Source organism: Sorex fumeus, unplaced genomic scaffold (assembly GCF_029834395.1).
Source record: "Sorex fumeus unplaced genomic scaffold, SorFum_2.1 ptg000003l, whole genome shotgun sequence".
NCBI lineage: Eukaryota > Metazoa > Chordata > Mammalia > Eulipotyphla > Soricidae > Sorex > Sorex fumeus.
In genome coordinates this window covers 59,312,234-59,384,322 of record NW_026606060.1, presented here as the reverse complement: position 1 = coordinate 59,384,322, position 72,089 = coordinate 59,312,234, and positions in this window count along the sequence as shown.

The following is a 72,089-nucleotide window of genomic DNA, read 5'->3' as shown; positions in this document are numbered from 1 at the left end:
ATAAACATTAAAACTATAGGCAATATCTATGCACATTTTGCACTTATCTGTTTTTCCTTATCTCTGCATTTAACTAGTTGGTGATTGTGAATGAGATACCACTAGCAGTGGAAACTTTCTGTGGGAGAAGGGTGAGTGTCATATGGTCGCTGCCTTTTTTTTTTTCCTGACACTATCTCTAAGGCACAGTCATCACTTCAAGTTCCTCCTGGTCTCAGAGTCAGAGCAGAAGTGCAAGACAGCAGAGCAGCATAGCACTACTGTGCTCCTGACAGGCTGGTGCTCCAGCTGGGAAATCCCCAGGACACACACAGGTACCTTCCATCAGAGTGAGTGTGTGACTGGAGCTTTTACCATCATATTGTTGGGCGAAGCGGGATAGGTCAAATTGGCTATGGGAAAGTTGGGACTTTTGGGATTGCTGTAGAAAGGGCTGACCTTGATATCCATGCTAATAATGTTACATGAACTTTATTTTACAGGTGAAGATAAGAACAGATAAGACTGAGAAGAGATTATGTGCTTATTTTGTAGAGAAATGCCCAGGGGCTTGAGGAATATTTAATTTTTCAAACCAGCATAAACATCTTATCTTTCTCTTTCCTTTATAAATGCTGTCTTTTTCATGAGTAGTGAATTATCAGAACTTAAGTTTCCTCATTATCAATCCCCCAAAATATGATGCTTTTATAATTATTTTTTCTATAAAAATCAAGTTTAATATTTATAAGTATGTTTTATTATTTGGTTAGAGAAATTTTAAATTGAAAACTAAATCAAAACAAGTTAAGCAAAAGGATATTTGAGTTTAGAGCAAGATTTGACTTACAGACTTGTAATGTGGACTTTCAATTTTATTAGAAAACAAGTAGGAGTATATGTATATATATTTGCTCGAGCGGGCCCAGTAACGTCTCCATTGGAGACTTTGTTGTTACTGTGTCTGGCATATCCAATACTCTCGGTAGCTTGCCGGGCTCTCCGAATAATGTTTAATATTTTTCAGAGAGATTAAATTTAAGTCTTCTCAAATTTTAAAGTACTAAAATAATGTAATATTAACATTTTAATATTTTCGCATTCAAATATATTTAGCTGTCCAAAAATAAATTTTTGTTCTAATTACTCCAAAAGTAACTCTAAAAATGTTTCCTTAAGCAGCATTTTTATCTACTATATGTTATATAATTTATTTTTAATTTATTTTGTGTTGAGTACACACCCTTAAAAAGCACCTTGAGTGCTACTCAGGCTTAACTCCTATCTCGGTGCTCAGGAATTACTCCTGGGGTTTAATACCTGGTGCTGGGAGTCAATTCCAGGTCAGCAAAATGTAGGGTAAGTGTCTTTCCCACTGCACCATCTTTCCAGCTCTGTTATAATTTCAGATGAAAGGGTATTTTGAATATTTTTTGTGAAGTTATTTATAATAGCCCAGTGTAGTGAAGGATAGTATTCTGGGATCAGTATAAATTAATAAAGATACATGTGAACTATACTAACTTCTATACATAAGTCATATAACATAGTCTTCATTAACTAGCTATTCATGCTTATTTTCAGGTAGTCCCTGACAAAGGATTACTAAACAATTTGATTTTTCGGATGGTCATGGTTAACACTTAATTCTATTATTTCACAAGGAATTTTAATTGTTAATGGTATCAGCAATATCTTATAAAGTGTTATGTAAAGTTTGTGTTCTTTTCATTTTCATTTAATCCTCAGAAATGAGTGAGGAGAGAGCGACATACGATGAACTGAAATTGCCCAAGTGAAAGAATTCAAAAGACGAAAAGTTCCCAGCTCTCCACAAAAGAGGTCATGATTTTTTATGCATTCCTAATTTTTGAGATCATCTAATTTCAAGTAAAAATATGCAATCATTATTTTGTTTACATCTAAGTGATATTATACATCTGTCTAATTATTAGAAATAAATATCTTTAACTTACTGTTAAATGAGATTTAGAATCGCAGAAAAAAGATATGAATATTTAGACCCCAAAATCTTGCTTCTTGAATTATGGATCTCGCCTCCATGTGGGTCTATGAAATTAGGGATCACAAAGATCTGGGCAACAGTAAAAATTTTCTGAACGTGCAATAGCCAAAAGATATTTAAAAACCACATCTGTCATGAATCTGGTGTTTCTGTTCTTGCTTGCTCACTTAGAATTTTTTGGTACATAAGTTTGCAGGTCGGGAAAGTTTATAAAGTTCTGCTCTAATGTAAATTTCCATTTTTCTTTAAATACTGAGCACTCAGCTATGTCAATTCTTACTCTGCTTTTTGCCATTTGATTTTGTACAGGGTTTCCATGGCATATCACTGCGGTAAGTCTAGGAATTTTATGCTTCTTGCTTCTGCTATCATCCTCTATCCTAGGATATATGCGTAAGTATATCACGTTACTTTTTAGAACACTGAGTTAGGATAAAAGTCAAAGTGTGAGAGCTACTGAATCTGCTCAATCTTTGTAAAATGTAAAATCAGAAAGAAATATTTATAATGATGTTGGAATTGATAATTTTGACTAAGAGGATTATTTTGTTATCAGTTACTTTGGTTATAATTGCATTACACTTGAAATGGCACAAAATGTATAATGTACCAGTGTGATTTGCACATATTTATTTTGCATCATGAAGTTTTCATTTTATAAGAGTACTTGATGAATCTCCATTTGGATTTATTTTTAATATTGCAGTAGCCTAAATCACAAAGGAAAATAAGCTCAATCTATTTTGCAATATTATATGTCTTCCATTTAAAAAAATGCTTCCAGTGACTAAAATTATCTTTTATGAAGAGTATTTGCTTTTGATATCTTTTCCTTGATGTTGATTGTTTTCTTTTTTGTTTTTGGAGCACCAAGTGGTGCTCAGACTTTCTTCTTGTTCTGTGCTCAGGGTTCACTCCTAAATGGGGCTCTGGTGACCCTACGTAGTGCCAGAGGTCTAACCTAGGTTAGTCAGTGCAAGGCAAGCACCCTAACTGGTATACTATTGCTCTGACCCCTCATGAACATATTTATTATCTCCCTTCACTTTGTGATGGACTAATGCAACTGGGTTATCTTTGTTTTCTCCACGCTCTCATAAAGAAAACCACTCACTAGTGCTTACTGAAAAAAATAAGGACATTAATTATTTCTATGTGATTTTATTCAGTTATGCTAACTGGAGCAAGACTGAAAATTATACCAAAAGACAAAAAAATGCTAAAGACTGTCCTTGGAGATAGCTAATTTCTAGTATAACTTTACAATTACATAATAAAATGATCAAGTTTAGATTCTTGTTCCTAATTCTAAAAATTGGCTGGCAGTGGGAAAGTTATTCGAGCATAGTAGAAAAATGTTGAATGTTTTTAAGAAGAATTTTTTTGTAATTGAGTATAATTGAGCTAGTTAGAGCAATGAAGAAATAATGAAGGATATGAATAATACATGAAAAAATACATGTTACAAAATTTCCAGGATACGAATTTGACTCAATGTGTGAAGAGAATGGTATGAGTCTACTACTTGGAAACAGATTTTTATATCTCACTGACCATAATTCAATTGAAAGTTACTGAAAACTCACAAGATTATGTTACGGGTTATTTGTGTTTGTGAATGGAGGCTATGTGTTTGGTTGCCACCCAAGCAATGCTGAAGGGACCTGGGGACAACTCCCTATAATTCTTGGCCAACTGCACTGGGTGTTCAATTCAAGGGCCTAAGAACGAGGTGCTGCTCTGACCAGGTATCTCTGTGCCAGGAACCCCTGCTCAGAAAACTCCAGAGCTGCCTTTGGGGATGTTTGGGAGGGAATGTGAAGCTGGGGATCAAATCCAGGTTGAATGCATTCCAGGAATGTGCTCTAACCACTAACCCCTATAAGATTTCCCAGCCAACATTTCTTGGAGTGAAATGAGGATTTAGGAGAGAATTAGACTTGAAAGTGACTGCTATTATTAGTGAAGTATCAGAGAGTGAAATCCAAACTAGAGTGAGAATTTCAAAGTTGTTCAGTGAGAAGCATGAATGGATATGTGTGCATTAAAAGAGCAAGAAGACAAGGGGAAATTATATTGATGGGGACTCTCCTATGTGACACAGGTGATAAGACCACATTGTAGAGAGTCAAGTGCGGTACATACCTTAGGAAATGATTTAATGTTTCAGATAGTTGCTGAATTAATAGAAGAAAGTGTTGAATCAGTAAATTTTCTGTATAGTGTTGAGGGACAAATGGCGGTGGATATCATATATGTTGATTAACTTTCATTGTCTGTGTAGAATTGTGTGATGTTTTTGTCATTTGATTTTCAGTACCTTGGTGAGAAGATGAACTGATGAGTGATAGGATATTCAGATGAGTATTAATCAGTGATGTAAGATTTTGAGCTTAGGCCAGAATTAGTTATTTATCTAATGTATTAGAATGGAAAGGAGAAGAAATTAATATTAACAGCATTGAATAGTAGTATTTTATAAATATGTTTATTTATATTGATAAACACGACATAATAAGCTTTGATGTGCTTTTTTAAAATTGAATCACCATGAGCTACAGTTACAAAAGTTTAATGTTTGAATTTCAGTCACACAATCATTGAACACCCATCCCTCCACCAGTGAGTGCACATGTTCCAACACTAGTCCCCTTCCCCACCACCTGTTACACCCCTCCCCCTGCCATTATGGTAGACAATTTCCCTCTTACTCTCTGTCTACTTATTGGAATTATGGTTTGAAATACAGAAAATGAGAGACCTTTGACGTGCCTTTAGGTCAAGTTTAGAATGTGAATATCAGAATACAGTGTTGAAATGGAGAAACGGCTCATTACTTGAAACTGAAGATACTAAGAGACTGAACTTTCGTGTTGATAAGGTTTTTTTTTCACAAGTGGGCATTGAATTTGAAGAAAAGATGTTGGGTGCTAGCAGGATTGGAGTAAATATTCAAAGTTGTGTAACAAATCCTCAGTAAATTTTTAAAAATATTCACACATTTAAAGGGCCACTCATTCAGACATTCACACTTTCCATTGCATTTTTATTTATTTATTTTTTATTTTATTTGCTTTTTGGGGGGGTCACAACCAACAATACTCAGGGGTTACTCCTGGGTCTGGGCTCAGGAATTACTCCTGGAGATTCTGGGGAGACCATATGTGAGGCCAGGGATTGAACCTGGGTCAGCCGCACGCAAGGCAAACGCCCTATCTGCTGTACTCTTGCTCCGGCTCCTCTATTGGATTTTTAGATGTTTTGAGATTTTTTACAAGACTTACTTTAACTTATTTTTTTTAGGAAAAAGTGTACATGAAAAGTAGCCCTCACACTCTTCCTTGACTGTACATTTACTGAATTCATTATAATGTGCTGGAGAGATAGCCCAGCGGATAGGGCATCAGCCTTGCATGCAGCTACCCGGGTTCAATTCCTCCGTCCCTCTCAGAGAAACCAGCAAGCTACTGAGAGTATCTTGCCTGCAGGGCAGATCCTGGCAAGCTCCCCGTGACATATTCAATAAGCCAAAAATAATACCAACAATGGAGATGTTAATGGTGCCAGCTCGAGCAAATCAATGAACAACCGGAGGGCAGTGCTACAGTGCTGCTAAATAAAGAGCCAAATACTTTTCAAAAATAATTTATATTTGAACGCAAATGATAGAGTAAATGCATAAAAATATGTTGTTATATTCTTTACTAAAATCTTATGTTTTGTATCTCTTGAATTCTTACATACTTAAAAGAATAATAAATAGCAAGTTTATTTAGAAATTTGTTTTACTGGTTCGCTTTCCTTTTGGGGTTGTCCAAATCTCATCTTGGGGTATTTATTTCTCTTCTGTCGTTTTTCACAAACAAAACTATTTTTCATTAAAGATTTATTTATATTTTGAAATTTAAAATATTCTAATCATCTGTTTCATGTCTGTACTTACTAACTTATTTGCTTGCTGGATATGAAACCCAGCATTTCACACATGTAAGTAAAGACACATATTCTTCCACTGAACTACATCCTGTTTCTTTCAGTTAACAATGTTTACTGTGTGATTTAGAGCTTGAGTCAATGAGAATGTAGTGAGCTAATAAAGCCGTTCATTTGTGATCATAATGCTGTCTTATGGATTGAAGTTTTTTACAGGTGTGTCTAATGTTCCCAGCCCAAAAGAAAGTGCTTCTCTCTCACCTACAGTTGGAGATCACTCAACTCTGTCAGCTTTCACAGGTGTGTTTTTCATCACATGTGTGATTTTTTTCCCCAATGGAATAATAGCATTCTGGCCTACCCTAACTTTTAGCCTAAAATTTTTATCTTAAACTGCATACATTTTAATTTGACTAGTATTTTTTCATTAACCACATTTTATTCATTATAGTTCTGTGGAGAAGAAACCATCACAAAATAAGAGTTTCCAATTATCTTGTCATGTTGGTGTGATTATTTGAGCAATTATGCTCATGAATGGATTTTTTCTATTACAGATAATTGGGAACTTTTCCATTCACATATATTCACTTTTCTTCCTACAGAACACCTATCCCATGTCTCTGAAATTTGTTTCTACCCAAGACTATATGCTTTCTTAGTGAGAATTAGTAATATTCTTGAGTCTGTCAAAGTGAATCTCTGTATCAAACGCATTCTTGTTTTCAGAATTTGTCGAAAGAGCTATTTTGACATACTTTTGGGATCTAGAGAATATGATTTGAAGTCATCAAAGAAGTAAATTAAAAGAAAAATTTCAGGTTTCTAAATGTTCATTTGTTTGAGGATCAGTGTGACTTTTGCTTTTTAAGATAAAAATGATCTAAAACGTATCATGGAAAGTGGTCTTGCTGTGTCAGAAACTGTCCCTTCATTTCTGATGCAGCGGCAACATGAAATAAGTAAGAAGTCATGCCAAAATGTTGGAGCTGGTTCCATTCAGATGGATGACAAAGAGGACCAGGTATATTTATTTGTTAATTCTGAATAAGTGAGTATGGGAATTTTGTACTGAATTAGGAATAGCATTGAGCTATTCTTCTAATATCATTTTGCAAATTTGATTGGAGATACTAACACAACTGGTGCAGAATCATCTGACAGAAGTAGACACGATTTTACCACATCTGGAAAAGCAATTGCTTAAACAGAGGAATAGCTTTGTCTATGGAATGACTTTCAGTCTCTTTTTAATATGCCTAATATTTTCACGGGCTGGAGCGATAGCACAGCGGGTAGGGCGTCTGCCTTGCACGCAGCCAACATGGCCGACCCGAGTTCAATTCCTCCGCCCCTCTCGGAGAGCCCAGCAAGCTACCGAGAGTATTCGATATGCCAGACACAGTAACAACAAAGTCTCCAATGGAGACGTTACTGGGCCCGCTCGAGCAAATCGACGATCAACGGGAGGGCCTTTACCTTTACCTTTAATATTTTCACATTTTATTTAGCAGAGTATTCAGTATTTGGCCTTTAGGTGCTAACAGAGGATAGAACACTGCCTTCAATGACACCAGTAGTTTGATGACAAATAGTTGAGTTTTAAAATCATTTTAATTCTGGGTATTTACTTCTAATGATTTATTTAGATACCAATTTCCATTTGTAATATTTAATTCTAGCAGTGTATTTCTTAGTGCCTTATGAACAAATAAAATGCTTTTGTTTATAAAATTTTATTGCTAAAATAGAAACAATGAATAATCATCACAAAAATGGAATGAAAATAATAAAATATTTTTCAAATTTTTTCAAAGTCAAAGAGGTATAAATTTTAGATATGGCTTGAAATGCTTTGATTAATATAAACCAAGATTGTTATATGTAAATCATAAATAATTGAAATTATAAATTTTAATCTTGTAAAATAAGAGTAAAGAATAATTTTATTTTTTGTCAAAAATAATTTCGGTCCGATTTTTATCCTGAGTAATTTTCTAATTTTTCCCTTTAGGATTTTTTTGGGGTGGTGGTGGTTGGGCCACACCTGATGATACTCAGGGGTCACTCCTGGATTTGCACTCAGGAATTACTTCTGGCAATGTTTAGGGGGCCACATGGGATGCCAGAGATTGAACCTGCGATGTCTGTGTGCAAGACAAGTGTCCTACCCTTGCGCTATCATTCTGGCTCCTGTTCCCTTTAGTTTTATTCCTGCTATTGAAGTTTCTGGATCAGCTTTTAACAATACTGCCGATAGGTGTCTTTCATATATTTCCATGAAGAAATCCAGTTCCCTTAAAATTTCTTGATAAAGCACAAGCTAGTAGCATACTCTCAAGATTATTTACTTACTGCTTATTATCTGAACACTGATGTGCTATCAAAACCCTGTGACTGACTTTATTGAATAAGGTCATTTTTCTCAGAGTAATAGTTTATATTTAAACTAATAGTTCAGAATTCACCATATTACAAAGCTAAAATGGTCTGTAGGAGTGATTCAGCTTCAGTGGCAATTGAAAACAGGGATTGCCTCTTAATTATTTAGGTCTATCTAACATTTAGCAACATCAAGTACACAAATAAAATAATTTATTTAATGTTAGTGCTTCTCTAGGAACCTATAACTGATGAAGTATATTTATCATAGAATCATAATATATGTATACTACCCTTATGTTTTTCCAGGCATTAAAAATTCAACACTCTAATATTTCTTCTACTTAATTATGGTTCAGAAATATTAAGTGTCATTGTTTGTGTGTGTCAGGCAGAAGAAAAGAGAGAATATTTTCATCAATTTTGAAAAGAAAACTTATTTATCAACTCCTATTTGAAGCTATAGCTACTACTTATGTGAATAATATGTAATACTCAGAAAAATAATTATATAATTAACAACATTTTATTGTAAATGTATTTTAACCACATTTCATATATTATTTGTTGCTGAAAATGGTCAAATAAGATGTGTGATTCTCATTTTATAGATAAGAAAAATTGTCAATATAGATTATTAACTTCAGTTACATAGTAAATAAATATTACTTTTAGGGCAGGGTTATAGCAATCGTTTATTTTTTCTTTATATAGTATTTCACAAAAGGATTTAACATTTGCTATTATCAAAAAATATAAAATTTTTTTCCAGCATTTAAAATCTTTTTTATGAATAGTCCACGTCACTGTCTCTGTCACTGTTCTCTCATTGTTCGATTTGCTTGAGCAGGCCCAGTAACGTCATCACTGTGAGACTTCTGAATAGTCCACATAGCTTGCTCTAGGAAATCAATGAACAACAGGATGACAGTGATACAGTGATATCTTATTTGAATTGCATGTTCTTAATATATTTGTATTTTTCTTATTCCATCATTTTTAATGACCTTAAAATTAAATAGTTTACACAAATATAAATGCTCATTTTTTTTTTGACTATACAGTTACTGCACCTCTGTTACTATCCAAGCACCCAAACTCTCTAAAGCCTCCCATTCTTTTCCCCTCCAGTAACCCTATTCCTTCCTCTTCCACCCACTGGGTAACCTCAATTCTGCTGTCAGAGTGGAAGGGTTTGTTTTCACTGAGAACGACCCAGTTCCTTCCTTTGTTTCTTAATATTCTGCTTACTAATGGTTGAGTATTTTTGAGGGTCAAAATAATGATTTTCTATTTTTTCCATTAAACATTGGAAAGTTCAGGTCACACCTGGCAGTATTCAGGACTTAATCCTGGCTCTGCACTCAGGAATCACTCCAGGTGGTACTCAGGGGATTATAGGGGGTGACAGAGATCAAACCCCAACCAGCCACTTATAAAGTAAGTGTCCATTCATTGTACTCTCTCTTCAGCCCCTCCATTAGTTTTAAATAAAATTACATCTAAAATTTTTAAAGCTATGTATCGGTCAAAGGTTTACATGTCTATTGAAATAATTCGACTCAGGTATTTTAAATTTGTGTTAATTTCTAATTTAGGATTGATTTCTAAATTCAATATGTTGTTTCATGCAGGGATTTTCAACCTGATGCAAACTGTGGATACTCCAAATCATCATTGATATCTACTGCTTATTGTTCTGAACAATTTCATTTTATTTGCAAAAAGAAGTTTTGTTGCTGAGATAATTAAAAGAATCATTGTAGTAAAAGTGTTGATAATTTTATTCTTTAATATATTTTAGAATAACACTTGGGTAATTGACACAAACTAGTTATCCATTCACTATTTTTAAAGATTTATGTTATCTCCAATCATTCTGAGCAGGAATAAAATATTCAGTTTTGGGGTAGAGAGATAATACAGTGGCACTTGCATGAATCCAACTTGGGTTTTATCCCTAGCAACCCATATGGTCCCTAAACCCTCTAGGAGTGATCCCAGAGTGCAGAGCCAGGAGTAAGCCCAGACTACAATTGGGTGTGGTTGAAAAGGAGTTTAATAAATCATATGTATAACTTACATAACCGTAAAGAAGTTCCTTTTTGTGCTAGAAGAATCCAAAATTTTATGACTTGAAAGAAATTCACTTTGAGAATTTTTAAAAAAGATTTTCCTGATTATTTAATTTAATTAATTAGACGAAAACTTTGAAAGACTTCCTATACTCATCAGGGAAAGTGCCTCTATCATCATCAGGGAATTACAAAAAAAAATGAGAAATCACCTCACGCACAGAGTATTGCAGTAATCTCAAAGAAAAACAACCAGTTTTGGTGAAGATAGTGGGAGTGGGGGGAGGAATGACTCTCATTTTCTACTGGTGGGAATGTTGACTGGTCCATCCTTTTGGGAAGGCGATATATACACTACTCAAAAAAACTAGGAATTGAGCTTCCATATGATCCAGAAATTCAGCTCCTGGGAATATACCCCCAAGAGCCCAAAAGCACAATGTAGAATAGACATTTGTACTCCGATGTTCATTGTAGCACTCTATACTGCACTGTAGCACATAGCACTGTCCTCCCATTGTTCATCGATTTGCTGGAGTGGCCTCAATAACGTCTCCATCATGAGACTTGTTGTTACTGTGTTTGCCATATTGAATACGTCACGGGTAGCTTGCCAGGCTTTGCCGTGTGGGTGAGATACTCCTGGCAGCTTACCGGGCTCTCCAAGAAGACAGAGGAATCGAGCCCAGCTCAGCCCAGCCAGCTGCTTGCCAGGCAAACTCCCTACCACTCTGCTATCGCTCCAGCCCTATAAAATAGCCAAAATATTTAAACTACCCAAATTCCCATGAGCATATATCTGGATAAAGAAAGCATGATGCATATGCCCAATGGAATACTACTCAACCATAAGAAAAAATTAAAAGTCATGAAATTTGCTATGACTTGGATGGATCTAGATAATATGTTGAGTGGAATCAGTCAGAGGGAGAGGGAGAGGAAAAGACTCAGAGTGAGTTCTCTCCTATGTTGGATACAAAAAAACTGTAAAGGAGAATATTAAATGCCCAATGGCAGTAGAAATGAGTAGGAGACTAGACTTCTGTAGGAAGCTTGCCAAGGGGGATAAATCAGGGAAGGGAACACTCGGACAATGAGCAGAAGAAAAGCAGCCACCACAAAGGCACTCTGCTGTGGTAGGAGTGGAAGTGCTACAAAGAAATGAAAGAGTCAGACAGTGTTACCATGAGGTAGAAAAGAAGGAAGACTAATAAATTCCTACTCCCTTTTCGTTTGAGGAAGTGAGAATTTCAGCAAGTGGCTTCCCTCACTGTAGCTTTAGAGGAACATAAACCGTGAACAGCCGTCAGCCCCAACTCCTCCAAACAGCTGCTAATGGGACTCTTGAGGGTTTAGAAATTAGATTCATTTTAATCTCGAAGTACAAAGATCAATGTGGCTGATAATGGAGCAAAATTAAATTGCCTTTGTTCCCATGACACAACTACAATCCAGCCGAGAAATGACACAGGGAGCTTGGGCACCATTAAGTGTATCTAATGTCTGCTTTCATGAGAAAGGTAGGTTTCACGGAGAACTCCTAGAACACTTCCCTTGTTGACTTGATTTATGTTGGAAACCTACTCCTAGATGTAAAAAGAAAAGAAAAAAGAGAGGGAAGAGGAGGGAAGGGCAGGAGAGGAGAGGGGAAAGGAGAGGAGAGGAGAGGAGAGGGGAAAGGAGAGGAGAGGGGAGGCGAGGAGAGGGCAGGGGAGGGGAGGGGAGGGGAGGGGAGGGGAGGGGAGGGGAGGGGAGGGGAGGAAGTTCAAAAAGGCAAGCGATCCTGAAGAGCTTTAAGGTTAAACTAAAGAATCTCAAAAGGACAATTATTTTTTTTATTTTTATTTAATTGAATTATCATGAGGTACAGTTACAGACTTACAAACTTTCATGCTTACATTTTAGTCTTACAATAATCAAGTACCCTTCCCTCCACCAGTGCCCATTCTCCCCTACCAGTGATTTCAGTATCCCTCCCATTACCCCTACCCCATCCGCCCACCCTGCCTCTGGGGCAGGAGCATTCCCTTTTTTCTATCTCTCTCTTTTTGTGTCGAGGTTTGCAATACAGGTAGTGAGTGGCCCTCATGTACAGTCTATAGTCTAATTTCAGTACACATCTCCCATCCCTTCTCTATCTGAGCTGCCTTTTCCCCCAGCTAGTGATGCCGGCTTCCAAGTTGTGGAGCAATCTTCCTGGTTCTTATCTCTACTATCCTTGGGTGTTAATCTCCCATTCTGTTAATTTATATTCCGCAAATGAGTACAGTCTTCCTGTGTGTGTTCCTCTCTTTCTGATTCATTTCACTTAACATGATACTCTCCATGTTGATCCAGTTATATGAAAATTTCATGACTTTATCTTTTCTAACAGCTGCATAGTTTGCATAGTATTCCACTGTGTAGATGTAACCAAAGTTTCTTTAACCAGTCATCTATTCTTGGGCACTCAGGTTGTTTCCAGTTTCTGGCTATTCTGAACAGTACCGCAATGAACATATGGGTGCAGATGTCATTTCTACTGTGCTTTTTTACACCTTCAGTATATAGTCCTAGAAATGGTATTGCAGGATCATATGAAAGCTCAATTTCTAGATTTTGAAGGAATGTCTATATTTTTTTCCAGAAAGACTGGACCAGTAGGCATTCCCACCAAGAGTGAAAGAGTGTCCTTTTTCCCCACATTGGTTTAACCAGCACTGGTTTCTTTTGTTCTTTTGAATGTATGCCAGTCTCTGTGGTGTGAGATGATAATCTCACTGTTGTTTTCATCGGCATCTCCCTGATTATTAGTGATGCGTTGCATTTTTTCATGTGCTTTTTGGCCATTTGGTTTTCTTCTTTGAGAAAGTTTCTGTTCATTTCATCGCCCCATATTCTGATAGAGTTGGGTGTTTTCTTCTTGTAGAATTCAACCAATACCTTATATATCCTTGGTATCAACACCTTATCAGATGGATATTGGGTGAATATCCTTGCCCATTCTGTAAACTGTCTTTGTATTCTGGTAACTGTTTCTTTTGAGGTACAAAGGGTTCTTATTTTAAGATGATCTCATTTGTCTATCTCTGTTTCCACTAGCGTGGTCAGTGGAAGTTGTTTTTGAAGATACCTTTAGCTTCAACACTGTGGAGAGTTTTGCCAACCTTTTCTTCAATGTACCTGATGGATTCTGATCTTATGTTAAGGTCTTAAATCCATTTGGTCTGACTTTTGTGCATGGTTTTTGGTAGAGGTCTCAGCTCATTTTTTTTTTTTTTTGCATGTAGCTGTCCAATTTGGCAGCACCATTTGTTAAAGAAAGAGGCTTTCCTTGCTCTACTTTGTATTTATTGCTCCCTTATCAGAGATTAGATGGTCATATATTTGAGTGTATGTGTAAGGACATCACACCCTGTTCTGTTGATCTGCACTCTGCCTTTATTCCAATACTATGCTGTTTTAACTATTACCGCTTTATAGTAGATCTTGAGGTTGGGCAAGGTGATGTTTCTCATCTTCTTTTCCCCAAGAATTGCTTTAGCTATTCGTGGAGGTTTGTTGTTCCATATGAATTTCAGGAGTGTTTGATCCATTTCTTTGAAGAATTTCATGGGTATCCTTCCTGTTATCTTATTAAATCTGTATAATGTTTTGGGGAGTATTGCCATTTTGACAATGTTAATTTTCCCAATCCATGAGCAGGGGATATGTTTCCATTTCCTTGGGTCCTCTTATTTCGTGAAGTAGCATTTTGTAGTTTTCTTTGTACAGGTCCTTTATACACTTAGTTAAGCTGATTCGAGATACTTGATTTTCTGAGGAATAATTGTGAAAGGGATTTTTTTGGATACATTTTTCCATATTACTTTCTTCTCTCTCATTATTTGCATATAGGAAAGCTATTGACTTTCGGGTATTGCAGAATCCCTACTTGAAGTATTCATGGTTGTCTCTTTATGAACTGCTTACCTATGCTTACCTATTGAGATTATTTTTTGTTTGTTTAAGCATAAAAGTTTTCATTTGGAAGCTTTGTGGGGCCAAAGAGAGAGGTTGAGGAGAGAGACAGAGAGAGAGACAGAGAGAGAGAGAGAGAGAGAAGAGAACACATTGTGGATTTTTGTGTGGAGAGGGAGCCCCAGTACACATCCCAGGGAGCCCCAGTACACATCCCAGGGTTAGATATGAAAGCTACACATATGCTTGGGCACCACATGCATTCAGGAACAAAACATGGGCATAGGCAGCACCTGGGCTCAGGCAGCACACATATGTTGTGTTCAGGTTGGCTTTTGTAGGCTGTTTCCCAATCTGTCAGATAGTGGGATTTTCTTCCTAGATAAGAATCTGTTGCTAGGATGCTTGCAAATGTGTAGAGTTGGGAACCTTAAATGGTCTTCTTAGAAATTCCTTTCCTGGGCTTTGTTCTTGCTATAGTGTCTCATAGGGGGGTCCAGCCTTCTCTGGGTCTGTGCTGGCACCTGGTCAAGGTCTTATCAGGCCTTAGTTCCTGTGATCCCAAAATGGCAGCCTTGGGGCTATTGGTTTTATAGTCCAGGATTCATTACCTTGGGTTCTGACCTATCTGCCTGCCTGCCTCATATTCCCAGTCAGAGATTTTACCACCTTAAACCTCTGTTTAGGGCACGACTCTGGATCGCCGACCACAAGCAAGGACCACGCAGGAATACAATCAGCAAGCAGGTAGTTTATTGAGCTGGCTACCCTGGGTCAAGCCATGAGGCAAGACCCCGAACTTCTTCAAAGGAGATTTTATAAAGGCCTTCACTGGCCGTTATAGCAAAGCCTGCACATTTCATAGCCAATAGATTTGTAACAACATATACTTTCTTAACCAATCCATTTAAAAGTACATCACTCCTTAGCCTATAGATTCAAAGATCAGCATTTAAATACATAGGCATTGTGGCTAATGGGTATCTATCTGGTAACTCAGGCATTTGGTTATTACCAGGCTCCCTTTGATTCTCAACTCATGGCTCCTGCACTCTGGTGGAGGTGGATAAGGGAAAAGTTCCTAACAGAGGTAACAGATAAGGAAGGGCCAACAAATGGTTTCAGAATTTACATCCCAATAAGAAAGGTTCAACAAATGGAGACAGAATTTACATTCCAATTAGGAAGAGTCAACAAATGGAGAGAGAATTTACATCTCAAGGCTTTACCAGGGAGGGGACAGGTATGGAAGAGTTACTAATTAGCAGAGATTAGCTATGAAATTTTTCTCAGGGTCCCTACACCTTTAAGGTGAAATGGGTGAAGGTCCTTCTTATGGAGAGTCTTCAAGCTGACAAAAGGTTTTTTGACTCTGCATTAAAATGCAATTTTCTAGGTCAAAGTTTTCTATCAAACAGTGTTGCTATTAGTGATTGGTGAGGAAAAGATCTTCAGAGTCTGAAGGTTTTTCTCACTGAGTTTGAACTCTAGCCCAGAATGAGCATTTCTATAAAAGAAATTATTCAATTCATTTCTATAAAAAGAAATCAAGCTTCTGTGAGACCTGCACGAATATATGGGGGAGTTTTTTCAGCCAGACACAGGTGGAGAAGTAGGACACCACCAATTTCTGGTCCCAAGATACGTCAAGGAGAATATAGATAAGTGTGTTACCAAATCAGGGCACAGGAAACCACCCCTGCCACCTATTTGTAGCTTTGATTGCATCAAATCAAATAGCAGGCTACAGCATTCTACTGCTGCTATGGAGTGAAAAATCTTCAGTAAGTTTAAGTCTTTGTACGAGATATGGAGATATTATAAAAGGGTGTGTCTGGAACACAGTTTTGCCTTTATAACACCATTCTCAATGTAGGCTTAAATACTGGCTGTGTGTTCAGGGATTACCTTTGTGGGGGTCTGGGAACCAAGTGGCATGCCAAGGATGAAATACCAGTTGAACTTGCGCAAGGAAATTGTGTTACCTGCTGTACTATCTCTCAGCAGGATATTTCAAGTTTCTTGAGAGTTGTGTTAAGAACAGCAAACTTCCGCTGAGAAGAATAACGCTGTTGAAATGACATCATATGGGTATATATAGCAGTTTTATAAATTGGGCTGTGCAGAGTCTAATAGGAGTTACACAGGTGAGAAATGATGGTGGCTCGATAAAGATAGACAAGGTGGTGATTGGTGAGTAAGGCATTACTCAGATTCAAAAGGCATTTTGAAGATTTGTGAGAATCATGGAGATCAGATAAGGGGCCTGGTGTTTAGTCCAGATATTGTAATAAGGTTGCTTCTGACTCTACAGTATGACTTTTAAAGTTTAATTTATGTTTCATAAATGTGTGGACCATTTAGGTCTCTATGGGGCTGAACACTTGGTTATGAAGCTCAAAGGAGAAGTTTACACTAAGGCTACAAATTGGGTTCATCTCAGGGGTTAGCAGGGATGCACAGTCAGTTGGAATTGTCAGGAGGTGTAAGATTTTTCCTTTGTTACAGATTTTATGTGTATATATATGTATTGGTTGATCTGATAATATTAATCAATGGTGAACAGTGTTTGTGTAACATTTAAAGAGCAGAGTATTTTGAGAGCTAAGCGATAATAGAGTTTCATCCTGTCACATAAAATACTAAGTACCCTTTCTTGCCCTCTCACGTAGCCCGTTCTCACATACAGCTTCTATTTGCACTGCTGATGAGAAGGTGAGAACTTCCAGGCAGTGGTTTCCCTCACTTGCAGCCTCAGATATGAATTTTGACAAGCAGTTAGTCCTTAACTCTTCAGCCTAGTGACCACAGGTCTCTGAGACTTACAAATGATGTAATGCACAAAATTTTTGTATGGAACTGGAGGGTGTCATGTTAAATGAAATAAGCAGTGGGAGAAGAAACATACTATATAAGGAACATAGAGACACAAAACATGGGTATAGACAAAATGGGCCAATGACAAACCTTTGGCCTTAGATTACAAAAGTGGTTGTCAAGCACGGTGAGGGCGAGTGTGTGTGTGTGTGTGTGTGTGAGGAACAGAATAAAGGTGACATAAAGTCAGCGGTGGATAATCATAGACCCTTTGATGGTGGTAGCCTTGTACATCAGTACTACTCACATTATTTAACCATTTAACTAAGGAACCCCCAAACACAAAGTCCTGAGGCAACCAGTTGTGGCACAAACCAACCTTCTCCAAAGAGAGCAAACATGCTTGTACAGTTTGCACCTTTCCCCAGAGGTACGTATTCAAACAGTTGGGGGTGTTTTCGTGGAAACACAGGCAGCAGTGGAAAGTTTCTGCATTTTGATTTAGTCAACAACATTTACGGTAATTTAGAACCTGAGTAATTTAGAAACCAAGTGATCATAGTGATCCATTCATAATCATAATTTATTACTATGGGTTGAAGTTTTTCAGAGCCTTTGTAATTGTGGAATTGTGACTGGCCCAGAAAAAAATAGTAATTTTTCCACAGAAGCTGAAAATCATTCACCTTTGCCAACTCCTGCAGGTGGGTACTAAATACTTAAATCAATAGTTTATCAATTTATTTTTTAGGAGAGATTCCCTTTATGTTCCACATTATTATTTTACTTAAAAATGGCATCAAAATGTGGCACGAGCGTAAATTCAGCTATTATTATTTCATTGACTATATTTGCTTTATTATAATTAAGCAAATGACTTTTACAACCTTGTTAAATTGCCATAATGTTGTGATCATTCTAATATTTTATGATAGATACTTTAAGTATTAGTATTTTACTTACAGTACTTAAAAAAATTCTTGTAGTGTTTTAAGTGTAGATACTTTGGAAGTTTTATTCATTTCTTTAGAATTTCAGAAGAATTTCTCCATGTGAGAAACATGCTGGGTGTTGTTCAAGACACTGAACTTGAGAAATCAAGTTTTCTCAGTGCAGATTTCACTTGGGACTGTCAGAAACAGTCTTGTATCAGCTGAATTCTTGTCTTCAGAACTTTTAAGAAGGGACTGAGAGATAGTATAGCAGTAAAGCTCTTGTTATGCCATAACTGACCCAGTTCGTTCTGCAGCATTGCTTGTGGGCCCCCAATCACAGCCCATAATGAGCCCTGAGCACAGAGCCAGAGATAAGCTAGCTCTGAGCACAATTCCCAATATGTATTTTTCAGATACAGAGACTGACTTATTCCCTGGCCATTAAGTTGAAAACAAGCAATAAAATACATTTAAAGATACAAATGACAGGTTCACTAATGATCATAAGTTTGAGGACTTACATGACTTTTATTTTCAAGATAAACTGTGTCCATCTGACTTGAGTCTTCGAGAAGGTTTTGCTGGGTCAAAACCTGTAACTACATTTCAAACGAAGAGAAAACTTGGGATGAGAGTAGGAAGTCCTGCAAAGACCGTGGAGCTGGTCTCATTAGCCTTCATGACAGTGAAGAGCTGGTTTGTTATTTGTTATCAATGAATAAACATTTCTAAGAAGTTTGAATGTATGAATTAGAATAAGTGTTTAGGTTTTCCTCCTGTATTATTTGACAGACTTGGTTCGAAACACTTGTACACATAGATGCAGAATTACCAAGATAGGAGTGAATATAGTATAACAGAAACCCAAGAGAACAATTGCTTAGATAGTAGTAGCTTTTCCCTGGATTCTATAAAACGACTTCAATGCTCTTATTATATGTGATGCTTCTTGTTTCTTCACAATTTAGTATAGACTTCTCAGTGTTTAGCTTCTGTGCTAACATTCTTCCACCATTTGTATTCGAATAGTATTATACTTTCTGAGGAAGATGAATCTGCACATGTACCTGTGAAAATTTGATAAAATACAAAGATAATGAATGTTACTGGACCGATCTACAGATAATCTACAGATTATCAGTGTTCTGCTGATAATACACAATGACAGTGAAAATTTCTCTTTCTAGAATGGAGAATCTAAATCACATTTACTTTCATGTGAGGTTTGTATAAGTCAATATAAAATAAATATATGGTCTATATAGAGTCAATTTTATTCTGTGGAAACCCTTCTAATGATTTAATATAAGCACTGACTTCCATTTATAGTATTTAGTCCTAGAATGTTGTTTATCTTAGAGTTTTATAAAAGATGTCAAAAACTTCAAAATTTTCCTTATAAAATTCATGTTATTAAAATAGCAATATGAGTAATTTTCACTATTAAAAACCAAAATGAGCAAAATGATAGATTATGAATTCAAAAACAAAATATATCATTTTAGTTATCTCTATCAATTTAAATTTCAATAGTGAAAAATTTTATATGCTTTATAATAGTGTGAATGTTTATGCTTTTAAGCATACAAAGACTCTGCACTATCTTCACCACTACCTAAATGTCAGAACCCTCTATCCTTGTCCCTTCTAGTCCCTGCTTACCTCCCGAGTTCCACTCAACTCCCACTGAGTAACACCGGTTCTGTTGTAGGCACTAAGGGGTTGTTTTTATTAGAAACCGTCTGTTTCCTTATTTTGTACAATATATGAGAAACTTTTTTTTTTTTCGCTTTTTGGGTCATACCTGGCAATGCTTAGGGCTGACTCCTGGCTCTGCACTCAGAAATTACTCCTGGCGATGCTCAGGGGACCATATGCGATGCTGGGAATCGAACTTGGGTTGGCTGCGTGCAAGGCAAAAGCCCTACCCACTGTGCTATCGCCCAGCCCTGGAACTTCCTTTTTTTAAGTTTTAGATAATGGCAGTTTTGACATTTGTCTTCTTATACACTTGAATATATTTTGTGACAAAAAGAGTTCTAAACTAAATGTAATCATATTTTGATATCTATTCTAGTCTTTGGAGCTATTTTAAAGTTCACTGTGTTGCTGTTTTGATATCTTTCTCCCAGTCACAAAGATTTATGTGATGCATTCATTAGGGACTTTCCACTTTCATTTATCTCTATTCAGCCAAAAAAATGGTATTTGCTCCATTTATTGGAAAGTTTGGAGGTAAACATAAATAAAACTTCATGAGAATTCTCTGTAATAAAATACAATGTTGATTTTATGAATGACATAAGTAATTTTATTTTTCCAATAGAATTTTATTCAATCAAAAATTAAGTCTGATTATTGGATTGAATTACGTAAAAAAGGTGCTAGTCAACAGATGTGGGTGAATGACCAAGCTTTTTCTCAGCATCTGGACTTGGTGTACGAAGTTTACATTTCTTAGTCCTTTCTTTAACTTTTATTTTTAATAACTTAGATAAAGTTTCTCTTTAAGATCTGCAAAAATTCCTGAAGTCTTAGGTGTCACTTTCAAAGAGGTATAAGTCACATAAATAATTAGGTCTGAAGAACATTATTTCCTCTCTTGCTCTTTAATGGAGGATATTTCAAACACAGTGACAATCATGTTTTACTATGAGAATATTCTTGTGTGTTCTAAGATACTAGCTCTGTTAGTAGATGTGGATAAGTAAATAGGGAAAATACAGGAGAAAGCAAATATTCTCCCTCTAATTGAAACTTGTAGCTATTTCTTGGAGTTCTAATAAGTTAAAAAGATCTATTTCTGAATGTCATTCATCTATTTTAGTCTGCTAGTTTTTTAACTAAAAATTAGTAAATTTTTATATATTGATATTTGTGATAATTTTACATGAGGTATGACCTTTTCAATTACATATTTATCTATCTATATATTTTCTTTGCTTTGCTGATAACATCGTTCTAATAACACCAAACATCAGCCAAGCGGCACAAATGCTGGCGGACTTTGACCGTGAGTGTGGAAAGGTAGGACTACAGCTGAATCTTACGAAGACAATGTTTATGAGAAACAGCCTTGTTCCTGACGCTCCATTCGCTCTCAACGGAACCACCATCTCTGAATGCAACAGTTATATATACCTAGGTCGAGAAATCAACATGATGAATGACCTGGCACCTGAGTTGCGCAGGAGGAAGAGAGCGGCTTGGAATGCCTTCAAGAGCATTGAAAAAATAACTAAAAGGACAAAGAACCTCCAGCTACGAGCACATCTCTTTGATTCCACTATTCTTCCTGCATTAACATATGCCTCAGAGACCTGGACCCTACGAAAACAGGATGAGAACGCTATTCGGGTCTCTCAAAGAGGAATCGAAAGAACTATGCTTGGAATATCACAATTCACTCAAATGAGAGATAGAATCCGGAGTTCTGATCTTCATCAACGCTCAAGAATCAGGGATGCTGTCTCATTTGCCAAGACATCAAAAATCAGATGGGCTGGACACGTAATGAGGTTTACAGACAACCGCTGGACTAGAGCCATTACTGATTGGATTCCACGAGACATCAAAAGATCACGTGGACGGCCACCTATAAGATGGTCAGACTTTTTCGTCAAGACCCTGAATGATCGGTTTGAAGCTCTACATGTTCCTAAAACGAACAGATACCATTGGGCTACGCTAGCACGCAACCGGGATGAATGGAGACGTTACTGGCACCCGCTCGAAAAAATCAATGAATAACGGGGATTAAGTGATTAAGTGATTAAGTGATATATTTTCTTGGTGCAGGATTTTTTGACAAAGACAACCTGAAAGTGGTGAAGAATGTGGATTCATCCAGCCATCATATATGTCTATTACATATTATAATAGACAGATTCATTACATTTGTAAAACAAAGTTCTACCAAGATAATAAAATGAATTACTGAAATAAAAGTTAATAATTTTATTATTTAATACCTGTCATAAAATACTTAGAGAATTGACTTAAATTGGTCATCTATTGGTGATTTATAAAGATTTTTGTTTGTTTTTTGTGAAGGCCACACCCTGAAATGCTCACAAGTACTGAATATTAAAAAAAAAAAGGTGATATCTAGGTCTTTGACCTATATGTTACATAAAATAATGGAACAGGCCAAGTGATAACACAGGGGCACAAGGGGACATCTTGCAAACAGGGACCCCAGTTTGATCCTTGGCTCTCTTTAGCCTCCAAAGCAATTCTAGGGGTAGATCTGAATTACCTAAGAAACTCCAGCATGGCCTGGGTAGTCCCTGAAAATTTAGGGACAAAACAGTAAAACATCTTTGACTTCAGTATTTAGTTATTGATCCCAGTTGGCCAATAATCACTTTGAGTGACTTCCAGTACCCTTGAGTAATGCTTGCTCCCCACAATAAACCATGCTACAGTAGGTAATAATACCAAAAATTAGAAATATATATATATATACATGAAATATGAGTTAGAATTTTTTACCCTAGAGCTGAGATTCTAAAAAGAATTCCTATTTAAAAATTATCTTACAGTGGAGTACTATGTAGCTGTTAGAAAAGACGAAGTCATCAAATTTACATACAAGTGGTACTACATGGAAAGTATCATGTTAAGTGAAATGACTCAGAAAGAAAGGGATAGACATAGAAAGATTGCATTCATCTGTGGAACATAAAGTAACAAAATAGGAGACTAACACCCTAAAATGGCCGAGATTAGTACCAGGAATTTTACTCCGTGGCTTGGAGGCCAGCCCCACACGCTAGGAGAAAAGGCAGCTCAGATAGAGAAGGGAGCATCAAATGAAGGGTGTTGGGAGGATCCTCCCAGGATGGGAGAAGCATGCTGAAAGTAGACTATAGACCAATCATGATTGTCACCCACTGCCTCTTTTGCAAACCACAACACCCAGTAGGAGAGAGAGAACAAAAGGGAATGCCCTGCCACAGAGGAATGGTGGGATGAGGGGCATGGGGGGTGGGAGGGATACTGGGATCCGTGGTGGTGGGAAATGGGCACTAGTAGAGGGATGGGTATTTAATCACTGTATAATTGAAACCCAAGAACAAAAATATGTAAGTCTACAACTGTGCCTCATGATGTCTCACTAATAAAAATTAAAAATAATTATCTTACAGAAAAAGCTTACAGAAAAAAGTTCTAGTAAAACAAAATTTTCATTGAAAACATGCTTATAACAGTTACTTTCTATATATAAAAAATCTATTTATTTATTAGTAGCTGAAAGTAGACTGTAGACCAAACATGATTGTCACCCTTTGCCTCTTTTGCAAACCACAACACCCAATAAGAGAGAGAGAACAAAAGGGAATGCCCTGCCACAGAGGCAGGGTGAGATGGGGAGGATGGGGAGTGTGAGGGATACTGGGATCCGTGGTGGTGGGAAATGGGCACTGGTAGAGGGACGAGTGAGCAATGGATGAGCAATCATATTTAATACTGTTGACATGTTTGTGGTAGAAATACATGCGTCTGAAGAATAAATTGCAAACACTTAACAAGTTACCATAATAATAATTATTACCAATAAAAAATCTTTGCCAGCCATTAACTAGTTTAATTTTCATCTCTTCCTAGTCAAAATTCAAGTTACATCGGCTCGGAAATAGGATCTGCATTCCTTGGTGAAATAGGAAGGGAAGAATCCAGTCCGGAATCTTTACATTCTAATGAAACTAAGAATTTTGGATTCTTTATCTTCCCATATTCACTCAACTTTGATCACTTTAAAAGGTAAAAGTAAAAGTAAAGCTAAAAGGTAAAAGCAAAATTTATTAAAATCATATATGACAAATATGTATAATCAAAAAACATTCAAGTCATCTAGCACCTGTAGATTCTTGAGTTAAAACTATAGGCAGTGTTTATGCACATTTTGCACTTACCTGTTTTCCCCTATCTCTGTATTTAACTAACTGGCGATAGTCAATGAGATACCATGAGCAGTGGAAATTTTCTGTGGGAGAAGGGTGAGTGTCATATGGTCGCTGACTTTTTTTTTTCTGAAACTGTCTCTAAGGCACAGCCATCACCTCAAGTTCCTCCTGGTCTCAGAGTCAAAGCAGAAGTACAAGACAGCAGAGCAGCATAGCCCTACTGTGCTCCCTACAGGCTGGTGCTCCAGCTGGGTAATCCCAGGACATACACAGGTACCTTCCATCAGAGTGAGTGTGTGACTGGAACTTTTACTATCATATTGTTGGGCAAAGCAGGATTGGGTCAAATTTGCTATGGAAAACTATGCAGAAAGTTGGGACTCTTCGGGGATTGCTGTAGAAAGGGCTGACCTTGGTATCCATGCTAATATGTTACATGAACTTTATTTTACAGGTGAAGATAAGAACAGATAAGACTGAGAATGGATTATATGTTTATTTTGTAGAAGAAGCCCTAGGGGTTTGAGGAATATTTAATTTTTCAAAATGACACAAACATCTTTCTTTTTCCTTTATAAGCTCTGTCTTTTCATGAGTGGTGAATTAACCGAACTTAAGTTTCCTAATTATCAATACCCCCAAAGTATGAGTTTTTGTAATTATTTTTCTACAAAACTCAAGTTCAATATTTATAAATGTTTTTTTTTTAATTTGGTTAGAGAAATTTTAAATTGCAAACTAAATCTAAACTAGTTAAGCTAAAGGATGTTTAGGTTTAGAGCAAGGTTTGACTTACAGGCCAGTAGTGTGGACTTTCAAATTTATTGTAAAACAAGCAGGAGTGCTTTTAAGTTTTTTTTTTAAATAGTAAAGTAAAGTAAGTAAAGGCCCTCCCGTTGATCATCGATTTGCTCGAGCGGGCCCAGTAACGTCTCCATTGGAGACTTTGTTGTTACTGTGTCTGGCATATCGAATACTCTCGGTAGCTTGCCGGGCAGTCCGAGAGGGGCGGAGGAATCGAACTCGGGTCGGCCAAGTTGGTCGCTTGTAAGGCGAATGCCCTACCGCTGTGCTATCGCTCCTGTTTAATATTTTTTAAAGAGCTTAAATTTAAAACTTCTCAAATTACAAAATACTTAAATAATGGAATATTGGTATTTTATTATTTCAGCATTCAAATATATTTATCTATTCAAAAATAATTTTCTGTTCGAATTTCTCCAAAATTATTCAAAAGTAATTTTAAAAAGTGTTTTCTTAAGCAGCATTTTTATCTACTATATGTTAATTTATTTTTAATTTATTTTGTTTTGAGGCCACACCCAGTGTTAATCAGGGCTTACTCCTATCTCTGTACTCAGGAATCACCCCCGGGGATTAATATGTGGTGTTGGGAATCAAGCCCCCAGGTCAGCAATTTGTAAGGCAATTGCCTTTCCCACTTTACCATCTCTCCAGCTCTTCAGATGAAAGGGTATTTTGAATATTTTTTGTGGAGTTGTTTATAAAAGCCCAGTGTAGTGAAGGATACTATTCTGGGATCGTATAAATTAATGATACATTTGAACTATACTTATATCTATACACAAGTCATATATCATAATTTTCAATAAGTAGCTGTTTATGCTTATTTTCAGGTAGTCCCTGACAAAAGATTACTAAACAATTTTTTCTTTCTAAATGGGCTGGAGTGATAGCACAGCGGGTAGGGTGTTCGCCTTACAAGCGGCCAACATGGCCGACCCGAGTTCAATTCCTCCGCCCCTCTCGGAGAGCCCGGCAAGCTACCGAGAGTATTGGATATGCCAGACACAGTAACAACAAAGTCTCCAATGGAGACGTTACTGGGCCCGCTCGAGCAAATCGACGATCAACGGGAGGGCCTTTACTTTACTTTTACTTAAATGTCATGGTTGGGCTGGAGCAATAGCACAGCAGTAGGGTAGGGCACTTGCCTTGCATGCAGCCAGCTCGGCCGAGCCAGGTTCGATTCCTCTGCCCCTCTCGGAGAACTCGGCAAGCTACCGAGATTATCTCGCCCGCATGGTAAAGCCTGGCAAACTACCTGTGACGTATTCAATATGCCAAACACAGTAACAAGTCTCACAATGGAGACGTTACTGGGCCCACTTGAGCAAATCGATGAACAATGGGAGGATAGTGTTTGTTTTGTTTTTATTTTGGTCATGGTTAACATTTAATTCTCTCTATTACTTCACAAGAAATTTTTATTGTTAATGGTATCAGCAATATCTTATAAAGCGTTATGTAAAGTTTGTGCTCTTTTCTTTTTCATGAAATCCTCAGAAATGAGTGAGGAGAAAGTGACATATGTGGAACTGACAATGTCCAAACCAAAGAAACCAGACGAAAAGTGCCCAGCTCTCCACAAAAGAGGTCATGATTTTTTATGTATTCGTGATTTTTGAGATCATTCTAATTTAAGTAAAAACATGCAATCATAATTTTGTTTATACAAGTGATGTTATGTGTCTGTCTTATTATTGGAAAGAATAATTTATTTACTGTTAAATGAGATTTAGAATTGCAGAAAAAAATCTACAAATTTTTAGACTCTAGAATCTTGCTTCTTGAATTATGGCTCTCGCCTCCACATTGGTCTATGAAATTGGGGACCATAAAGATCTTGGCAACAGTACAAATTTTCTGAACATGAAATAGCCAAAAATTATTTAAAAACCACATATGTAAAAAATCTGAAGTATTTCTGTTCTTGCTTGCTCACTTAGCATTTTTTTGGTATATAAGGTTGCAGTTGGGGAAAGTTTAAAAAGTTCTGCTCTAATGTAAATTTCTGTTTTTCTATAAAGTCTGAGCACTCAGCCATGTCAATTCTTACTTTGCGTTTTGCCATTTGATTTTGTACAGGATTTCCATGGCATATCACTGCAGTAAGTCTAGGAATTTTATGCCTTTTGCTTCTGCTATCAACCTCTATCCTAGGATATAAGTGTAAGTAGCAGTAATCACATTACTTTTTAGAATACTGAGTTAGGATAAAAGTCAAAGTGTGAAAACTACTGAACCTACTGAATGTTTGTCAAATGTAAAATCATAAAGAAATATTCATAACAATGTTGGAATTGATCATTTTGATTAAGAGGATTATTTTGCTATCAGTTTTCCTTTTGTCATAATTGCATTACACTTGTAATGGCACAAAATGTATAATGTACTAGTGTGATTTGCATATAGATATATTTTGCATAATGAAGTTTCCATTTGACATGAGGACTTGACAAATCTTCATTTGGATTTATTTTTAATACTATAGTAGCTTAAGTCACAAAGGAAAATAGGTTTAATCTATTTGGCAATCATTACATGTCTTCCATTTAAAAAAATGCTTCCTGTAACTAAAATTATCTTTTCTACTGAGCATTTGTTTTTGATATCTTTTCCTTGTTGTTGATTGTTTTCTAAGCCTGGCAAGCTACCCGCAATGTATTCAATATGCCAAACACAGTAACAACAAGTCTCAAAATGGAGACGTTACTGGGCCTGCTCGAGCAAATCGATGAACAACAAGAGGACAGTTTTGAAGAACCTAGTGGTGCTCAGACTTTCTTCTGGCTCTGTGCTTAGGGTTCACTCCTTATGGGGCTCTGGAGACCATCGATAGTGTCAGAGATATAACCTGGATCAGTCACTGCAAGGCAAGCACCTTAGCTGGCATGTTGTTGCTCTGACCCCTCACGAACATATTTCTTATCTTCTCCCCACTTTGTGATGCACTAATGCAAGTGGTTATCTTTGTTTTCTCCATCTCTCATAACGGAAACCACTCACTAGTGCTCACTGAAAAAAATAAGGACATAACTATTTCTATGTGATTTTATCCAGTTATGCTAACGAGCAAGGCTGAAAATTATGTCCAAGGACAAAAATTGTTAAAGAATGTCCTTGGAGGTGGCTAATTTCTAGTATAACTTTACTATAATGCAATAAAATGAGCCATTTTAGGTTCTTGTTCCAAAATCTAAAAGTTGGCTGTCAGTGGGCAAGTTTCTTGAGCAGACTAAAAAAAGTCGAATGTTCTTAAAAAGAGTGTTTTTCTGTAATTGAGTATCATTGAGGTTGGTGGCAATAACTAATTAGAGTAATGAATAATAATGAAGTTTATGAATCATACATGAAAAAATACATTACAAAATTTACTTCAATGGGTGAAGAAAAGGGAATGAGTCTACTACTTAGAAACAGGTTTATACATCTCGTTGACCCCATTTCAATTGAAAGTTACTGAAAACTCAAAAAACTATGTTATGGGTTATTTGAGTTTGTGGATGGAAGCTGTGTGTTTTGGTTGCCCCCTCCCCCATCAAGCAGTGCTGAAGGGGCCTGGGGACAACTCCCTGTTATTCTTGGCCAGCTGCACTGGCTGTACAATTCAAGGGCCCGAGAACAAGGTGCTGCTCTGACCAGGTACTTCTGTGCCAGGAACCTATGCTCAGAAACCACCAGAGTTGCATCTGGGATGTATGGGAGGGAATGTGGAGCTGGGGATAAAATCCAGGTTGAATGCATTTAAGGAGTGTGCACTAACCACTAACCCCTACACCATATCCCAGCCAACATATCTTGGAGTGAAATGAGGACTTAGGAGAGAATTAGACTTGAATGTGACTGCAACTATAGTGAAATCCAAATTAGTGTGAGAATTTCAAAGTTGTTCAGTGAGAAGCATGTATTAAAAGAGAGCAAAAAAAACACGGGGTAATTATATTGATGGTGATTCTTCTATGTGACACAGGTGATAAGACCACATTGTAGAGAGTCAAGTGCAGTACATACCTTAGGAAATAATTTAATATTTCAATAGTTGCTGAATTAATAGTAGAAAGTGTGTGAATCAGTAATTTTTCTGTGTAGTATTGAGGAATAAATGGTGATGAATATCATACATGTTGATCAGCTTTCATTGTCTGTGTACAATTGTGTGATGTTTTGGTCATTTGATTTTCAGTACCTTGGTGAGAAGATAAACTGATGAGTGATACGATATTCAGAGGAGTATTGATTGGTGATCTAAGATTTTGAGGTTAGGCCAGAATTAGTTCTCTAGTGAATATGGATAGAAAAGGAAAGTTGTTTATTAGCAGTATTGAATGGTGGGAGTTAGGAAAACATTTATTTATATTGATAAGCACGCACAATAAGCTTTGATGCATCTTTTTTAAAAACGAAATCACCATGAGCTACAGTTACAAAACTTTCATGTTTGAGTTTCAGTCATACAATGATCCAACACCTATCCCTCCACTAGTGTGCATTTTCCAACACCAACACCAAATGTCCCCTTCCCTCCCCCCACCCCATCATATCCCTCCCCCTGCTTTTATGGCAGACAATTTCCCTCAGACTCTGGCTCTATATGGGCATTATGGTTTGAAATACAGATAATGAGACGCCTTTGATGTGTCTTTAATTCAGGTTTAGAATGTGAATATCAGGATAGAATGTTGAAATGGAGAAATGGCTTATTACTTGAACTGAAGATATTAAGAGACTGAACTTTTGTGTTTTTAGGTTTTTTTTTAACAAGAGGACATTGAATTTTAAGAAAAGATGTTGGGTGCTAACAGGTTTGGAGTAAACATTCACAGTTGTGTAAGAAATCCTCAGTAAATTTTTTAAAATATTCACACATTTAAAGGGCCACCCATTCAGACATTCACACTTTCCATTGCATTTTTAGACATTTTGAGATTTCTATGAGACTTACTTTTAACTTCTTTTTTTTAAAAAAGATCTACATTAAAAGTAGCCCTCATGCTCTTCCTTGAATGTACATTTACTGAGTTCTTTATAACGTATACTGAATAAAGAGCCAAATATTTTTCAAAAATAATTTATATTTGAACGCAAATAATAAAGAGTAAATGCATAGAGATATGTAGTTATATTCTTTATTAATATCTTATGTTTTGATATTAGTGATATGAGATCATAGCTTGATGTCTTGCATACTTAAAAGAATAATAAACAGCAAGTTTATTTAGAAATTCATTTGACTTGTTTGTTTTCCCTTTGAGGTTGTTCAAATCCCATCTTGGGGTATTTATTCCTATTTTCTGTCCATTTTCACAAGTAAAATTATTTTTAATTAAAAATTCTATTCCTATTTTGAAATTTAAAATATTCTAATCATCTGTTTTTATGTCTGTACTTTCTAACTTATTTGGTTGCTGGATATGAAACCCATCATTTCACACATGTATGTAAAGCCACATATTCTTCCACTGAGCTACATCCTGACACAGTTGTTCCATTTAGTTAACAATGTTTACTGTGTGATTTAGAGCTTGAGTCAATAAGAATGCAGTGATATAGTAAAGCCATTCATTTGTGATCATAATGCTATATTATGTGTTAAAGTTTTTCAGAGTTGTGTGTCTAATGTTACCAACTTTCAAGAAAGTACTACTCTCTCACCAACAGTTGGAGATCGCTCAACTCTGTCAACTTCCACTCTTTCAACTTCCACAGGTGTGTTTTTCATCACAGGTGTGATTTTTTTTCCCGATGGAATAACACCACTCTGTCCCACCTTAATTTTTAGCCTAAAATTTTTCTATTAAAATGCTTAAATTTTAATTGGACTAGCATTTTTTCATTTTCTATATTTTATTCATTATAATTCTGTGACCGAGAAACCATCACAAAATAAAAGTTTCTAATTAACTTGTCATTTTGGTGTGATTATTTGAGCATTTATGCTCGTGAATGGATATTTTCTATTATAGATGCTTTGGTATGTCTCCATTCACATATATTTACTTTTTCTCCTACAGAAAACCTGTCCCATGTTTCTGAAGTTAGTTTGTAACCAAGACTTTATACTTTCTTAGTGAAAACTTTGTAATGTTCTTGAGTCTGTCAAAGAGAATCTCTATCAATTGCATTCAATTTTCAGAATTTGTCAAAAGAGCTATTTTGACATATTTTTGGGATCAAGAGAAAGTGATTTGAAGTCATCAAAGAAATAAATTAAAAGAAAAATTTCAGGTTTCTAAATGCTCATTTGTTTGAGGATCAGTGTGACTTTTGTCTTTTAAGATAAACAAAAATGATCTAAAACGTATCATGAAAAGTAGTCTTGCTCTGTCAGAAACTGTCATTTCATTTCTAATACAGAAGCAGGATTGACTAGGAGTAAGGAGTCATGCCAAAACTTTGGAGCTACTCTTAATCAGACTTGTTACTCAACGAAAGAGGTATGTTTGTTAAAATTCATATATAGCTCCAAATCCTTTGATTAATGTGAACCAAGATAGTTATACATAAATCCTAAATAATTAAAATTTTAAATTTTACTCTACTGTCAAAAGGTATTTTTATTTGGTCCAATTTTTGTGCTGGGTAATTTTTAATTTGTTCCCTTTAGGTTTCTGGGGGGGATCGTGATGGTTGGGCCACACTTGGTGATACTCAGGGGTTACTCCTGGCTCTGCTCTCAGGAATTACTCCTGGCAATGCTTAAGGGATCTTATAGAATGCCAGAGATTGAACCTGGCTCGGCTGTGTGCAAGACAAGTGACCTACCCTTGTACTTTTCATTCTGACTTCTGTTCCCTTTAGTTTTATTTCTGCTGTTGAAGTTTCTGAATCAGCTTTTTAACAATATTGCCTGTAGGTGTCTTTTGTATATTTCCATGAAAAAATCCAGCTCCCTTAAAATTTCTTGATAAAGCACAAGCTAATAGCATACTCTCAAGATTATTTACTTACTGCTTTTATCTGAATACTGATGTGCTATCAAAACCCTGTGACTGACTTTATTGAATAAGGTCTTTTTCTCAGAGTAATAGTTTATATTTAAAACAATAGTTCAGAATTCACCATATTGCAAAGCAAAAGTTGTCTTTAAAAAAACAATTAATTTCAATGTTAATTGAGAATAGGGGTTGCCTCCTAAATGTTTATGTCTATTCCTATCATCTAGCAACATCAAGTACATAAATAAAATAAATATTGGATATTTAATTTAGTGCTTCTCCAGAAACCTATAACTAATAAAGTATATTTATTATAGAAACATAATATTTGTATACTTCCCTTATGTTTTTACAGCCATTAAAAATGAACATTATAATATTTTTTCTACTTAATTATTGTTCAGACATATTCAACATCCGTGGCGCCCCAGATGGGCGTGAATGTGACCAGTAAGACCTCCCTCCCCACCTCAAATGACCCAAATCCTGAAGCCAAAATCACAGAACCCAGCTGCCACCATGACAATGAATGCTCTTCACACACTCAGGCCAAGCCTCACCCATGAGTGAACCTCCAAATAAACCCAGGTATGCCAGACTTTGTGACTGAGAATACAGGGCTCAGTGGGATGGGAAATAGAGATCCTCCACCCACATCCCCCTGTTTCCATTGAGTCAGCAGTCACACCCATAAGCTGCCTCTGGCTGACTCCAGATAATCTTATCACTGGCCACCATCCAGATCACACATCCTTCTCTCCTGGAAGGGAACATAACATGATGCTCGCCATAACCATGCCACCAGACTTCTAGCCAGGCTGTTTCACTAGGGGTGTCCCCAGAGGGGGGACGTGTGAGACCCCTCCCACCCCAAAGGACTTAGCACTGGCAGCCGAAAACCTACAGAACCCAGCTGTCGCCATGACCATGGTAGCTCGTGGGGCATGCACCCACATGTTCGGGCTGAGCATCACCCACAAGTGAATCTATTCCTGGACCACACAGCTACAAATGTGGCCACGCGATACTTCAAACCAAACATCCTACCCATACTCTAATATTACCGCACCACATTTGATAGGGTTCAAAGTAGGAGACAACCAATCTTAGAGGGGAATATATATATTTTTACACATATATGTATATATGTAAAGCACACAAGGCTCAACTTTTAACAGTTAGTGATTTTTATAGAAGGGCTTAATGACCCCGTTGGTGAAATACAACAACCTCCATACTCTTTCCTTTAAGGATACGTTTTTGTAACATTTTCAGTGGTTTTTCATAAAAAGCAATACAATATATATTATTTTGGTTCCGCTTTGGGGCAGGGATTGGGGTTTGGGATGGAAACATACAAAAGTGATGAGAAGGTGTAATGGTGGTGGGATTGGTGTTTGAATATTAAATGTAATAAAATATTGTTAATCACCTTATAAAATAAAAAATTTTTAAAAAGAGTAAAAAATGTAAACAGAACAGCATTGTCTACAAAAAAAGAAATATTGAATGACATTATTTGTGTGTGTAGGTGGAAGAAAAGAGAGAATATTTTCACAATTTTATAAAGAAAACTAATTTATCAACTCCTATTTGAACCTATAAATACTATTTAGGTGAATAATATATAATAATTGGAATAATAATTATACAATTAACAATCTTTTATTGCAATATATTTTAACCACATTTCATGTATTATTTCATGTGGCAAATGGTCAAATAAGATGTATGACTCTCACTTTATAGATAAGAAAAATTCTCAATATAGTTCATTTACTGCAGTTTACATAGCAAATAAATATTACTTGGTTTTTTTTATTTGTTTGTTTGCTTTTTGGGTCACACCAGGCAATGCACAGGCATTACTCCTGGCTCTGCACTCAGGAATTACTCCTGGCAATGCTCAGGGGAACATATGGGATGCTGGGAATCGAACCCAGGTCGACTGCATGCAAAGTAAATTCCCTACCAGCTGTGCTACCGCTCCAGCTCTGCAAATAAATATTACTTTTAAAGCAGGATTATAACAGTAGCTTCTTTGTTTTTGCCTCTATATAGTATTTTGCAAAAGCACTTAATATTTGCTATTATCAAAAAATATAGAAAATTGTTTCCAGTATTTAAAATATATATATTTTTTTGCTTTTTTGGGTCACACCCAGCGATGCACAGGGGTTACTTCTGGCTCTGTACTCAGGAGTTACTCCTGGCTGTGCTCAGGGAACCATATGGGATGCTGAGAATCGAACCCGGGTCGGCTGCGTGCAAGGCAAACGCCTTACCCGCTGTGCTATCTCTCCAGCCCCCTTAAAATCTTTTTTATGAATAGTCCATGTAGCATTTTTAAATGAGTTCCTATACAAACTTTCCATCTGTCCTTGTCCAGTTTCCCTATAACAGTAAACTTCGGGTAAAATTGCCATAAGAGTTCAATTCTATAAAATCCAAAGTTGCATCAATATGACTTTTCCACTAGTTTTAAGATTTTTATCTCATCTATTCTATATGTTGGAATATTATTTTCTTTTTGCTGCTGTTTAGTTTTAATTTGGGGCCCACATTCAGTGGTGTACACCCAAGAGGGGCTATTTCTGACTGTGCTTTGGGATCACTCCCGACTAGCCCCAGGGAACCTCCAATTTGACATCTTTCTTTTATTTATTGTTCTTTATCTAATTCAAATTGCATGTGCTTAAAAAATTTCCATTTCTCCTATTCAAGGGCTGGAGCGATAGCACAGCGGTAGGCCTTTTGCCTTGTGCTCAGCCAGCCTGGCTGAGCCTGGTTCGATTCCTCCGCCCCTCTCGGAGAACCCGGCAAGCTACCGAGATTATCTCGCCTGCACGGCAAAGCCTGGCAAGCTACCCGTGACGTATTTGATATGCCAAACACAGTAACAAGAAATCTCAAAATGGAGACGTTACTGGGCCCGCTTGAGCAAAATCGATGAACAACGGGAGGACAGTGTTTGTTTTGTTTGTTTTTTCTCCTATTCCATCATTTTTAATGACCTTAACATTAAATTTTATTTTTATTGAGATGACATAGTTTACATGCTTTTTTGGACTACAAACTTATTGCACCTCTACTACTACCCAAGCTCCCAAACCCTCCCAAACCTCCCGTCCTTGGCTCCTCCACGCTTCTATTCCTTCCTCCTCCACCACTTGGCAACCTCAAGTCTGCTGTCAGAGTGGAAGGGTTTGTTTTCACTGAAAACAGCCCATTTCCTTCCTTTGTTTTTTACATTCTACTTACTAATATTTGAGTTTTTTGGGGTCAAAATAATGATTTTCTATTTTTTTTTATTAATCACTGGAAAGTTTAGGTTACACCTGGCAGTATTCAGGACTTAATCCTGGCTCTGCACTCAGGAATCACTTCTGGAGGTGCTCAGGGAACCATATGAAATTCTGGGGATAGAACGCAGTATGGCCAACACCATACTGCTATACAATTGCTCTGGCCCTTGACTTTGATTTTTAAGGTTTAAATTATGGCAGGATTGAAGCTTGTCTTTCTACATTTTTCAATGCGTTTAGTGACAAACAGCTGTAAATCAAGTGCAGTAAGATTTTCATATCAAATAGAGATATTTTTAAAAGTCCATCGTGTCATTGTTTTGACATCTTCCCCTGACAAAGTCTTGAAGGAATCATTTAATAAGAAATATCCACTTCCATTTCTATTTGCTCAATAGAGAAATTGATCTATTTGTTATTGGAAAGTTTGGAAATAATATGACATTTCATTATTTGAGACCTCTGTAAATAAAATATATTATAAGTGATATAAATATTTCTACTTTTCCCACAGAGCTTTACTTGACCAAAAGTCAAGGACAATTATTGGGTTGGACTACATTTAAAAAAAGCATTTGCAACAGTGATTGTGGCTGGTTGGCTCAAATTTCTCTTGAAATGTGTAGATTTTCATTTCGTGGTCTTAATGTTCCATTTCCTTTAAGTAACTGTCAGCAGCACTGTCCATCCATTGTCCATTGATTTGCTCTAGTGGGCACCAGTAATGTCTCCATTGTGAGACTTGTTAGCATTTTTGGCATATCTAATACATCACGGGTAGCTTGTCAGGCTTGCTGTGCGGGCAGAATACTCTTGGTAGCTTGCCGGGCTCTCCGAGAGGGGTGGAGGAATTGAACCCGAGTCAGCTACGTGAAAGGCAAACACCCTACCCATTATGCTATAGCTCTGGCCCTGATCTAGAAATTATCATTAAGACCAAGAAAGATACTTCAAGTCATCGGTATCATCTGACAATAGTTAGGCAACTAAATGCAAGTTCAGTAACCAGACCCAAACAGCATTATTTCTTCTTGTAAAATGACATTTTACTTTTAGCATTTTCTTTTATGTATTTTATTTTTAAGCTTTTTAGTTTATTTTTTGCTTTTTTGGGTCACACTCGGCAATACACAGGGGTTACTCCTGGCTCTGCTCTGCACTCAGGAATTACTCCTGGTGGTGCTCGGGGGACCATATGGGATACTGGGAATAAAACCAGGGTTGGTCACGTGCAAGGCAAATGCCCTACCCGCTGTGCTATCACTTCAGTCCCTATATTTTAAAATATTAGTTCTGTTAACAGATCTAAGTAATATATAAAAATATAATGATGAGGGAAATACATATATATGTATATATATATATATATTTAACCCTGAGCACAAGACCAGGAGTAAGCCCTGAACACCACCAGGTATGGCTTCCAAATGAGAAATAAAGAAAGCACAAAATTTAAGTTGGATGACACACATTTGGAGGAAAATTACATATCATTAGAATATATTTTTTGTCACTTAGCCATACAATTGAAACTCCATGTCCATTAGTCTAGCATCTTGCTTAATTTCACAATTTTTAAGAACTTTTGGTGTGGGTGACAATTGGTCTGTTGAACGAAGGTTAATACTTGCAATATACACGTGTCTTCTATGCTAGCATTGGGGATGCATGCTCTATGCAAATTTTTCTGAGTCACAGGAAACAAAATATTTTTTTATTGGCTACAATATGTTACAACAAAATTTAACACTGTTTTGTCCTTCCTGCATAGCCTCAGGTAGCTTAGGGTTATTGTTTTTATAGTTTAGGGTTAATACCTATAATAGAAAATAACCATCTTCAGAGGCTTCATGTGTTTTGTAGGTTTTTTTTTAAAACTCAAATGTATATCTAAGCCACTTGCACATATTATTACTTCTGTTTTATTTTCCCATTTCCAATTGATCACTGGACAAGTTTTTATCAGTTTTATTTTTATTGTTTGTTTGATTGATTTTTGGGACACACCTAGAAATGCTCATGGGTTACTCCTGGCTCTGCAGTCAAGAATCACTCCATGTGGCACTCAGGAGACCATATGGGGGAAGGATCAAACCCCAACCAACTGCTTATAAACACCTATTCACTGTCTATCTCTGCAGCCCCTTCATTAGTTTTAAAATAAAATTACATCTAAAAGTTTTAAAGCTATATATCAGTCAAAGATTTGCATGTCTATTGAAATAATTAGACTCAGGTATTTTAAATTCATGTTAATTTCTAACTTAGGATTGACTTTCTAAATTCAATATGTTGTTTCATGCAGGAATTTTCATCTTGATGCAAAATGTGGATACTCCAAATCATCATCGATATCTACTGCTTATTGTTCTGAACGATTTCATTTTATTTGCATGAGTTTTATTGCTGAGATAATTAAAAGAATTATAGTAGTAAAAATGTTGATAATTTTATTCTTTAATATCTTTTAGAGTAATACTTGGGTAATTGACACAAATTGTTAGGGCGTGGATCGAAATCTCCCTTTAATGACAAAGAGACTCAAGAGACTGCAAAGAGCAAGCAGGGTTTATTGTGAGACTGGCTAGCCAGGGTCGAGCCGCCTATGTGGACACACAGTTTCAGCAGGTTGGGCAAGACCCCAAGCTTCTCCAAAGGAGATCTTATATAGGCCTTCACCGACAGTTACAGCAGAGCCCGCACATTTCATAGCCAATATATTTGTAATAACAGATACTTTCCTAACCAATCCAATTAAGGGTGTATCACTTCTTCGCCTATAGTTTAAAGATCAGCATTTGCGTCAGTGCTTAGGAACGTCCTGGTTTTTAGGGCAGTCCTGGGTCTTGCAACATGGGTCTTGTGAGAGATATCCTGTTATCTGGTCTGACCCCCACCCTTTGAGTACCTGTATCAGAATTCCTTGCTCAGGAGCAGAAAAACCAGTTATTTTGCAGTACAGGCTCCTGTAAAGTGGATCTGAAAAAGCTTATCTAGACCTGTTCTTTGAAAAAACAGTTATTTTGCAATGCAGGTTCCTATTAAGCTAAGCTAAATTAATTCTGGTGGTGGTCCATTTTGGGCCTGTCCCTCACAAAATTAGTTATCCATTCACTATTGATAAAGATTTAGGTTCTCTCCAATCACTCTGAGCAGGAATAAGATATTCAGTTTTGGGATCAGAGAGTTAATGTAAGTTCCCTAGGGACCCTGAGGAAGATTCCAGAGTTAAAACTCTACTAATTAGTAACTCTCCCTTTCCTGCCCCCTCCCTGGTAAAGCTTTAGAGTGAAACCATTCCTTATTGGGATGTAAATTCTGAAACCAGTTGTTGACTCTTCCCTGTTGGGATGGCCCTTCCTTATCTATTACCTGTTAGGAACTTTTCCCTTATCCACCTCCACCAGAATGCAGAGCTGAGAATCAAAGGAAGTCAGGTGATAACCAAATGTCCGAGTTACCAGATGCCCACTAGCCACACTGCCTATGTACGTAAATGCTGATCTTTGAATCTATAGGCTAAGGAGTGATGTACTTTCAAATGGATTGGTTAAGAAAGTATATGTTGTTACAAATCTATTGGCTATGAAATGTGCGGGCTTTGCTGTAACGGCCAGTGAAGGCCTATATAAGATCCCCTTTGAAGAAGTTCGGGGTCTTGCCTCACCTATCTGACCTGTGTGTCTGTGTAGGTGGCTTGACCCTGGCTAGCCAGTCTCACAATAAACCTTGCTTGCTGTTTGCAGTCTCTGGAGTCTCTTTGTCATTAAAGGGAGATCACGATCCGCATCCTAACAATAATACAGTGGCACTTGCACGAATCCACCTGGGTTTGATCCCTAGCAACTCACATGGTCCCTAGACCCTCTAGGAGTGATCCCTGACTGCAGACCCGGGAGTAAACCCAGAGCACAACTGGGTGTGGTTGAAAAGTTATATATATATCATTTCCATTCACAAGAAACAGAAGTAATTTAAATCATTTCTAACTAGACCTCTTATGCAGAGGTCACGGTCAAGGTCCTCCTGTTGTTCATTGATTTGCTCGAGCGGGCCCAGTAACGTCTCCATTGGAGACTTTATTATTACTGTGTTTGGCATATCAAATACATCACGGGGAGCTTGCCAGGCTCTGCCGTGCGGGCGAGATACTCTCAGTAGCTTGCCGGGCTCTCCGAGAGGGGTGGAGGAATCGAACTTGGGTCCGCCATGTTGGCTGCGTGCAAGGCAAACGCCCTACCACTGTGCTATCGCTCCAGCCTGTGGTTGAAAAGAAGGTTAATAAATCTTATGTATAACTTATAAAATCCTTAAAAAGTTCATTTTATACTACAAGAACCCTGAAATTTATGACATGAAAGAAATTCACTTTGAGAAATTTTTAAAAAAGACTTTCTTGATTATTTAATTTAACTAATTTGACTAAAAATTTGAAAGTGTCCCTATCCTCATCAGGAAAATTACCCCTATCATCATTGGGGAATTACAAATAAAACACAATGAGAAGTCACTTCACTCACTGAAAATGGCACTCATCTAAAAGAAAAACAACCAATGTTGGTGAAGATGGGGGAAAAAAGTACCCTCAGTTCCTGCTGGTGGGGATGTTGACTCATCAGGCCTTTTTGGAAGAAATATGTACACTCCTCAAAAAAACTAGGAATTGAGCTTCATGTGAATCAGCAATTCTGCTCCTGGGAATATATCCCAAGAGCCCAAAAGCACAATGCAGAATAGACACTTGCACTCCTATTTTCAGTGTAGTACTCTATACAATAGTTAAAATATATAAACTACCCAAATGCCCATGAATAGATGTCTGGATAAAGAAACCATGATACATATACCCAGTGGAATAGTACTCAACGATAAGAAAAGATAAAGCCATGAAATTTGCTATGATGTGGATGGATCTGGAGAGTATCATTTTGAGTGAAATCAATCAGAGAGAGAGGGAGAAGAAAAGACTGAGAATGAGCTCTCTCATATGTGGGATGATATAAGGAAAATTTGCAGGGGAATATCAAATGTCCAATGGCAATAGAAATGGGTAGGAGAATTTGTCTTCTGTAGGAAGCTTGCCATGGGGGATAAGTCAGGGAAGGGAACACTGGGACATTGAGGAGGGGGAAAAGAAACCCTCACAAAAGCACTCTGCTGGGGTAAGGGGGGTGTAGGATAACACTGTTTTGTCCTTCCTGCATAGCCTCAGGTAGCTTAGGGTTATTGGGTTGCTCCCATCACAGTGCTCCCATTCCTCTGTGTTTATTTGTAACTTCTTTCCCTGTGCTCTGTTGACTTGTAAATATTGTTTTTCTCTTCTTCCTAAGTTCTTTGCATAGTTTATTCAGAGCAATGTGCTTTTTGTATGGACACAAGAAGACATGCTTTTATAATGTTACTCTCAGTGATATTTTCCTCCTGGGCATCTGTTCTCTTACCTAAGTCTCAACTGCCTTTACTTCCTAACCCCCCCAAAAGCAGAGTACCGACGAGGGACTGGATGGAATCAGGGAAAGTGGTAAGCTATGTGCTACTCTGGCATCAAGATGCGCCTGGCCAAGGTGCCATAATGTTTAACTGTAAGTTAAGAGCTTGGTCATGGACAAAAGCTGTCATGATCCAAAGAATAATAACTAGATTTGGACCCTGCTAGGGTTAGGAATGATTAATCTGGCCTGAGTACCGTAGTCTGAGTCTGTGGCAAGATGTTCCCAGGAGAGCTGCCCTACAAGCCTCAATGTTATCTCTTACTGTGTCCATACAAAAATAACTAATACTGAGATGTTGATAGAGTTATTGGACTAGGGTAAAAAGAAAAACATCTTAAGGGGTATTTTGCCCTTGGGCAGTCAGGAGGGGCTTTGGAATATCCTATGTGGTGTTTCCCTTTGAACTTGGTGGGCCCTCAGGAAGGGCTTTCTTATTTTGATTTTACTACCAGACTGGGGACAGTGTCAGCCTAGATAGAGATAAGGGAGTTGGAGAGGCAAGAGAGCTGGAGAGAGAGAGAGAGAGAGAGAGAGAGAGAGAGAGAGAGAGAGAGAGAGAGAGAGAGAGAGAGAGAGAGCTCAGGGCAGCATTATGGGCCGCAGAGAGGCTAGCAAGGGGGACACAGAGAGAAGAATGTAGAAGAATACAGGAGCATGTGGAGAGAGAGAGCCCAGGCTGTGAGATGGAGCACAGAGAGATGAGCAGGAGAGACTGAAGGAGACGGGAATGAGGAACAGTAGAGACTAGAATGGACTAGCAGTGGAGGCTCAGAGAGACTGGGGAAAGTTCGTGGGGAGAAAGGAATAATTGGCATGTAATCGATCAAACGACTTGGCCCTCATCTCCTTGCTGTCTGCCCCATGGCCCAGGCTGCCCTGGCTGGGTGAACAGCCCGGATCCCCCCAGAACCTGGGCGACCAGGGGAAGAGCTGTCAGGGCCACCCCCTGGCTACCCACAGAAGATTTTATACAGGTGGGGGTGCCACAAAGAAATGAAAGAGTTGGTTAGTGTTAACATGAGGTAGAAAAGGAAGACTAATATATCCTTACTCCTTTTTCTGCTGAGAGGGTGGGAACTTCAGTGAATGGCTTCCCTCACTGTAGCTTTACAACAACATGAAACATGAACAGCCATCAGCCCCAACTCTTTCAAACAGCTGCTTACAGGACTATGTAAAGGTAAAGGTAAAGGCCCTCCCGTTGATCGTCGATTTGCTCGAGCGGGCCCAGTAACGTCTCCATTGGAGACTTTGTTGTTACTGTGTCTGGCATATCGAATACTCTCGGTAGCTTGCCGGGCTCTCCGAGAGGGGCGGAGGAATCGAACTCGGGTCGGCCATGTTGGCCGCTTGTAAGGCGAACGCCCTACCCGCTGTGCTATCGTACAGGACTATGAGGGTTTAGAAATTAGGCATATTCACTCTCAAAAAATCAAGCAAACATGCCACCTGCCTTCCAGCCTTGAGGATACAGAAAGTAAAGGAATTCAGAGGGAAGGGTGGTCTGCCAAAGCACACTGTGCTAGAGTGCATGTTCAAGGGTTTTATCGTCTCTGACCAATAAAGTGCATACTATTTTACAGAAAAAGTTATAGATAGATTTTTGTTACAGAGCATGTTTTAGAATGGGAGGATTTGGCATAAAGCACAGCAATCAACCTGAGAGATGACACAGGTAGCTTGGGCAACTCTAGTTCACCAAGTGTGTCTAATGTCTGCTTTCATGAGAAAGGCAGGTTTCCCGGAGAACTTCTAGAACATTTCTCTTGTTGACTTGATTTATGTTGGAAACCTACTCCCAGATGTAAAAAGAAATAGAGAAGAGAGGGAAGAGGAAGAAATGGGATGAGGAGAGTGGAGAGGCAGTACAAAAATGCAAACAAACCTAAAGAACTTTAAGGTTAAGCTAAAGATTCTCAAAGGTGCTACTCTTGCAGCTCATAGGAGCTTTGATTTGCAGGTAATGGTCAAATGAAACTCAGTCTATTGAAAAGTGCTCTTTCAAAAACACTTCAAATACTGACAAAAGGGAAATTTCAACAATTGTTACTATAACTGTCAAAGAATTTTAAAGCATCGGAAACATTGGTGGCCCTTTTAAGTACAAAAACCAATGTTGTTGATGTGGAGCAAAACCAAATTGCCTTTGTTCCCATGTGACAACTGCATTTAAGGCTAAATAGACATAGAACTGCTCACTAAATAACAGAAAATAATTTTTAATAAAGAGCTCTGAAAGTTAAAGCTACAAACTACTAGCAGAGATGTTTTTGATTTTGATGCTTGTAAAGAACTGTATTTCAAACCCACTAGATATTTTCAGTCTATGTCTTCATGCCTTACTTTTTATTATTTAAAAGGAAAGTTTATTTCTATTTCAAATTAAGTTGAGATATTGTCAATGTTTAAATCAGACAACCCAGTGTTTTATGGTATTATATTTTCTGCAATTGATCAAGCAATTGTAGCACTACCATATTTAGGTATTCCTAAGGAATTTGTTAAAAATATAAATCAGAATTAATGAAAAAATTTAAAAAATTAAAATCATTTTATTTTTTGGGCTCACAGCTGGTGTCCTCAAGGATCACCCCTGAGAGAGCTCAGGAAATAAAAGTCGAGAGTGACACCCAGGTCGCTCTTGTGCAAGGTGAGTCTCTTCCCCGCTGTGCTCTCCCCCTGAACCCTATACTAGGGCGTTTGCCTTATATGGGACTGACCCGGGTTTGATTCCTCCGATCCTCTTGGAGAGCCCAGCAAGCTGCTGAGATATCCCTCCCACACCACAGAGCCCGGCAAGCTCCCTGTGACATATTTGATATGCCAAACACAGTAACAAGTCTCACAATGGAGACGTTACTGGTGCCCGCTTGAGCAAGTCGATGAATAATGGGAGGACAGTGCTACAGTGCTACTTGTACATTTTACACTGTAGCACTGTAGTGCTGTTCTTCTGTTGGTCATTGATTTGCTCCAGCAGGTACCAGTAATGTCTCCATTATGAGACTTTTTGTTATTGTGTTTGGCATATTGAATACGTTACGGGTAGCTTGCCAGGCTCTGCCATGCAGGAAAGATACTTTCAGTAGCTTGCTGAACTCTCCAAGAGGGGTGGAGGAATCGAACCCAGGTCAGCTGGGTTGGCCAGGTGAGACAGGTGCAAGGCAAACGCCCTATCTGCTGTGCTATCCCTACAGCCCAACTCTTAACAATAGCTACATATATATTTATAAAACATTGTTTTCTACACGCTGAAAGGAAAACTATGCATAGTAATGGAATATGGTTATATTCTTTGAGTTTCATAATTTTGAGACTTTTGTTATTTCCTAATCTGATAATGTTCTGAAACAAACAAGTTTTTACAGCCTTCACACAGCACCGAATTGATACAGTATTCCCAAAACTTAGTTTCAGTTTTCTTTGACTCTTATCAGACACAAGGGGTAAAGTTAAACGAAATGCATTTGGCTGTGGAAACTTTCTGTGTGGGGATGTTGAGAGTCATATCTCATTGATTATCTTGCTTCTGACATAGCGTTTTTTCACAGTCATCACCTCAAGTTCCCCCAAGTCTCAGAGCAGAGGTAGAAGTCAGTAGAGCTGCAGAACCCACAGGCTTCTGACAACCTTGTGCTCCAACTGGTGAAATTCTAAGGGTACATAGAGGTCAGAGTGGCTGAAAAGCTTCTGTGGAGACACTTTGAGCAGAAAGGGATAAATTAAAGGTTACTATGAGAAAGACAATTAGAGCGATTGGATTATTGCAGAAAAGAACTGATCTTGGTACCAATTTTACATATTATCTATTTGTAACTTTTTCTGTAGTGATCTAGGTAGTTTTTGATCTACAGAATGAGAGTAGAGCAAATATTTTATGCGGAATATGATTTTAAGCAAATTCTAGATATTTTGGAAGAGTCAATCCTTTTCTCAATAGAAGTTTGTATTTATCTTTGCTCTTTCACTGGAAGAAACCAACGTAATTGGCAAAAAATTACCCAATGTTTAAATTTCATGTTAAAGATCTGCATAGCAGGAAAAATTTGTATTTTTGAAAATTATATTTTTTTCCATAAAAATAAGCTTAATATGTACAAACATGCTTTTTATTGCATAGACAAATATATAGTCAATTAAAAAGTGACTGAGAAAAAGCACTTCTCAAGGAAAATATATGAATTTAAAGCAAGACTTACTTACCTGTCATCGTGGTCAAGAGGATCTTGGAAAAAATATGCTGTGTGTATTTATATACCTTCTTTGAAAGTGGTTCATGTTTCCTGAATTTATTAAGTAATAAAATGGTGATGTGATAAGGTACTTAAGAAGTTAACAATTTTAATCTATTTAGAACAATAGCTTATACTTTATACAAAGTTAACAAGATATTACTTTGAAAAATTATTAATGTATTCATTATGAGAATCAGTGACAGTGAAAGCCATTTAGTACATATGACTATCTTTATAAACTATTTGATGAGATATCTGTTCAAATTTTTCAGCATACATTTTATTGGATTGTTTTGCTGTATTTCTTTACAAGTCTTAGTTCAATCCTTTGTTAGATGTATAACATGAAAATCTTCTATTTTGTATGCTATCTTTTACTTTTAAATATTTTCTTTTGCTTTTGTATATTTCATTTATTTGCTATAAATGTTATATTTCGGTTTTTCTATTGGATATTATTATGGACTTTTAGAAATATATTTTTACATGAAAATTTTATTTATTTATTTATTTTTAATTTTATTGAATCACCATGAGATAGTTACAAGCTTTCATGTTTGGGTTACAATCACACAATGATCAAACACCCATCCCTCCACCAGTGCACATTCTCCACCACCAATATCCCTGGTATAATCCCCTTTTCCCACCCTCCCCCTGCCTCCATGGCAGAAAATATTCCCCGTACTCTCTCTCTACTTTTGGACATTATGGTTTGCAATACAGACACTGAGAGGTTATCATGTTTGGTTCTTTATCTACTTTCTGCACACATCTCCCATCCTGGCTGGTTCCTCAAGCCATCATTTTCTTAGTGATCCTTTCTCTATTCCAGCTGCCTTCTATTTTGTTTTTAAAACAAATCAGGTAATCACTAGAAGGATATGGATATGTGAGATTGAAATCTGAAGCTAACTGAAGATTTTCAATTTATTTTTCATATTCTTTCATGTGTTACATGATAAGTATTCTGAGTCTAATCCTATCAATTCTATATGCAGTTGAAAGTCTCTTTTTTTTGCAATCTTTAATGAGGTTAAAGGTAAGGTAAAGGCCCTCCCATTGATCGTCGATTTGCTCGAGCGGGCCCAGTAACGTCTCCATTGGAGACTTTGTTGTTACTGTGTCTGGCATATCGAATATTCTCGGTAGCTTGCCGGGCTCTCCGAGAGGGGCGGAGGAATTGAACCTGGGTCGGCCATGTTGGCTGCTTGTAAGGCAAACGCCCTACCCACTGTGCTATTAATGAGGTTATAGATGGAGATTCATTCATTCAGTTATTTCTACTTCCACTTCCCCCAACCCCCAGAAAAATAGAGCAAACACATTTGGCCCATATTATGAATAACACTGGAAAATATAATTTCTCACAGAACTTCATTTAGTTAAAAATAAAATGCAGTTTATTGGGTTGTACTGCATAAGAAACGAATGAACCATCCCTGAATATACTGCATAGGATGAGATCTTCTTGGAAATTCTCCCTGCCTTTTCTAGTAACTGATTTACATTTTATACCCAATTTACATTTTATACCCAAAGAGTAGATAAGAACTTGTTGAATTTAGGGAATATCTTATAATTGACAGAACATTTTTGACATATAACCATGTGTTCATCTCAGAGCCTCAAACAATATGACATAGAACATTATTTCTTCCTGTATTGTTTTATGAATGGACAGAGATTGACTCTGTTGAGATTAAATTATACGGTATTAAGCGGGGATGGGCAAATTAGCCTGCAGAGAGTCTAGATGGAGTTATCCAGCGAGACAAGGTAGAGTAGCTTGATGAAGTCAAGCCAGTTTAGTGTGCTGAAAATAACCAGATGTTAACATATTTCAAATATATATATATACATATATATATATGAAAGAACTAGTCTGGCAATAACAAACATGATTATAAAGATAAACCTGACAAAAGGTTAATTCCAAGATAACTCACAAAACACAAAACAGCAAAAACCCAGGGAGAAAATTACTCAAATATTTCCAAACAAGACATACAAATGACACCCCCCCAACTCCCATTACTGAGAGTCAGTGACAGAGAAATGCAAATCAAAACAACAAAGAGATATCACCTCATAGGAATAATAATAACCTTTTATAGAAAGTTTGAAAACAAGCACTGGCAGAGTGAGGAGAAAAAGGACCCTTCATTCATTGTTTCTGGAAATATAAACTGTCTAACCTTCATGGTGAGGAGTTTGGAGGATTGTCAAAAAGAATGAACGTAGAGCAATCCTATGTTCTAAATACCTAATATCCAGTGATTATACCTAAAATCCAATGATTGTAGATATTCATCCCTAGGCACAGAAACACTAATTTGTAGAGATATATGCATAGCTGGTATTTAAAATAGCCAAGATCTGACTAACAGCAGACAAGAGTGTAAAAATGGATTCAGAATAATACGGATTCAGAATAAAAATTGTTCCACTATAAGGAGGGCAAAACCTTGCTCTTACTCCAGATTGGTCAGAATTAGAGTGTGCCATGCTAAGTAAATGATGTCAAAATATGAATTAAGGAAATAAAATAAGAATGATGAATTTTGATTGATGTCACTCATATAAAGAAACAAAACAAGGAATAGACAATGCTCATGGAAACAAACCTTTAGACTCTGGTCATAGAACTGAGATTACATAGTGGGAGAAGTGGAGGAAAGGGTCCTATGAAAAACTTTTTTTAGATATTGGCAATGGTGGTGGGTATGTTACCATATAAATATACTCTACCATTTTACCTGTAAATCATACAAATACACTCCTACAAACCAATGTCTTCTCAATAAAGAAAATAAAAAATATTATCATGTTTTAATTAAACATCTCAAGTGATAGAATATATTTTCTTTCTATCTGTTACTTTAAAAATTCCAAAAATCTTTGTTTCATTGTACTTCCATTAAAATGAGATAAATGTAATAATAAATGCATGTTACCACAAAATAAATAAGCTTATACATGCGTGTGTGTGTGTGTGTGTGTGTGTGTGTGTTTCAAATTTCTAGAAAACAGAAAAGTCTATTTGGACATATACTGAATAAAGCAATCCAAGAAGTAGTATTTTGAAATTGGAAAAATGATAGGCAAGCAGTGAAAGTGAAAAGTATAAGATGAAATTCTTATGTACTTAGTGTACTTATAGGTTAGCTCTTTAACAAAAATCACACATGATAATATAAATATCAGAAATAAACTATCTCTCTAAATTGCTTTCATTCATACTTTTTACAATTTGGATGTTTTTTTCTCAATTAAACCACTAGGGGCGCAAACCCAGGATTTAATGACCCCCTCCTCATTCCAGGCCCCAGGAGATGCTGGCCTCTAGGGCTTGATCCAGAGTTCTTGACAGTTATCATAGGCTACTTAGTATTGAACTTGGACCCTCTAGTATGCAAGGATACTCATCATCTCTCTGAACTATTTCTTAGCCTCAGACAGAAGTCCATTGACAGGAAAGTGAACCCTATCCTTACTTTTTAAATTGTGAAAATCGAATTTTGGCCTGTTGATGTCTTCATATTAACTCAATTTCTACCCATTTAAAATGAAAATACAAACCCTGAAAATAGTATGTAACAAATATCACTGTCATTGTCACTGTCCTCCAGTTGTTCATTGATTTTCTCGAGCGGGTCCAGTAACATCTTTGTTGTGAGACTTTGTTATTATTGTGTTTGGCATATCAAATACATTATGGGTAGCTTGCCAGGCTTTGCCGTGCAGGTGAGATACTCTCGGTAGCTTGCCAGGATCCCTGAGAGGGGTGGAGGAGTAAAACTTGGGTCGGTCATGTCGGCCACATGCAAGGCAAATGCCCTACCTGCTGTGCTATTGCTCCATCCCATAACAAACATATGACAATGAATTTTAAAGTGACTTTCTGTTGAATCTTGTTTTTAAAAAATTATTTATTTTTATATTTTTATCGAATCACAGTGAGAAACATAGTTACAAAGTTCTTTATGATTGGGTTTCACTTGTTTAATGAGTCAGGAGTTACTCCTGAGCATTGCCAATTGTGGCCCAAAACAAAACATGAAAAAGATCACTGACCCTGAAGCCCAGCCTCACTAGTGGCCTCCTTGGAAGAATTCTGCATCCACTGAGAGGATGGGGACTCCAGTCACTGCAGTTACTCACTGCAGATTCAGATGAATATGAAGTATGACCTGAAGTCACACCTTCACTCTCCCAATCTGGCGGCATTAATGCATAGAGGGCTTAGAAAGCACTTATTCACTCTCTCATGGATACATTCAAGATCTGATTCCTTAGCAAGAAAGTGCGTACTATTTTATAGCAAAAAATATAAATATAATTCTGTTAATGGAATACTTGGAATGGGGGATTCAGTATAAAGCACAGCAACCAAGTTGGCGACCATATTTGGGAGTCTGAAAGACCATTGTAGTTCACTCGCACACCTAATGTCTGCCTTCACCAGAAAAGCAAATTTCATGCATAACATCTCTAACACTGTCCTCATTGTATGCGTTTGATTCCGACCCCTGGAAAGCAGTTAAGTCCTGACAAAAATAAACCAGGATCAGCTGAAAGCAAACACTCCAGGAAAAAATTCTTTAGAATGTCAGATGTGGTACTATCATTGCTAAGGGGATAAGACAACTTTGATTGGGAATGATGGGCAAAGGATTTTAATTGTCTTTATTATATATTACTAAGAAGAATTTTAAATACTAAAGCATCTGAGGAACAGATCAATGTAGTTCATGTAAAAATAAATGTCAATGGACTTTCCTTGTTTGTGACACTTTGAAGTGTCATCTAGGCAGAGTAAATGATTTTGACTTCAATGCTTTAAAATAGCTATATTCAAGTGTGATTTCTCTCTCTCCAAATATATATACTTACACATATATATTTGTTGCTATTTTATATAATATACAGTACATATGTATGTATACACATATATACACATGTGTATGCATATATGCATATATGTTCTGTTAAATATGTGTATAGATATGAATATATACATTTGTTGTTGTTGTAGTTTGGTTTTGGGAACACACCTGGTGGTCCTCAGGGCTTACACCTGAGTCTGTGCTCAAGAATCACTCCTGGCAGGCCTAGGGGGAAATATGGGTTATAGGGGATAGAATTTGTGTTGGCTCCATGCAAGTTAAGTGCCATACCGCTATATTATATCTCCAGCTCTGGTTTTTTTTTTCATGTGATTGAAAGTGAGCACAAAATAGACAGAAATATTCCAGATCTCTTAGTTGCAATGCTATTTAACATGCACTTATCTTATATATTCATACAAAATTATATATAATGATATTAAATGTAATTTGTCAAGCTTAAGGTATTTGTTAAACTATAGGCCAAGTCTGGGTAGTGTTTGACACTTGTGTTTTCCTGTTCATAGGTGTTTAAATAGGAGTGGTAAGTGAGATGCAGTCGGCAGTGGAAACTTTTCTGTGTTCAATGGTGCTCTATGGTTACTGGCTAGCTTTATTCTGACACAGTGCCTCTAGACTGTGTCAACACATCAAGTACCTCCTGGTCTCAGATAAGAGGTGAAAGCCAGCAGAGCAGCTCGTCTGATTTTGTTTCCAACAGGCTTGGTCTCCAGCTGGTGGAATTCCCCCGGATGCACACAGGTACTGTCACCTGGTGTAGGATGTTTGGGAGCTAAGTCTCTGTGGCTATTCTGTTGGGCAAAGAAGTGGAACGCAGAATTTGTTATCGGGAAGTGATGTAGAAAGTTTGGGATTGTTGCATAAAAGATAATACGTTGGGATCTGTTTAAATACATAATGCTAACTTTACTCCTGATAATAGAGATGGATTAGAACGAGAGTGGATCAAATGCTTACGAAGCAGAAAATTATTTTTAATTTCTCAGGGGGAATATTTAATTTGTCTAAACACCGTATACCTATACTGCTCATCACTGCTTTTTGTGCTACCTTTATTTAGAAATGAATTATCCAAATTAAAGTTTGCTCAGTGACATCAAGCAGTTTGCACTTTTAGAACATACATTTTAACTGAAAAGTTCAGTTTAGTATTTGCAAATATTTTCACAGTTTCTCTTCTTGATTTTGAGCAATATATATTTTTAGTTACAAGCTAAATCTAACAAGTTAGATTGGAAATTGTACGACTTTAAAGCAAAGTTTTACTTATAATCTGTCAGTGTGGTAGAGCATATTTTTACTGGAAAAGGTAATGAGTTTACATGTAAATGTAAAATTATTTGACACTCTTGAAGTTTTCTCAAATTACAAAACGCTAAGCAGTATAATCAATAAGATAGTTTGATAATCTAAGGTTCACATATATTTAGAAAAAAACATTAACTGATCTTTTCTTGGAAGAGTGGGTTTTGTTTTAACAACTATTTATCTATTACATTTCTAGGGGAAAGAGAATATCATGTATTTTTTGTAGAAATACATATATAAGTCTAGTGTAGGTGGAAATATATTTAGATGGACATAAATTAATGAATCTATATTTTAACTACAAATCTGTTTACCTATTTATATATTTTCTTTTCTAATTAATTCATATATTTGTTTCAGATATTTTCCGAGAAGTAATTTTAACACATTTATTGAAGACTACTATGCTTATCATTTAGGACCTCTATTCCTTTATGATGAATGTTTACATTTTAAATTTTTATAAAGGATTACATGAAGTTTTCTATGTGTATTTTGTTTGAAACCCGCAGAAATGAGTCAGGAGGGAGTAACATACACGGAACTGAAATTCAACAAATCCAAGAAACTAGCAGACAAAAGACACCCAGCTCACAAAAAAAAAGGTCACAATTTTGTTCCTTTTTTTGTTTTTTGCTTTTTGGTCACACCCAGCGATGTACAGGGGTTAATCCTGGCTCTGCAATCAGAAATTACTCCTGGCTGTGCTCAGGGGATGCTGGGATATGGGATGCTGGGAATCAAACCCATATCAGCCACGTGCAAGGCAAACGCCCTACCGGCTGTACCACCGCTCTAGCCGCTGTTCTTTCTTTATTCTGACGACATTTGGTATCATGTAAAACATGAAATTGTAATAATTATGCTTATAATATATTACATGATTCTTTACATACTAAAGGACATATTAAAATCAGTATTGAGATTTGTAATAGTAAGAAGAAGATATATTCAATTTAGTTTGTAGATTAAATATGCATTTTGTTCTAATTTCTGAGCCCTGCTGTGCCAATGCTTACTTTTATTTTCCTTTTGATTTTGTCCAGGATTTCCGTGGCATATCATCTCAGTAATTCTTGGGATTTTAAGTTTTTTACTTCTACTGGCAACCTCAGCCCTAGTATATATATGTGAGTACAGGAATGAATATTTATTTGTACAGTAATAAGAAATTAAATTACACTAGTGTAAAATATGATGAATATGATGATTATAACTAATTTCAGCTGAAAGTGTAAAGTTTTTATATGTACTGTTTTCTTTTCTTTTTTTTTCTTTTTTTTTCTTTTTTTTTACTTTTTGGGCCACACCAGCGATGTTTAGGATTTACTCCTGGCTCTGAAATGACGAATTACCTCGTGGTGTTTCGGGGACCATATGCCATATGGGATGCCAGTGATTGAACCTGGTTTGTCTGGTTGGCCGTGTGCAAGGCAAATGCCCTACCTGCTGTACTATGCTCCAGCCCTGTAGATATATTCTTAATCTAATTGTGTTGATAGTTTTGTGAGGATGGTTTTATTATATTAGCATCAAATATCATCAAATACCATTGTTCCTATAGTCAAGCAAAACATTGTTTAGATACAGAGATTTGTATCTGTTCCATTAGAAATGTTGTCCATATTACCAGAGAGTTGGGACTATATTTAATAAAATTATACCTCAATAATTCTTAGATCACAAAGAAAACTAGGTTCTGTCTATTTCAAATGTTCTACATTTATTTTATATCTTCACGTAAGTTTTAAAAACTTCCTCACGAAACATTTGTTTTTAATATCCTTTTCACCTGATGATTATTAATCTTTGCTTCACTCATTTGCAAATATGTTCTATTGCTTCCAAACTATATATGATACAAAAAACGCATACAAAAATAAAAAGTCATCAGTTAATGAACTTGCTTTTTAAAATAAAAATTTATAAAATTTCTAAAATATTAATAACATAAAATATTATTAATACTAGGTAATAATTTGAAGTTATTGGTAAATGGAGAGTAATACTTCGAATTTAGAATGACATTCTTGTAGGTGATGATAAGTTATAAAGAAATGTCAGAGGCCAATCATATAGGAGACTTACTCATTCAGGGAAGAGAAGAATAGGAAAAAAAGATGGATTTTTATGTTATAATAATTAGAATTTCTTGTCAAGTAGATGTGGCCATAAATAAATTTGATTAGTATGCATCTGAATTAAGAGTTTTTTTTTTTTTTGCTTTTTGGGTCACACCCGGCTTTGCACAGGGGTTACTCCTGGTTCATGCACTCAGGTATTACTCCTGGCAGTGCTCAGGGGACCATATGGGATGCTGGGAATTGAATCCATGTTGGCTGCGTGCAAGGCAAACACGCTACCCACTGTGCTATCACTCCAGTCCCTGAATTAAGAGGTTTTTGCACCATATTTTGTAAGACAACATTGTATGTCCTTTCTCCCTTCCACAGGGAGTTTAGGTATTTTGGGTTACACCCATCACAGTGCTACAGATTCACTCATATTCTTCTGTTTATTGGACTATAGCTCTAAACATTGTATCTTTAACATTGTATGTTTTTACTCTTTTGTACAGGGAGCTTAGGTTTATTGGGTTACACCCATCACAGTGCTCCTGAGGCAATACCATTTCTCTGTGTTTATCTGTAATCCCTTCTCTGTGCTCTCTTCTCCAACTAGTTAATCACCTTTCCTCCCTAAGCAGTACCTGTAACTAGTAAAGTCAAATTCCTCAGAAATCTCCGGACTTGTATTTGTAAGTGTAATATTGCTTTTCTCTTCTTCTTATTTCCTTTGCATTGTTTCTTCAGAGCATGTTCTTTTTGTATAGACACAGGAAGACAGTTAATGGTATGCTTTTGTAACTTGGGAGTTAATTGATTTTGAATAATATTCACTCCTGGGCATCTGTTTTCTTGACTTAAGCCTCAGTGTGAGGTACCCTGGCATCAAAATGGTCCAGGCAAAAGTGCTATAATACTTAACTATAAGTTAAGAGCATGGTCATTAAGAGCATGGTCAAATTCTGTCATTATCAAAAGAATTAACAACTGGATTAGAACCCTGCTAGTGTTAGGAAAGACTAATCTGGCCTGAGCACTGTTGTCTGAGATCTATAGTGAGATTTCCCCGGGAGAGTCACTATATTTACTTAATGTATCTCTCACTGTGTCCATAGAGAATAACTAATATTATTAAGAATTTGAATTAAGATGATTATTTAAATGGTTATATATGTGCCTCTGGGCTGGAGCAATAGCACAGCGGTAGGGTGTTTGCCTTGCTCGCAGCCAACATGCCCAACTCAAGTTTGATTCCTCCGCCCCTCTCGGAGAGCCCGGCAAGCTACCGAGAATATCTCACCTGCATGGCAGAGCCTGGCAAGCTACCTGTGACGTACTTGATATGCCAAACACAGTAACAACAAGTCTCATGATGGAGACGTTACTGGGCCCGCTCGAGCAAAATCGATGCACAACGGGAGGACCATGACTGTGACCGTGACCGATATGTGCCTCTCAGAGACCCTGGCAAGCTATCAGGATTATCCCTTCCTCATGGCAGAACCTAGCAAGCTACCCCTGGCGTATTTGATATGCCAAAAACAGTAACAATAATGGGTCTCATTCCTCTCACCCTGAAAGAGCCTCCAATATGGCAGCGTTGGGAAAGACGAGTAAGGACAGGCTGCAAAAAATCTCAGGGCGGGGACAAATGGAGATGTTACTGGTGCTCACTGGAGTAATTCAATGAAAAATGGGAGTCCAGTGACAGTTTTAATGGTTATTGAACTAAAGAAAGGAGAAATGCAGCCGAAGATGGTATTTCATCCTTAGGCAGGTCTTCTTGCTGAGTGAGATTTTGTCATAGAAGAGGCTTCTCCTGAGGGAGGAACCATACATCCCTTGATTGTATGACCACACTTACGTGTAATTGTTACGCCAACAACCTCATGATTTGGGAGATAACTTAGGCTGTAAAAGCGGGCAAAGGAGGAATGAAGGAAAATTGGGGGAAGAAGAATCAGAAAGAATGGAGATGAGATTGAAATAAACTGCAATTGATACCAACCAGCCTGGTCCTCTTTTCCTCCTTCATTAGTCAGTTGCCATTGGCTGTCCTGGGTGGGGGAAATAGTGAGAGACCACTGAATGCTGGCTAGAGAGAACTGTGGGCTTTGTATTCATTTCTTGAACACACAATATTTAGAAATGTTAGATTTGCTATTAGTTTTTGTTTGTTTGTTTTAATTTGGGTTATACCCAGCTGAGCTCAGGTTTTACCTCTGACTCTTTGCTCAGGTATAACTTTTGTTGGACTCTGGGAGACCACTTGTGGTGCCCAGGAATGAATCCAGGTTAGCAGTGTGACAGGCAAGCATCTACACCTCTGTATTATCTCTCCAGCCTCTAGATTTGCTTTAAACACAAAGGAAGTAACGTTACTGGGAATTTTACATAAGGAGACAATCTGATGCATTATATATGAGGAGTTAAGAATTTCCATAAAAGTTGATTTTTTTAAACTTTTGCACCTTGTGTTCCAGAATAAAATTATTTATCATGCTTCCTTCATGAAAGTATCTCAACACTGATCCTGGCAATTTTTAAAATAATTTTACAATGAAGATTGTTAGTTATCTGAAACTGTAGCTAGGACATTAATGATTTTACATATCTACTTTTAGATTTATTCTGTCTTTTATCCAAAGCGAAGAAAAATGGGTCTGTGCACAAAGCTGGGTTTGAAGAGAATTTCTCTGTACAGGAGGAAAAGAGCAAGAACAAAATATTTTCCCAGAAACTATCTTTGAAGAATTTTCTTTCCAAGTTCCGGATGGCATTCCTGAAATATTTAACTTAACTATACAATTGAGGCATAACATTGTTTGTTGCAAGTAATACTTATTTAATACTTAGTATGTTTTCTTACTATTTCTATACTAAAAATGTTTAAATATTTTTGTGATAACACTTTTTGCAATAAAACTATACATATATATATTTAACAGGAAACTATGCTTAGACTACACAGTTTTCAATTGTACATAAAACCGTACTGTATGAAACTTTGCTCTCTCAATGAGTTTTTATTTTTAAGTGAAATTTCACTTTTTACAGTGATTATAAATGAAGATTAAATTCACTGGGTAAGACATGGGTCTTGGAAGTCACCCAGAGGTTTCAGGGGCTATTCTCAACTCAGTGCTCGGTGGTGACCCTATTGGTTCTCAGAAGACTGTAGGTGGTGCTAGGTATTCGAACCAGGGCTAGACACATGCAAGAAAAGCAAGTGCCTTATCCCCGATACTGTTTCTTTAGCCAAAATTTTACATTTTCCCTTAAAGATAAGAAAAGAAATAGTAGAGAGAAATGCTTACAATTTTAATGCAATAGAGGATCAAATATCCGAATGAGAGTTTAGATTCATTGAGTGTGAAGTAAACACTTTAAAAAAAACGATGTATTTAGAAAAGACAGATGTTCATGCATCTTTTAAATCTGGTACAACATTTGAATGTCAGCATGGTTTGCTGAATTGGAGAAATAGTTATATTTACAGTAACTGCAGCCTTGATGAAACTGAAGTTCATGCTGTTAGATTTTCTTTTTATAACATTTATTTCATCATTTCAGTCAAATTACTTTTTTTTTTAGACTTACAAATTTTTGTGCTTGGGTTTCAGTTATACAATGATCAAGTAACCATCCCTCCACCAGCACCCATCCTCCACCACCACGGGTCCCAGCATTCTTCCCACTCCCCCATCCCCCCCATCTCACCCTGCCTCTGTGGCAGGGCATTCCTTTTTGTTCTCTCTCTCTCTCCTTTTGGGTCCTGTGGTTTGCAAGAGAGGCATTGAGTGGCAATCATGTTTGGTCTATAGTCTATTTTCAGCATGCTTCTCCCACCCTGGGAGGATCCTCCCAACACCCTTTATTTGGTGCTCTTTTCACTATCTGAGCTTCCTTTTCCCCTAGCACGTGTGGCTAGCCTCCAAGCCATGGAGCAAAATTCCTGTTACTAATCTCGGCCACTCCTGGGTCTTAGTCTCCCATTTTGTTGCATTATGTTCCCCAGATGAATGCAATCTTTCTGTGTCTATCCCGCTCTTTCTGACTCATTTCGATTAGCATGATACTTTCTATGTAGTACCACTTGTATGTAAATTTTATGCCTTCATCTTTTCTAACAGCTACATAGTACTCCATTGTGTAAATGTACCAAAGTTTCTTTAATCAGTCATCTGTTCTCGGGCACTCAGGTTTTTTTCAGATTCTGGCTATTGTAAAGAGTGCTGCGATGAACAAACAAGTGCAGATGTCACTCCGACTATACTTTTTTGTCTCTCTGTCATATATTCCCAGGAGTAGTATTGCTGGGTCAAATGGGAACTCTAATTTTAATTTTTTGAGAATCGTCCATACTGTTTTCCAAAAGGGTTGGAACAGTCAGCATTCCCACCAGCAGTGAAGGAGGGTCCCTTTCTCGCCACATTCACACCAGCACCAGTTGCTTTTGTTCTTTTGAATGTGGGCCAGTCTCTGTGGTGTGAAACGATATCTCATTGTTGTTTTGATCTGCATCTCCCTGATGATTAGTGATGTGGAGCATTTTCTCATGTGCCTTTTTGCCATTCAGATTTCTTCCTTGCGAAAGTTTCTGTTCATTTCCTCGCCCCATTTTTTGATGGGGTTGGGTGTTTTCTTCTTGAGCAGTTCAACCAGTACCTTGTATATCCTTGATATCAACCCCTTGTCCAAATTGGGCAGAAGGAAACAGATCATAAGACTTAGAGCAGAAATCAATGACATAGAAACCAAAGAAACAATCCGAAAGATCAATGAAACCAAAAGCTGGTTCTTTGAGAAAATAAATAAGATAGATAAACCACTAGCAACACTCACAAAGAAACAGAGAGAGAGAACCCTAACAAATTGAATCAGAAATAAGAATGGGGATATCACAACAGAAACCAAAGAAATTCAGAAGATCATCAGAGACTACTTTGAAAGTTTGTTTTTGTTTTGAGGCCGCAATTCGCAAGCTCAGGACTGATGGAGTTCAGGACTGACTCCTGGCTTGGCTCAGAGGACTGACTCCTGGCATGGCTCAGAGAACCTTATGGAAATGCCAGGGATCAAACCAGGGTTGGGATTGTCAGTGTCTAAGGCAGGCACCCTACTCACTGTACTATCACTTTGGCCCAGTTGATTTCACAAAGTTTGAAGCCTTTATTTCAAAAGTAGATGGAAAAGAAATAAATTATTTTTATGGTGTATATGCTAGCTATATACATATATATTTATGTTATATAAATATACATATATATATATGCTTAAGAATAATATATACTATGCCTATTTTAAAATCTATTTGATTGGTGTACCTCTTTCTGGAGTTGCCTACATTCTAGCCTAGGCTGTGGAATTTCCCTTTATGGAAATCTCTCTCCTTCTTTATATTTCCTAATCAAAATGCTTTTACTTTGGGACCTGAGCAATTGTGCATGGAGAGGGCATCAGCATTGCACACGCCGAATCAGGTTCAATCCCTGGCATCCCATATGACTCCTCGAACACTGCCATGACTGGTACCTGAGCACAGAGACAGGAGTAACCTCTGAGCACTGCAGGTGTGTCACTAAAACCTAAATACATAAATTAAATAAAATGCTTTTACTTTAAAAATTCATTATTAATATTTGAAATTCTAAAATATTTTAAGTTCATATTTTCCATGATGTACTTTAATGATCTAACAAAGCCACTCATAATTTTACTTTTGTTTTATGGGTGAAAGTATTTTGGAGGACATGTAAGAATGAAAATTTAACTTGCGCAGAACAAAATGCTACGTTCTCACCAGAAATAAAATATCATCATTCAGCCTCACCTAGTTATACAGGTATGTATTATGTATCTAAAATAATGGCTTACCATTTTTTCCCCTACAGAATTAGGTCTTTTTGTACCACTATAACTTTGGATGCAGAGACCTGGGTAGGAGGTAATGGACCTTGGGTAATGAGGATTAGAGGTAACTGTGTGTGAATGAAAACTGGAAATGTTACCACTTTTGTGAAAATATCACCCTAACTAAACATTCCCTAAATATTACCTTACAATACTCTGCCGCGTCCGTTGCTGCGGGGCTGAGCCAGGGGAGGGCCGTCATTCAGGAGATGGCATTAATGCGTGCGTGTGTTTATTCAGAACATAGGTACAGACTTAAGTATGTTTCCACAGCCCACCCAAAAGAAAGGAAAGGGGATGGGACGTGGGAAAGTGGATGGGACAATGAGCAGAGCCATGCACCATTGGTCAGCCACCTGGTGACCCTTTTGACATAATGCTATTGGTCAGAACGACCTGCTTTGATATAGCTTTGCCATATCTGCAAAGATTGTGCTGTTCCTCATACATCATTTACAAATCATTTACAAGGGTGCATTTTCCCCAAACTGAAACCTCCTGTACTGGGAAGTTGCCCAGCTTGGAGCAGGACAAAGGGGGAATGAAAAATCAAGCATTCCTTTTCTTGGTCACTAGGCAACAATACTCTTAAAAATTTATGTTAAGCTTGTAGATCTTTAATCTGGCTATACTACACCACTAAATTATCTTTTAATAGTTAATTCTGAATTGTTAAGGAAGGACATTATGTTATTTTGTTTCATTGGTGTGATTACTTGGGTATTTTATGCTTCTGAATGGATATATCCAAGTGTTGATCCCTTAGAATTACTACCATTTTCATATATTTTTGTAGATGTATTTCTTCCAGCAGAAAACCTACTCAGTGTCACTGCAGTTAATTTGTACTTTCCTATTTCTTATTATAATTTTAACAATGTTTTGAGTTTTGTGAGATACACTTACTACATCAACTATACTTGACTTTGGAATACTTTGAAAGACCTAGCAAACACACTTTTGGGATAATGGAGGTTTATACCTATTTTACAATCATCCTGTTTGAAGTAATCACTTCAATGAAATACATTCAAAGTACAGTTTATCCGCACTTTTGGGACTGAGGATAATCAGTGTGACTTTTGTTTTCAAGATAAGAAAAATCCATCTGACATATGTCATGGAGAATGTTCTTACTGCGTCAAAAACTGTTACTATATTTCAAATGAAGAGAAAACTTGGGAAGAGAGTAAGAAGTCATGCAGAGTTCATGGACTTAGACTCCTTAAGATTGATGATAAAGAGGAACAGGTATGTTTTTTTGTTGATACTAATACTAGTGCTTTATGAGAAGTCTGCATGTACTGAGTTAGAAGAACTGTTGAAGTTTTCCACCATTATAATTTGGCAGATTTGGTTTGACATACTCCTAGATATGCATTTAGATTCCCCTGCAGAAGAAGGGCCATAAGCTTAACAGAGGCCAATAAAAACTGTAGTTTCAACCAGATATGTTTGCTGACAGGAAGCTTACCAGGGTGGGGGGGGGAGGGTAGATGCTGAGGGGGGCACTGAAACACAGCAGAAGGAAATGGCCACTCTGAAGCAGGAAGTGGTGCTGGCAGGTGGTCAGATGTCCTGCATGACACCCTGTCAGTAACTGCATTGTGAGCCACAGGGCTAAAAGGCAAAAAATAAAGATCCTTCCCTAGAGGCAAGCAGGTTGGTGGGAGGGAAATTGGGAAAATTGGTTGAGGGATGTAGATTAAAGGGATTGTTGTTGGAAGGCTGTATCCCTGAAACTCAATCATGAGTAATTTGTAAATCATGGTGCCTCAATTAACATTTTATATAAAAAAGAATGGCTTTCTCTCTTTTATTTTATTTGATACTTCATATTTTAGTACATTTGTAATCAGACTGTTCAGTGTTTAGCAGCTCGGTGTTAATGCAGGAGAAAAGAAATACTACTGTCTGTGTTATGACAAGTGTAAAAGGGACAACATTGTATTGAACTGAATTCAATGTTTTCACCCTTGATATTTTTGAAGAATTATTGTTTCAAGGAAAATTAAATTTGTTATGTTTATGTGAAAGTCAGATTTTAGAAAACGAGATATACAACTTGAACGATAATTTAAATCGAATTTATGTTTGACACATAATCCAGAGTGACAGGAGAAGTTATTCATATCTTACCAGGAAACTATAGACCACATTTTTCATCCTTTAGGTTTGGGAACGTTGTACAAGGTAAGCTTGAACCTGTGGATTTTCTTCTACTACTTAAATTCAGTCACCAAATTTTTTAAATGAGAATTAACACTAGCAATGCTAATTCTCTTAGTATTCACTTAAGACAATTTAAAGAACTTTTTCATTATATAAGTTTATATAATTCTAAATTACTAAGATAGCAATATAATTGAGGTTTTCTATAAAACGTAATGAACAATGTAATAGATTTTGAAGTCAAAACATGCAAAAATCACATTATTTTAGCTCTTGATTAATTTTAAACTTCAATTTTCTTTCATCATACCTAAATGACTTGATTTTGCTTAGGAGTGTAAAAGTTTATGTTTATTTCAAAATAAATTTTTCTTACAACTTATAATTTTGGTCTCTTTAGTTTTACAAATATTATTGATACAAATGTCATAGAAATATATATTTTCATGGAACTTCTTGTAAACATCAACTCTGTATTTCCATGAGCAAATTCAAATTTGTTAAATTTTCTGAAAATTTTGCCTTTGAAAAGGCACATCCTCCCAGCATAGGAGAAGCATGCTGAAAGTAGACTATAGAACAAACATGATTGCCACTCAATGACTCTTTTGCAAAGCACAACACTCAAAAGGAGAGAGAGAACAAAAGGGAATGCCCTGCCACAGAGGCAGGGTGAGATGGGGGGAATGGGGGGTGGGAGGGATACTGGGACTGGTGGTGGTGGAGAATGGGCACTGGTGGAGGGATGGGTATTCGATCATTGTATAACTGAAACCCAAGCACAAAAATTTGTAAGTCTACAACTGTACCTCATTGTGTTTCACTAATAAAAATTAAATAAAAAAAAAAGAAAAGGCACAAACTTACCTATAAGGGACTTATCCCACTGGTATATTATTAGAAAATAGTTCAGTTGATATGATGTATTAGTAGAAGAGCACTGTTCTTACACTAATAATTGAGAATTTGATTTAGTAGTTTATGATTTTCTCCCTTACAAATCTAAGTAAATTAATATTGATTTAAATTCAAACATATATGTAAAATAGTCGTTAAGCATGATATGATTATTTCTGCTCCGAACACTAGCAATAGCATATGAATGAATTATTGGGAACTTAAATTTAGTATTTCTTCAGAGATGATAAAATCTAATTTTGAGTAATTTTTCTAACACTCATATTTAAACTTATTGCTTCCCAATGGACTCCATAGGTACATTAAAATAGAGCTGTGCAAAACTTTTTGAACTGATGCTTTTAAAGTCTTGGGGGTTGCCAAGAAGTGGATGAAATCATAGACTCGTAAGAAAACTCTTTTCTTTTTTTTTTAATTGAATCACTGTGAGCTACAACTTTCATTTTTGAGTTTGAGCTTACAGCTATAGCTTTCATGTTTGAATCACCTATGACCTAAAAAGCTTTCATGTTTGACTTTCAGTCATACAATTATCAAACGCTTATCCCTCCGCCAGTGTACATTTTCTACCACAATGTTTCCAGTGTTCCCAACGCCCCCATTCCATTCCACCTCTCCGCCTGCCTGTATGACAATCCAGTTCCGTCATATTCTCTCTCTACCTTGGGAATCATGGTTTGCAAAACAGTCTTGACTACTTTTCACAAAGGTTGAAACAGAAAACATTCAGGTATTGAACCTGGGTCACCATGTGTAAGGCAAGCGTTATATCCACTGTACGTGGATACTGATTATACTAGTGTTTTATCAGGTAGTTCCTTGTGCTTAATTTTTTTTATTATAAATTGTTGGTAAAAGTTATCTATGTAAAATTTGTTTATTAGTGGATGGTCATAGGGAGGGAGTATCATGTTAAGTGAAATGAGTCAAAAAGAGAGGGACAGACATAGAATGACTACACTCATTTGTGGAGTATGAAATAACATAACATGAGGCTGACATCCAAGGAAAGTAGACAAAAGGGCCAGGAATTTTGCTCATAATTGGAAGCCTGTCTCCATAGGTGGGGGAGAAGGCAGCTGGAATAGAGAAGGGAATCACTAAATCATGATGGTTGGAGGGGTCATTTGGGATGGGGGCTGTGGGCTGATAGTAGAAAAAGGATCAAACGTGACAGCCTCTCATTGTCTGTATTGCAAATCATAGTCCATAAATAGAAAGAGAATATTGGGGAAGTTGTCTGCCATAGAGGCAATGGCAGGGTTGTGATGGAGGGAGGATACTGGAGACATTGGTGGGGGAAGGTGTACACTGGTTGAGGTATGGGTGTTTGATCATTGTGTGACTGAAACTTAAATATGAAAGTTTGTAACTGTATTTCACAGTGATTAAATTTTAAAAAAAGAAAGAAAACATTATTCACATAAACCTAGTTTTTATATTTATGTAGACTGAACTTTTTATATCTATAATATGTGATCAGCTGGGCATATGTCCATGTTGATTTGTTTTCTATTTATTTATTTGATTTTAACTTAGATTATTTCATTTAGCTCTTGATTTCTTTCAAATTTCCATTCAACTTAGTTGTCATTGACATAGCAATCTTTTTTTCCCTTTATTTTTTTAAAAAAAATTTATTAGTGAAACATCATGAGGTACAGTTGTAGACATACAAATTTTTGTGCTTGGGTTTCAGTTATACAATAATTGTGTACCCATACCTCCACCAGTGCCCATTCTTTACCTCCAATGCTCCCAGTATCCCTCCCAACCCTCCATCCCCTCCATCCCACCCCACCCTAGTGGCAGGTCATTCCCTTTGACATCACAATCTTTGTTACCAATACAATTACACTTCACTATTACAGTCACTATCTCTGTCACTGTCATCCCGTTACTCATCGATTTGCTTGAGTGGGCACCAGTAATGTCTGCATTTGTCTTAGCCTTGAGATTTTAGCAGCCTCTCCTTACTGTCTTTCCCAACAGTGCCGAATTGGAGGCTCTTTCAGGGTCAGAGGAACAAGACACATCACTGTTACTATATTTGGCATATTGAATAATAACACAGGAGCTTGCCAGGCTCTCCTGTGCGGGCGGGATACTCTCGGGAGCTTGCCAGTTCTCTGAGAAGGAGAACTAGACTATAAGAGGTCACTTCCGGGAGCTTTGTTTTACAGTCTCTGGAACTTGGCTCTTGATGGGATTTCATGGCACTGGGGGCAGTTTGTGGGTGTAACTGCCTAGCTACTGGAAAATGGAGGATCTGGGTGGAGGAGGCCCAGTCCCAATCTGAGCAGGCTTGGAGATCTCAGCCCTGGGACCCACACACCTGTGTTCCTCTGCCAGTTCCTTCATGCATGAGGCTCGTCTAAGCATGAGGAGAGTGGCCTCACTATTACAGTATCAATATTTATTTCAGTGTGAATATTTATGCTATTTGATATACATGTACTACAGTACCTCTATCACTGCCTAAGAGCGCACACCTACATCTATCCTGTTAGTGCTCCCAGTGTGCCCTGCAGTCATTCAATCTTCCATCATGACTTCATTTCTGTTTATCAAGAGTTTGTTTTCCTTGGAAATTGTCTATTCCCTTTGCTTCTTCCTGTCATCTGTGAAGGATTTTGGATTTTAAATTTTAAATTACTGCAGTTTTCAGCTTGTTTTTTGTATTCTTCAACACATTTTGTGATATAAAGAATTTCTAAGTTTAACGAAGTTGTAATTTCCTATCTATTCTCTTCCATGAAAAAAATATTTGTTTTCAGGTGTCTTTGCCAATATTTTGACACCTTTTTCAAGGCATGAAGAGTAGAGTGACTGATTTATTATGAACTTTCTATTTCAGGGACAAAGGGATAATAAGTAGGTAGGGACTAGCCCAGGCTTTATTATGTATATATTTGAGAAACTTGTTCTCCTGTACATCATTGAAGATTTTGAAGCTAAACCTGTCTCATTTTAATGGAAATTGTCTGGAATTAAAGAATTATTCTGATACTAGTATAATATGAGGGATTCTAATTTTCTTACAGAAGTTTATCCAATCAAAAATCACATATAACTTTTGGATTGGATTAAAAAATGAGCGAATAAAAGGCTGGTTATGGGTGGATGATTCTGCAGTTTCCTCACAACTGTAAGTTCTCATTTCTTGTCTTCTCTTCCCATATTTTCCAGTAATTGATCTAAAGTTTTTTTTTGGAATCAATAGATATTTTTTATTTCATTGATATATCTGAAATTCTATTCAATATCATTCCTATCTATGTCAGGCAATCAGATGCAAATCTCAAAGCTCCAAAAACAGTCCTAATGAGCTTAATTTCTTCACCTGTTCTTTGATGGGGGATCCTAAAAACATTCCAATCACACTTGAGCTTTAGAATATTCTACTGGATATTCTAAGAGACTAGTTCAATGAACAGATGGAGCTAGAGTCAAAGGTAAAGTAATGATGAGAAAGTTGGGGCAAGAGTAGAGTGGTTAGGGCACTAGCTTTGCTTGTGGCCAACTTGGGTTTGAACTCCTGTACCTGATATGGTCCCTTGAGCCTCAGGTAATGGGAGTGATCCCTGAGTGTGTGTAGCCGGGAGTTAACCACTACCAGGAGTGGCCCGAAAACAAACAAAATGATAAGGGAAAGATGCATATAAAAATCTAGTCTTCCTTCTAACTGAAATTTGAGACTATATACTTTGTGTTGTAAAGAACTTAAAAATATTCTATTTTTGAATAAATCATTTATAATAATGATTACTAGGTGCAATAGTAATTTGCATTTTTATACAAATCTCTGCATATGTCTAGAAAAATCTGCTGGTTTTCTATAGTAAGCTAGAATAGATATATTTAACTTATGTCCAAAAAGCTACTTTTTTATTGTTTGAGATTGGTTTATTAAGGAAATGTTCACATAAAATATACTTAAAATATTTCCACACAAATTGAGGAACCCAAATGTTTTCATCAATATGAACTAACCTCACATTATTATTATTTTTTAGTTTTTATCATTTTTATTCCCTAATAGGACTCAGAACAGCATTCAACTCAAGAAATAAAAATGTCACACAAAACGTGAATTCTTAGGCCATAATTAAATATTTTCATTAACATCATTAAAAACTAGAAGAAGCATTCAATTTTATTCTCTAAATTTCAACTATTCATATATTCTTTTTTTAAATTTCATACACTTTAATTTATGATTGTATTATTTATATACATTATATCTTATTATTAGTTATTATTATTAGTATTAGTATTATTGTTGTTGTTATTGTTGGTGGTGGTGGTATTTTTTTTCCCTTCACCAATATTTATTTTTCACCACCAAGAACCCCAATAGCCCCCCCCCCCCAACGCTCCCAATGCCTGTGAGGCAGATGAGTTCTACTTAACACTCTATCTACTCTGATTAGATTCATTGTTTCGACAAAAGATGCACCTTTATTATTTAGAGTTTACACCCCCAAATCAGACATGCTGAAAAGGCATTGTGAAATAATTTGTTTTCTACAGCTGGTTACAAGAATCAAATGATTTTGGATTTCTGATATTTTACTTATTAAGCCTGGAAGTATTTCTACTGCGAGTCAGATAGTTATGAGATTGATTTCTGTGCTCTGGAGCAATGGCCGTGCTAGAGACCTGCTCGTGGGGGCAAATTCGTGATCTCGGTAGGGCGTGAAGGACGAACCGGGAATGTCCCCCTTCCCATGAGGTTTCAGTCGCCCCATCATGACCGGCTCATACCTGACATTCCATAAAGCTCCGAAGCGGCTGCCATCCAAAAAGCTACTTTTAATGAGGAGAAAAAGTCTCCTACAGTTTAACCTGTAACCAAAAGGAATAGTGGTTAGAAGTGTACAGAAGTTTATTCAATCAAAAATCAAATATAACTTTTGGATTGGATTGAAAAGCATGCTGTTTGAGTGCCTATAATATTTCTGATCTCTATTAGCAGAGAAGTTACAGCAATAAAAAATGTAAAATAAATATCAATCCTGAATCTACTTTTCTTACAGTCATACTTTTCTTACATAATGCAGGGAGGGATAGATTGTGGGGGATGAATTCTAGTAAGTGTAATTATCCTAAGTATAACACTTAGTGTTTAATTCATGACACAGAGTGACCTACATTTCCTTGCTTGTTGATTAACCCCAAAGAAACTTGATGGGAAGAGGATCTATAAGTTCTGTTTAAAATGGAGTGGTCAGTTCAGTCTCCAGACCATGAGGTTTATTCAATGACTTGCAGGAGCAAGTTTTGTGCTACTTGATGGACAACATTCAGTAGGATCAACACTTTAGTCACTTATTTGGGCTGGAGCAATAGCACAGCGGATAGGGCGTTTGCCTTGCAAGATGCCAACCCGGGTTCAATTCTTCCATCCCTCTTGCGGAGTTAGGCAAGCTTACTGAGAGTATCCCACCCGCTCGGCAGAGCCTGACAAGCCTCCTGTGGTGTATTCAATATGCCAAAAAAACAGTAATAACAAGTCTCACAATGGAGATGTTACTGGTGCCTGCTTGAGCAAATCGATGAACAACGGGAGGACAGTGCTATCCCCATTTTGAATTATCAGCACTTTGGAGTTAGTTTTAGATAGAACTGTACATAGAAATTTTAATTATAAATCTGTTTACATTTTCATCTGTTCAAATAAATACATTCACAGTTTAGGTAAAGGTAAATTAGTTATAATTAATTTTGCTTTGAAATTAAGTAATTTAATTATGTTAACTATGTTCTTTGATGCAGGAAATTCCAACCACCTATACCTATAGGTGAATCGTTCTGTGGATTCATCAAACCAACATATATATCATCTCTTCCTTGTGATAGACAGAATCGCTATATTTGTGAAAAGGTTTCTTATCTTGATAATTAAATGTACAAGTATAAGACATAATAGCTTTAGTCGTTAATACATTTTCCGGAAAAATCCTCACAATCACTCAGTTTAATCAACCATTCTTGAGATAGAAGTATTTATACATTCACAGATACGTGAGCAAATATCAAATAAGTTTTATATACTATAAACTGGCAATTCAGACATAATTTTTAGTGAAATTAAAAGAACAAATAAATACATGAATTGAAATGAATTCACATTGAGTAAACAATTCTTAATTTTTCTCAATTTAACTAAATTTAACTAAATTTGCTTAACCAGGTAATAAATATACACATATTGTTCAAAATGAGAACAAATTTTCTTTACCTGTCTTGTGCAATAAAGGCCCTCCTGTTGAACGTCGATTTGCTCAAGCGGGCCCAGTAACGTCTCCATTGGAGACTTTGTTGTTACTGTGTTTGGCATATCGAATACTCTCGGTAACTTGCCCGGCTCTCTGAGAGGGGCTGAGGAATCAAACTCGGGTCGGCCATGTTGGCCGCTTGTAAGGCGAACGCCCTACCCGCTGTGCTATCGCTCCATATTTTTTTCTTGAAAAAAATGTGGAATCAATTTGATAATTATTCAAAGATAGTCTAGGAATTTATACTATACTTATACTTTCTACTAATTCAAATATTATTCAACCTTTGACCATAGTTCTGCTTCTTTCTTTTTTCTTTTTTTGTTTGGTTTTGGGGCCATCCCTGGTGGTGCACAGGACTTACTCCTTACTCTCTGTTCACAGTTCCCTCCTGGCAGAGCTCAGGGAGCACATGTGGTGGCAGGGATCCATTGTGGATTGGCCACATACAAGGTAAAAGTCCTAGCCAGTGTACAATCTCTTCAGCCCTACTTGTTGATATATATATATCATTATATATATATATATATATATATATATATTACATTGTCCTATTGGAATCCTTAGGAATCTGCCTAATTTTAAAAGCAAGCTGCAAATTCTCCAATTAGTGGACAAAATACCAGTTTCATTCAATTAGTTTGAGAAGATATGTGTGTTCCTAGAATTTCACAATAAAAGAATAATGTTATAAGGAAAGACTTTAATATAATATAACATTTTGACAAGGGTTTGTATCAGGCAAGAGCCAGAAATATAGTAGAGTTGTAAGGCACTTGGTTTTCATGTGGCTGTCTTGATGCCCAACTACACATAGTCCCTCCCAGTTCCCACCAGGAGTGATCCCTGAGCAAGAAGCCATGAATAAACCATGAACTCAGTCAGTTGGGGCTCAAAAACGATGAAGAAAAGAAAAAGAAAAGGACAGAGAAGAGAAAATTTATCTGTACAAGTCAGTAAATATTTGTAGTGAAATTTCTGGCCAAATATACATAAATTTGTCGGAATACCTATTTAAGACAAACTCTCTAGAAACACAATATTTGTCAACTCTACTGCAACATCCAAAGTGTCTGCTTCCCTACAGCTTTCTCAGCACTGTAGTATTTATCTGTTAAATTTCTGCAATAAAGTCTTTACAATGAAATGGATGTCTTGCATCTTTTATGTCTCTATTTCCCTATGATTTGTAAGATTGTGCATCAATGAGTGGTATTTCTTTTCTTTAAAGTATTTTTATGCTGATGTGAATGAGTAACACAAATAATTTTTAGGGAAAGGAAACAGACACAAGTTTGTTCATAGTAAAAATTATGTGTACTTAAAATAAATATATATATAGGTGCTAGCTACGTTTGTGTTATACTTGTGTTGTAGTGTTGCTGTTACAAAGTCCACGGGTTACTTAAAACCATAGATTATTCTTTCATGGTTCTGGAGGCTAGGATTCATAATCAACATGTGAGAAAAAGCAAGCTCTGTCTGGACTTATTTGGAAAAAAAACTCCAACAAATAGCTTTATTTTATTAAGAAAAGAAACTATTTTTGAAAAGGTCATACTCATAGATCTAGGGTTTAGTTGTTCAATATATATCATTTTGGAACAGTTTTAACCAATTCTGATACACTAGTTTGGGAATATTAAACTACATCAGTTTTAAGATTTTCATGTAAATAATATAATTCCACACATAATTTGTTTTAAAATGGTGTCATTTATATATGAGTAAACTAATTACCTGGAAATCAATACATGTAAGTATAAACACTATACTTTGCAGAAAATAATAAATATTTTGAAGGACTTAACGACTTTAAGAGTATTTTATATGAATGCATAATAATAGTTAAAATTATCATAGATAAATATTTTCTCTCTCCAAAGCATTTATTCCGATATTAGTACAACTAAAGAAAATACTGTTTAATCAATCAATATAATGTTTCTATGGTAATGCAAAGAAACATGAACAATTATAATAGACATAAATTTGGAGAAGTATAAGATCAAAACTTGGTGGAATAAATATAAGACTTCACAATACAAAAGCAATCTTACTCTAGTGTATAAAACTCCGAGAGAGGCCAGGGGATGGCCCCGATGGCTTTTCCCCTGGCCGCCCAGGTTCTGGGGTGGCCCGGCTGCTCCTGCAGCCAGTGTGTCCCGGGCCAGGGGGCAGATGGTGGAGGAGATGAGGGCCAAGTCAGTGGATTGATCAGATGCTGTTTATTCCATTCTCATCCCTGTCTGTCTGTCTCTCTCTCCTTCTGTCCCCAGCCCCAATCTGGAACCCCTCTTTCCTGGCTCTGGCTCTGGATCTTGATCTAGAATTTCACCCCCCATCCCACTCTCAAAGTCTAGTTCAATCCCCAAACCATAAGGGGCTGGGCTTAGACATAAGTGTGGTCACAACCAATAGGGGTAAAGTTCTTTCCCTCGGGGGATGCTGCCTCTAGGACAGATTCTCTTTCAGCAGGAATCCCTTGGGTGTGTTTCTCCCCTCCTTGTTCAACAAACATATAAGCATTCATAAAATTAATCATTTTGTATGGACACAGTAAGAGATGCATTAAGCTTATAAAATGCTCTCCTGAGGTCATCCCAATCTCATACTACAGTGCTCAGGCCAGATTAGTGTTTCCTATCCCTAGCAGGGTCCTAGTCTCGTCGTTACTTTTGGATCATGACAGCATTTGTCCATGATCAAACTCTTCACTTATACTTAAGAATTGTGGCACTTTAGACAGGCCCACCTCGATGCCAGCGTAGCACATAGCTTACCACTTGCCCTGGTTCCATCCAGTCTCTCTTTGGGACCCTGCTTTTGGAGGTGCTAGGAACTGAGGGCAATTGAGGCTTAAATTGTGAAAGTAGATGCCTGGGAATGAATAATGTTCAAAGCCAATTAAATCCCAAGTTACAAAAGCATAATATTAATTGTCTTCTTGTGTTTATACAAAAGGACATTGCTTTAAAGTAAACTATTCAAAATTCATAACGAGAGGAGAAAGGCAATATGAACTTACAATACAAGCTCGGCATCTTAGAAAGATCTGACCTTCAAATTAACAGAAACCAATTAGAAACCAATTAGCTGATTAACTGATTGGGGAGGAGAGCACAGAGAAGTGGTTACAGATAAACAAAAGAATGGGAGTTACTCGGGAGCACTTTGATGGGTGTGACCTGATAAACCTAAGCTTCTTATGGCAAGGGAGAAAGGACAAAGCAATGTCCTCCTACATTTTAGACTATTTGATATTGAACAGACATTGACCATTGAAATAAAGGAGAAACAAGGTGATAAACAGAGTCTTACCAAGTTTTTATTATAGTTTATTTTTAATTTTCATTTGGGCTGGAGCAATAGCCGAAGCGTTTGCCTTGCTTGCAGCCGGCCCAGGCAAGTCGGGTTGATTGCTCTGCCACTCGTGGAGAGCCCAGCAAGCTCCCAAGAGTCTAGTACCTACAAGTCAAAGCCTGGCAATACCCATGACATATTCAATATGCCAAACACAGTAACAAAATGTCTCACAATGCAGACATTATTGGACATGTCGATCAAATGGATGAACACAAGGAGGACAGTGACAGTGAATTTTCATTTGTTGTTGGCAGGACAACTCTTCAAACATAGTTTATTTAAAAAAATTTTTTTCCTTACAATATATAAACACTGGTTTACAAGGTTGCTCATGATAATTTGTTGCATTCAATATACTAACACCAATCCCACCACCATTGCACATTTAC